At 43.6% G+C, this 72,089-nt stretch overlaps 1 long non-coding RNA gene across 1 annotated transcript; it reads right to left on the bottom strand.

Annotated features, from left to right (window-relative positions):
• Positions 1–19,656: 19,656 nt before the first annotated feature.
• On the bottom strand, positions 19,657–20,095 carry LOC132248339 (uncharacterized). Its single transcript, XR_009459514.1, has 2 exons — positions 20,030–20,095; positions 19,657–19,815 (listed from the first exon to the last, which is right to left on the bottom strand). It is a non-coding gene; the product is annotated as an uncharacterized LOC132248339 (long non-coding RNA).
• Positions 20,096–72,089: the final 51,994 nt, after the last annotated feature.

Raw genomic sequence — 72,089 nt, forward strand, 5'->3', positions numbered from 1 at the left:
TTGCCTGCAAACATTTTGTGAGGGACTGTATCAAAATCAAGGTACACCACATCCACCAGTCTCCCTGCATCCACAGAGCTAGTCATTTCATCATAGAAGGTTATCAGGTTTATTAGGCATGATTTGCCCCAGGTGAATCCATGCTGACAGTTCCAGGGACTGAGGTGAGGTTGACTCTTTGCCCTTTTCCAAACATCCAGGACCACTCCTGATCACCATGAGTTTTCAAAGACAATGTCCAGCAGCTCTGCAATCATATCAGCCAACTCCCTCAGCACCCTCAGATGCACTGCAACTGGCCCCATGGACTTATACACATCCATCTTTTCTGAATAGTCCTTAACCTGTTTTTTCACCAGAACAATGGATTAGCAGTCCACTGCCTTAATGAATCATCTTGAACCACAAGTCCTGCCATTTCCATCTGGGAAGCCCAGGGACACATACCCAGCCTTATGTTCACAACTGTTAAGAACCCAGTATGCCACACAAACCCCTTGGCCACAGAACCTGACTGTCATTATAAAGGCAGCACCACACTCTGTTTGGTCTAAAGAGCATTTATTTATTTATGCAAAATCAACATAGAGAGTACAGGATACAGGAACTTACCTGAGTCAAGAGGACTTCACAGTGTTCTTGTAAAAGTTAGAGCTACTTCACATGGAAGAGACTGGCTGATAGTCATTTGTACAATAGACAGTGTTCCACCCTTATCCAAGGCCTATAAAGGTGTCCAAGAAAAGGCTGAATAAGCACTGGTCAGACATGATCTAGGACAGTGATCACCAACCAGTTGGTCACAGTCGACTGGTTGATTGGGGAGCCTCTGACAGTCAATCTTAGTCTGGGGAGGCTCAGCGCCCCCCCCCCCCCCCCCGGACTGAGATCGATTGTCAGAGGCTCCACGACTGGGAGTGGTGGGATGCACATGGGGAGTGGTGGGATGCACATGGCTGGACTGAGCCATGCCCCCTGCCACTGGGGCTGGGCCAGGGGAGTGGAATGATCCCGCTCCATGCCCCCTGCCACCGGGTGAGTGGGGCCCTGGCCAGGCCAGGCTGGGGGAGGGTTGGAGCCCAGGCAGCTCATCCAGGTATGCAGGGGGCCTCCTGCTGTTGCACATACTCTGGTGGGGGAGTTGTGTGAGTGTGTGTCTCTGTCTGCATCTTTGTGCATGTGCATGTCTGTGTCCATGTGCACAGAGTAAGAGTAAAGTGTGTGCATCTCTATGTGTGTGCATGCCTGTGTGTGTGCATGTGTGTGTGTACATTTGGCCATAGCGGGGGCAGGGAGCATAGAGAAGAGGCAGGCATGTGCCCCCCAGCACAGTGGGGTCCACCCAGCCTCCCCCACCAGCAGTAGGAGGGGCAGGGGCCCCTCTCCCCCCAGCAGCCCAGCTCCCATGGGTGCAGGGGACTTCCAGTTTTTTTCTTGTCCAGGGGCTCAGTACATCTTAATCCACCCCTGCCCCCCACCCCCACTGACCTGCTGGATGTGGGGATATGGCGGGCCTTGGGGAGGGTGATAGATCATGGGCTGCCCTTTCCTTCAAAAAGTAATTGTCACCTTAAAAAGGTTGAAGACCACTGATGTAGGAGTAGCTATGCCTATGTTCTACTATGGATTCAACTTCTAAACATTGTCAGAGGCCACATGGGGCTGAGAAGGAGATTTTTATATGGACTGTGGGATTTGCCTTCCTGTGTGAGGGGAGCATCTCTCTTCTTTGGATCTTTCTAGCATATTTTAACAACCTGTGCAGAAGCAGGATGTTGGCAGCCATGGTCCTATGGCAGGTCAGAGTGTTGTCGTGTGGTTGCATCAGGGTTGTCTGTTTAGTTTTGCAAATAGGTTAGACAATTGATTTGTATAGGATGGTTTGGATATGGTTAATTCTGCCTTAGGCAAGGGATTTGGATTAGATGGCTTCTGGGGGTCCCTTCCAACCCTACTTTTTATGATTACACCATGATCTTACAAACTGCTATGCAGTCCTGGAACCTACAGTTTCATAGTTGGCAGGGTCAGAAGGGACCTGAGCAGATCATCAAGTCTGACTCCCTGCCATGGGCAGGAAAGAATGCTGGGGTCAAACGACCCTGGCAAGGTGTCTATCTAGCCTCCTTTTGAAGACCCCCCAGGTAGGAGTGAGCACCACTTCCCTTGGAAATTGGTTCCAGATCCTAGCCTCCCTGACTGTGAAGTAGTGCCTCCTGATATCTAACCTGAATCTTATCTCCGTCAACTTATGGCCATTATTCCTTGTTACTCCCAGTAGTGCTCAGGGGAACAAGGACTGTCCCATTGCCTGCTGGTCCCCCTTGACCACTTTATAGATGGCCACCAGATTCCCTCTCAGCCTTCTCTTGTGGAGGCTGAACAGGTTCAGGTCCCATAGCCTCTCCTCATAGGGCCTGCCCTGCTGCCCCCTGATCATGTGAATGGCCCTCCCCTGGACCCTCTCAATGTTGTCCACATCCCTCCTGAAGTGCAGCACCCAGAACCGGACACAGTACTCCAAGTGCGGCCTGACCAATGTCGTATAGAGGGGGAGGATCACCTCCTTGGACCTGTTTGTGATGCATCTATGGATGCATGACAAGGTGTGGTTAGCCTTCCTGTGTCCCCACATTGGCAGCCCATGTTCATCTTGGAGTCTATAACGACTCCAAGATCCTTTTCTGCCTCTGTGCTGACAAGAAGGGAGTTTCCCAGCCTGTAGGTATGCTGCTGGTTCTTTCTCCCTAGGTGCAATACCCTGCACTTCTCAGTATTGAATCCCATCTTATTCTCATCCACCCACCCCTGTAACCTGTCCAGATCCAATTGCAGCCTGTCCCTCCCTTCTAGCATGCCCACTTCTCCCCACATCTTAGGATCATCTGCAAATTTGAACAAGGTGCTTTTCACCCCCTCATCCAAGTCACTGATGAAGATGTTGAACAGTGCGGGCCCGAGGACAGAGCCCTAGGGCACCTCACTGCCCACATCCCTCCAGGTTGAAAATGACCCATCCACCACCACTCTCTGGGTGTGGCCCTCCAGCCAATTTGCAACCCATTTGACTGTGTAGGCATCGACACCATAATCTCCTAATTTTTTAACAAGAATGGGGTGAGAGACAGTGTCAAAGGCCTTCCTAAAGTCCAGAAAGACTACGTCCACCATGACACCTGTGTCCAAGGATTTTGTGACCTGGTCATAGAAGGCCACCAGGTTGGTCTGACAGGACCTGCCTCTAATGAACCCATGTTGGTTGCCTCTAAGCATACACTTCCCTGCTTGCCCCTCACAGATGTGCTCCTGGATAATTTTCTCAAAGAGCTTCCACAGAACAGAGGTAAGGCTAACAGGCCTATAATTTCCTGGGTCCTCCTTCCTCACTTTTTTGAAAATGGGGACCACACTGGCCCTTTTCCAGTCCTCTGGCACCTTGCCAGAGCACCACAAGTGCTCGTAAAGCTGTGCCAGGGGTCCTGCAATGACTTCTGCTAATTCCCTCAGCACTCTAGGGTGGAGGTCATCAGGACCTGCTGATTTACAGTAGGACAGTAGACTCCAGTACCCGGAGAAGAAGGAAGTCCTATATCTCCAGGGCCAGTAGGTTCACAACCACTCCTGCAACAGAATCTGACAAAGCTGTGGTAGTCATCTTGGACTCTTTTCTGAAGGCATTGAAGGCACTGGAGACATTTATCTGCCAATCTCACTTATCAAGTCAGGAGATATGGTGCCTGCCTGGAGCCAAAATCTTGAGCCATATGGTGCTCAATTCAATCCTCCCTATGGAAGACACTGTTGCAAGCTAGGGCAGCTGAATGCTAGAAATAAATGTGTGGCTGCACAATGTGTGTCAACAAGAGAGCTTTAACTTCCTGCCACAGAATGGTTCTGTGAAGGAGGAATGGTAGAAAGAGGTCTGTTTGACAAAGAAAAGATAAATAAGGAACTGGCTGAAACTCTCTCTGAACAATTAGCATTTATCTTCCAGAACTCATGCAGTATGGGGGAAATGCCAGAGATACTGCAGAAGGGAAAACACAGATATTATTTAAAAAGGAGAAAGGAATGGAATAATCATAGTCCATAAGATGGGTGTGCAACTGGTTAAATTCAGAGGAAATGTCAGTATCCCTGCAGGGGTCTGTTCTGGGTACAGTTCTATTGAGTAGATTTGTACGTGTAAACTGCATACACATACAATTTGCAGATGACCCCAAGCTTGAAGAAGCTGACAGCTCTGGAGGACAGGATTATAGTGGACCACAAACTGAATATGGATCAACAATGGGATGTTATTGCAACAAAAAAAAAGGGGATGTCATATGCAAGACTCAGGAAGTAATTATTCTGCTTGCTCAGGGCTGATAAGGCCTAAGCTACAGTGCTGTTTCCAATTTTGTCATCACATTTTAAGAAGGTTGAAGACCTTCTTATAGCAGAGAACTAATAAATGAGTTCAAGAAAGATACGATGTTTTAAAAATATGGTCTATGAAGAACGTTTGAAGTAGGTAGTTGGGTTTTTTCATCAAAAAAAGAAATGATTAGGGGTAGGGCAATATTCCAGTGGGCAAAGAACGTTACAAAATGACCAATTTTTCTTAATGACCATTGAAGGTAGGACAAGAAGTAATCAGATTTGCAGCAAAAAATGAGGTTAGATATCAAGCAAAACATCCGAGTCAAATGGAACAGTTAAGTTCTAGAACAGGCCTAGAGAGGCCAGGGGAAATCCCTCATTGGAGTGGGATTTTTGTTTGTTTATTTTGTTTTGATGGGGGGGGGGGTTGGAATAAAGCAAACATCTTGCCTTAGTGCCAAAAGTTACACCATCCAGTCCTAGATTTATGTGGCTAGGGACAGACATTACACATAAACCAGTTTAAATGATCAGAAACTGATTTAAACCTGTAACAGAACAGATGTTCAGTGCACATAAACCAGTTTAAAAATGGCTGAAACCAGTTCGAGATAAACCTAGTTGTATGTAATATCAGACTTAATTGATTTGGGTAAAACCGGTTTATGCAATGTCTGTCCCAGGCCCCTTGCTGGTTTAAGATAAACCAGACACCCCCAGCATCCAGCATGCTGTCTGGGCTGGGTGGGGCTCTCTGCTCCACAGCAAGGCCGGCCCCTCCCTTCTGCTCCCTGGCCAGAGCTTCAGCAGAGACTTCTGCCTGACTTCTCCATGCTAAGCAGAGATTATTTCCCACTCCCTTCTGCCTTACACAGATACCTCAGCATTGGTTAGCAGACCACATGCTGGCCACCGTCCCTGCTGTGGGAGGGGACAGGCAGACAAGCTTGTTGGAGATAATCGACAGGTAGCTGTCCTTCCTTGGAAGAGCTTTTAAGAAGAGCTCCACTAGTTAATGGAGAGAGCCTTTGTTTTCTTAACGCGCTGATTAGAAGTGAGTTAGGGGTATTAAACATTCCCTGCTGGGCTACTTAGGAGAGGGAGGAATAATCAGATCATCTTGCCCCGGCTTGGCCACACCCCGCTCAGCTCAGCTCAGCTCTGTGGAAGCTTAACAAGCAGCCAAGGGAGGGCTGCTCTAGCACACCCCAGCTTCTAGCCTGAGCCACTGCAGGCATGTGCCTGCATTTCTTGCATGTCTGTCTGGTTACAAAACTGATTTAGCCCAGCAAGGTTAAACTAACCTGCAAAGACTGAATCAATTCAGGCTCAGACTTTTAGAAAGTCTGTCCCTAGCCTATGAGTCTATGAAAGTGGAACAATTCCAAATAGAGAAACTGAGAAAGACTGACCCTAAAACCTGGTATTTAAGGCCTGGGATTAGTACAGGACACCTATTTCATGTAACAGAATTTAGTTCCACAGACCAACTCCCCTCACACAGAATGAACATGAAGCCTTAGCTATTTCTACAGTGCACAGCCGCAGTAGACAAACTGCAGTCACCCCATATGAAACAAATCCCATAATTCCTTCCTTTACTCTCTTGTATCCTCCTCAAACATCCTGCTGGTTCAGCATTTGCATGGGAAATTGGTCAGGAAGCGTTTTGCTTTGTGAACATATTCAAGTGTGTTAAACCTTGCCAAACTTAGGGATTTATATCTTACAGCAAGACACAGTAGTCAGGAAGAAGATTTAAAGGAATCAGTTGCAAAGTGCAGGGAGATGCTTACACTGAAAATCAGTCCTGCTTTCTATTGCACTTGCCTGAATCCAAGACAACTTTGACTTTAAGACAACTCCCTCCCAATAATTAGATGTGTTTTAATTTTCACCCGTAAAGAATCTTAATCAGTGGAAGGTCATCTTAAATTTGTCCCACCACTGCTGTGCCTGAGAAGGCAGTGGTGGAGGGCAAGCAGCCAGACACCCTTTCCCGCCCTGCTGGCCCTCCCACCTCTTATCCCTTCCCATGCTTGTTCCTTCCCCCAACTCTCTACCTTCATCCTCTCCTCCCCGCTGCAGCCTGCCCCCTTGTGCCTGATCCCTCCCTCCAACTCCTTGCCCATCCTCTCCCCAACACTTACCTTGTGCTGCAGGTCTGCTCTGGGTCTGAGGCAGTCAGAAGTAGCAGTGGCCCCAATCCTAGCCCTGCCTGACTAGGGAGAAGTGACATGGTAGCTCCCCACCGGGCCAGGTCCAGGCTGGAGCAGAAGGGAGAAGCATAGCTGGGGGGAAGCAAGCTGTTCAATCTTTCCTGCACTCCCCACAAGCCATGTGTGTGGGTTTTCCCCTTTCCCTCCCACTCCATAGTGCCCCTTGCACTCCCTGGCCATGTGCCCTCTCCCACACCAAATAAGCCATCCTAGATGGGGTAAGCAGCAGCTCTGCCTCCTGCCCTATGCCTCCTGACCTTGCCTTGGATTTAAGTAACTATAATAATTTAAAAGTAAAACTGGAAAACAAAGAGCTGTATCATATCATCAGTGTTTCAATGAAATCAGTGAGTAGGTCTGTTCAAGAGCCTAAGGTAACTTATGTGAAACAGTTTTATTCATGAATAATTTTGTATTAAACCAGGATAAAGGTACTATCCTTGTTGTAACATTGTAATATCCTTATAAATCAATAGGTGATAAGAAAAACAGATATGCACTGAAATATTAGATAAGGTGGTAGATTTAAAATGGGATGAGAAACTAGTTTTAAAATGGGAACACTAAGCAAGTAAGTATGTAGCAGACTGACTAAACACAGCAGATACAAAAGGCATGAAAATAAGTATAATTAAATTCATTGCACCTTATATTTTCTTATCTACTATTATATTTTTTGCTGCTATCCTTTATATATCCTTTTGAACCATAAGTATTTTTATTGCTCCTCCTTTTTCTACAAAAGTTGCCTTTTACTGTTCTTTAAAATAAACAATGATGGTTAATATTACATTTTCTAATACTTAAAGTGAAGTCAAAGGATAATGTCCATGATAATACTGGCTCTTATTATTAGTGGTAGCACTCACCTTACTAAAATCAAGTTAAAAACATTACACCATATTCACAGTCAAATCCCACATTTTAATCCCAAACGAGTGAACAATGTTAGTGCATGTTAATGTAGCTTTTAGTTTACAGAGAAAGGGATGACTGAAAAGTAGCCATGGCTGTGGCTATTCTGAAGCAAGCCCATTCAGAAATACTTCTTGATCAAAAAGACAGTTGTTCATATAATAAATTCAGCTCCTTATTTACTTCAGGGTGACGTCTTCCTATATAGCCCAAACACAGACACAAGCAGTTTTGGTTGTGAAGTGAGAAATACACATGTACATGAGAAAGGCTACATCTACATGAGACACTGACTGCACAGTAGCCTGAGACTAAGGCAGAAACTGTGACACAATGGTACTGTGTAGCAGTGTCACAAAAATGCCATTCGGTACCACAGCCCGCTCTTTGATGAGAGAGGTAGCGAGCTGCTGGGAAGAGATGGCCTCCACCTCTCTCCACTGGGGAGGAGGCTCTTCTCGACCAGACTGGCTGACCTGCTCCACCGGGCTTTAAACTAAGCCCACTGGGGAACAGGGGGACTACAGCCACTGCTGGCCTGCTGAGCAACCCTTGCAAAGCCAGCAAGTCAAGGCACTTAAGGGAGCTCACCCCTGCCCCAGCCCTGGTACAATCTGTGGGCAAGACAAAAGCCCCCAAGGGGATACTTGCCTGCCTATATAGAAATGCCAGGAGCTTGGGGAATAAGCAGGAGGAACTCGTCCTCCTGCTTAACACAAATAATTATGACATCATAGGGGTAACAGAGACCTGGTGGAACTCCACCCATGACTGGACCACGGGTATAGATAGCTATACATTGTATAGGAGAGATCGAGTAGATAAAAGGGGTGGGGTGTAGCTCCCTATGTTAAGGAAAGCTGATGTTGGTGACCAGGGTGAACAACTGGAAACCCTCTGGTTTAAAATCTGTGGGGAACACGGCACAGAGGACACAATGGTGGGAATCTACTACAGACCTCCCACCCAAAGTCAAGAGCTTGACCAGGAGTTTGCCCGGGAACTGACTGAGGTCACATGCTCCAGGACCATGGTTGTCATGGGTGACTTCAACTACCCAGACATCTTGTGGAAGGATCACTCAGCAAAATCCGAGCTGTCGCAAAGCTTCCTATCGTGCGTGGATGACGTCTACTTGACTCAAGAAGTCTATGGGCCAATGAGAGGTAAAGCACTGCTCGACCTGGTACTGGCTACTGGGGATGACCTAATCAGCGACCTAGTGATTGATGGGAAGCTGGGTAACAGTGACCACGAGCTTATCATCTTCATCATCTGCCGTAAAGCTGGCAAGTCAGTCAGCAACACTGAAGTCCTTGATTTCAGGAAAGCCAACTTTGACAAGTTCAGGAGGCTTGTCAGTGAGGCCCTAAAGGACCACGACCCCAGGGGGAGGGGAGTTCAGGAAGAGTGGTTGCTCCTCAAGGGAGCAATCCTCAATGCACAAGCTAATTCTATTACATCTTGGAAGAAAGGCAGCAAGAGGGCACAGCAGCTCCCCTGGCTCTCCAGGGATCTAGCAGACCTCCTGAGGCTAAAAAGAAAGGCCTACAAAGGATGGAGGATGGGATTCACCTCCAAGGAGGAATATTCAGTACTGGTCGGGTCCTGCAGGGAGCAAACCAGGAAAGCTAAGGCTGCAACTGAACTCCAACTAGCTTTGAGCATCAAGGATAATAAAAAGTCTTTTTTCAGATATGTGGGGAGGAAAAGCAAGGGCAACATTGGATCCTTGCTGAACCAGATGGGACAACTGACAACTGATGCCCAGGAAAAAGCCAACCTATTAAATGGGTAATTTGCATTGGTCTTTCATCAATCCCATGGGATGCCCATGCCCACTACGGGACAGGGAGGTCTGGGTGAAGGAGATCCCCTGCCCTCCATAAATGCTGAACTTGTGAAGGAATACCTTGAGAGGCTGGATACCTTCAAGTCAGCTGGCCCTGACAATCTGCACCCCAGGGTACTCAAGGAGCTGGTGAGCATCATAGCCCAGCCTCTGGCACGGATCTTTGAGAACTCCTGGTGCTCTGGTGTAGTGCCCAAAGACTGGAAGAAGGCCAATGTGGTGCCTATCTTCAAGAAAGGGAGGAGAGTAGATCCGGCAAACTATAGGCCCATCAACCTGACTTCTATCCCAGGGAAGGTCTTAGAAAAGTTTATTAAAGAGGCCATCCTTAATGAACTGGCCAATGACAACATCCTGAGGGATAGCCAGCATGGGTTTGTTGTAGGTAGGTCTTGCTTGACCAATCTCATTTCCTTTTATGACCAGGTGATCTATTACCTGGGCAAGGGAGAAGAGATTGATGTCATATATCTTGACTTCAAAAAAGCCTTTGATCTGGTATCCCATGATCACCTCTTGGCAAAACTGGCCAATTGTGGCCTTGGGTCCACCACAATACGCTGGCTGGGAAATTGGCTCTGTGGTCGGACCCAGAATGTGGTAATTGATGGAAGTCAATTGTCATGGTGCCCTGTCACAAATGGGGTCCCCCAAGGCTCTGTCCTTGGACCCAGATTGTTCAACATCTTCATTAATGATGTGGACATTGGAGTCAGAAGCGGACTAGCCAAGTTCGCTGATGACACCAAACTTTGGGGCAAAGCACCCACACCTGAAGACAGGAGGGTGATCCAGGCTGACCTAGACAGGCTCAGCAAACGGGCGGATGAGAACCTGATGGTGTTTAACACTGAAAAATGCAAGGTTCTCCACCTCGGGAGGAAAAACCTGCAGCATCGTTTTAGGCTCGGCAGTGCTACTCTGGCTAGCACTATGGAAGAAAGAGACTTGGGGGTCATTATTGACCACAAGATGAACATGAGTCTGCAATGCGATGCTGTGGCTAGTAAAGCAACCAAAACATAGGCTTGCATCCATAGATGCTTCTCAAGCAAATCCCAGGACGTCATTCTCCCATTGTACTTGGCCTTGGTGTGGCCGCAGCTGGAGTACTGCGTCCAGTTTTGGGCTCCACAATTCAAAAAGTATGCTTGAGAAGAGTCCAGAGAAGAGCCATGCACATGATCAGAGGTCAGGAAAACAGACCTCACAATGACAGGCTGAGCTATGGGGCTCTTTAGCCTGGAAAAGCGCAGGCTCAGGGGTGATCTCATGGCCACCTATAAGTTTATCAGGGGTGACCACCAGTATCTGGGGGAGTGTTTGTTCACCACAGCACCCCAAGGGATGATGAGATCGAACAGTTATGAACTACTGCAAGACCATTTCAGGCTGGACATAAGGAAGAATTTCTTTACTGTCTGAGCCCCCAAGGTCTGGAATAGTCTGCCATTGGAGGTGGTTCAAGCACCTATATTGAACACCTTCAAGAGTAAATCGGATGCTTATCTTGCTGGGATCCTATGACCCCAGCTAACTTCCTGCCCTTCAGGCAGGGGACTGGACTTGATGATCTTACGAGGTCCCTTCCAGCCCTAATGTCTATGAAATCTACTGTGCATTAACTTCGGTTACTGTGCAGTCATTTAGTACTTGCTTATACTTGTTTGCTTGTATAGACAAGTACTAAATGACTGCATAGTAATAACTGCGAGGTCAGCATCTCATGTAGACATGGCCCACAGAAAGATAAGTACATAAATGGGACTAGGCAGACCCAGTCAAGAGCTACTCTTAGCTTTTTTAGGATAAACCCAACTAAATAGCCTTCCTGAATTTTTTTTTTCCTGAACTAGAACATAAGAACTAGATCCTATACCACCTATTAGTAAACCATCATTAGGTGCTGTAATCTTAGTATTAAGACAAAGTCCTCAACATTTATGAAAATTCCCACTGCTAGAAATCATTCCAGAAGAGAGAACAGTACAGTCTTCAGCTGCCCTTCTCCCCAGCTATCTGTGCCTTCATCAAACAGGGTGATCCCAGTCTAGGGAAGAAATGGGAGAAGTGGCTACTCCTATCACCTTGCAGTTTGGGAGGGAACTGGAGCTGAGGGAAAAACTCCCTGCCCACTCGCCAGACCAATCTGGGGACCCCAGTCTCAGAAGCGAATAAGCAGTGGCTGCTCCTCTGCTCTGCTTGCAGTGTTGGGATCCTGGTCATGGGAGGGGCAGGAATCAAGGAGCAGCTGCTCCACTCCCCTCCCAGACTGGTCCAAAATGGGACTGGAGCAACCACCAAAGCTCTCCCCAAGCCCCAGACTGAAGAGCCCCAGCCTGGGGAAAGGGTGAGGGACTGCCCTGTTGTCCACTCCCCTCCTGGCCAGACAGGGAGAAGAGCCTACAAGCATTCATTCTTGCAAAGGATTTTGTCTTCAGGGGGAGATCTTCCAAGTTGACATCTGAAAGATCTTTCTCTCAGAGGAGGCATGTTTCCCCTGAAAGAAATTCAATGAATACTTGTATGCCTGTATTTTCTACAGGGAGAAAGGCAATTCTCCTGGTAGAAACATAATGCCCATACATGGCCTAAGACACAGAAAACAGCAACAGCAAAGAATTTTGCAATAAGTATTTGTCACACATCTTTATGTGATATGTTTTCATATCTCCATTAATTTATTTTAGCAATCTGTTCCTGCTTCCATTGAAGCCCTGCTTCCATTGAAGCCTGAGAGCACAATTTAGCTTTTTAGCGCTTTTAAGAAGCAAACTCATTTCATTTTAATTTTGGAAAGATGTAATAAATATGGATGTAGTGCTCCAACATATGAACTAGTGGTTTTAACAGCAATTTTGCTAGCAGAGCACATCGTTAATGGTAAATTTGCTTTCTTTCACAAATGTGTAATCTCCTATTAACTCACAGGAATTTATTTGAAATTTTCTGATAAAATATTTTATCAGCCAGTGAAATTGTGTGCTCATAATGATTTTCAGATCATTGGATGTTAATAGGAAAAAATTTATAAGGACTTTCATTACAAATCCTCATTTAGAAGAACTGTGGCCAATTTAATGAACTACTGTATATAGTCTTATACTACTCCTTCTGAAGCAAAAACCTTCTATAGCTCTTATGGCAGATGGTTAGTGAGAGCAAAAAAGGCTAGGTTCAGTATATCTGAGATCCCTCTTAATAAATAACTAAATTGGGTGGGCTTCCTCCCTAATCCAGCCCCACAAAAACCTGGGTAAATTAAGGCCATTGTGAATAGCCACAACATGCAGAATTTCTGAGATTACAGGCAAGAGGGACTTTGCTGGGAGAAAGGCAACGAAGCTGTAAACTATAACATAGCAACAGAATATATGTGTGCAAAATATAGAGTAAAACACCTCCCAGTGCCTCTTGCCTTAGTTCATCTACTTCTCCTCTTGCCCACCAGTGCTTATTCCCTTAGCCAAACCATCTCACCCAGACTCCAAATTCCACTTACAGCTGGATCATCAAGGAACAGGAGTTCAAGTACAGCTATAGCTCCAAAGGAAATGTTCGGAGGCACTGCCACTTCACCCAGGCTGTAAGTCATGTTTATTAGCGTGCTGGGTAAGTGGGACCTTACCAGAGTCCAGTCAATACTAGTACTCTATAGGTATAGGTGCATGGCTCCAATGCAGCACCATTCAGAGATGCTCAAGTATTGCCTGGGTACCAGAAGCTACATAGGTCTATACCTGGACTAATCTACTGAAGTAACCCATCTATATTGTTCTCAGTTCTCAAGATAGTCTAGATACTTTTGCAGAGTACTGCATCATGTTATGTAGGCATAGTCTATCTAAACACAATGTCTGGGAACTCACTAGAGGGAGATCCAGAATAGGTGCAGGAGTGTCATGGCATCCCACTTTTTGGCTATGGGCAGAAGTTACACACAAAATGGTTTAAAATGATCAGAAACTGGTTTAAACCTGTAACAGAACAGAACAGAACCTCAGTGCACATAAATCACTTTCAAAATGGCTGAAACTGGTTTAACATAAACCTGGTTGGAAGTATATCAGTCTTAATTGATTTGGGTCTAACTGGTTTATGTGAAACTCCTGTCCCAGATCCCTTCCTGGTTCAAGTTAAATCATAGTCCCCCAGCATCCCAGCATGCTTTCCAGCCCTGAGCTGGGCTGGGCTGGGCTGTCTGCTCCAGAGAGCAGGGCTGACCCTTCCCTTCCACTCCCTAGCTGGAGCAGTGAGGGCTGGCTGACAGTGGCGGGGCAAGTCCAGCTGGGGCTGAAGCCCAGTCTACAGAGTGGGGGACTTCCCCAGGCAAACCCTGGCTGGAGGTTGGGGCCAGGAAAAGGGGTTAAACACCCCTTCTTCTGCTCAAACTTACTGCTGGTTGCAACTATGGACTACAAATCCCAGAGGCACCTGGAAGCAGAACTGATGAGCAACCCTGCAGAGTCCTGCTTCTGTGATGCTGGACTGCAAATCCTAGAGACCTTGGGGGCAGCAGAAAGAGGAAGTGAACACACAGCCAGAGAGCCCTGCTGTAGTGCCCCCCGGCTTCTGGCCTGAGCCACTGCAGGCATGTGGCTGCATTTCCTGAGTCAAAGGAAATTGTCTGTTCACTTCTGTTTCAATTTAATCTGTGCAGTTTAGACTAACCTGCAAAGACTGAATCAATTCAGCTTCAAGCTTTTTGACTATTTGTACCTAGCCTTTCAGACCACACCGCAGAAGCAGCAGCTGGAGACTTTTCATAAGTCCCCAAATCAGGAAAGGGTTTGGCCCCTCTCTTCCCTTCTGTGTTCTGCAGCACATTCACTTCCACACTTCCTGTTCTCCCCTCCCCCACCTATTACTGTCACCACTCCTGCAGCACCAGTTGCTGCTCCTGCACCCCTCCTTACAAAATCCTGATCTGCCCATGGAGCCCAGTATTCTCCAAAATCCAAATTTGCATGTGCCAATATAGTGATTACCTCAGTTTCATTACAGGTAATGTGGGTAGGGCAGTGTATGCAAACAAAGCATTATACAGGAGCTTTCCATAAAGAGCTCTCTCTCTTCTTGAAATTCTTGAAGGCCTAACATCAGTGTTCTGTGAGAACACAATAAGAATATTGGTAAAAAGGAACCGATAACAAATTTGATTTATGCTCTTATTTTAAATATTCATTTGTTTCAATGAGGTTGCACAATCATAATGATATTTAATTGATATATTATATACCAAGGAGGAATATGGTACAGCTCTTCAACAGCAGATCTGTCCTCTAGGTACTGTAAAAACAAATCTGGACATTCATTTTCCATGGCTCTTGATAAAACTGTAAAAGTGTTGGTAAGTAAAACTCTAGTCCTACAGCTCTGAAGTATTATATTGAGACCTTTCAAAGGCTGTTTTGTCAATTGATGGATTTGTCTTTCAAAAAGAAATCAAAGGGAAAATATTACTCAGTATTTTTCCTATCTCCTGTCAATAAAAGAATGTGTATGGCATTTTTTCAAGTTGTGTGTCCATTTTGTATAATTTATTTTTAAATTAATTTAGTGATAAGTCTTCTTTGAAAGCCTGCCCCACAGTCAAGTGGATAGCATATTACATTTTTCTTTATTTCAGCCTAAATGTTACTTTGCCCAGCAATTCCTTTTTTGATCACTATAAGCACCCTAAGCAAGTTCTTTTCCTCCTCAGTGCCTGCATTGTTTACATCCTTACAAAGTATATATTCTCCCTAGATGCAGTTCTTCCAAGCTATGATCATTCTAGTTTTTTCTAAGTCAATCTCCTCAAGTCCTCATATGTATTTTATATCTGTTGCTCTTTTAATTCCCTCCAATATTTCTACATTTTTTTCCTAGGTAATCATGCCCAGGAATGACCACAGCATTTCCAAAATTGGAAGTTGACAACTTATATTTTCAGGAAACAGAAACACCTTTTCAGAATGGCATCCAGTCTTGATTTGAAAACAAGAAGCTAGAGACAAAATCTACTACCCATCTTGTTAATTTGATCCAATGGTTAACCATCAATGTTGAAAATGCCTGTCTTATTTCAAATTTAAATTTGTTTTGTTTTAACTTCCTGCTATTAGTTCTTGTTATGCCTTTCTCCATTGGGTAAACAATTGCATTAATACCTGTATTTTCTCCTACTCAAGGAAGAAAATCACTGCTTAATCTGTTTTTTTATACCCTAAATAAATGATGCTCCTTAAATCTGTTTCTATAAAGACATTTTCTCTGATCCTCAAATATTTTTATGGTTCTTCTTTGTATTCTGATATTTTAAGATTTCCTTTTAAAGTGGTAACATCAGCATTGTATGCAATATTTTAGTATCAGTCCCACCAATGCCATATGCGTCTCCTTACTTCTATTCTTACTCCCTTATTTATATGCCCCAAAATTAAATTAGCCCTTTTTGCCAAGGTGTCAGATTGGGCACTTTATCTTCTTACAAGGCTAACACTCCCTTGTGCAAAATTTCAGGAAATGATAAAACACAATTTGTGATGTGGGACTTGATTACACCGTATAAATGCTTCCAGCTGGAGGGCATGCCAAGTACTAATGGATTTGTTTTAATTTAGTAGGCAAAGAAAATGACACAAACCCAGAGACACATAACACAAAATGATTAAGGATGCCTTACCATTTTTCCATTTAAATAACGTGTTTCTACTTACTGACACAACTTCATTCAAAATGGGCTTCCTCAGCAATACATGGCCATTGCAGATTTAAAACGACTTACGCCTCACATTGGCTTTCTCCTTTCTCTTCATTTGTAGATAGAAGCACTGTTTTCTGTGGGCCACAGAATTTAGGCCCACAGACTGTAGGGTAATGTCAAGTGGTCCCACATGCTAGAAATGAAGCACCTGTATTTTGGGCTGTCATTGACCACCGAGGATGTGTTCCAGTGAGCACACATGTGTGATTTTCAGTGTCTCAAAGCAGTTTGAGGTGCCACAAACCACAAGCAGTGCACATATACCCATTTACCCACTGCTGATTTGCAGCACAGTGCTTTTTATGACACCTCAAAATTCTGGCATCCAAAAAAAAAACCCCACCGAAAAATGTGGTGCAGGGCACTCAGCAGCAGCATGCAGTGCCAGAAGGGAGCCTGGCCAGCCAGAGCCACACTCTTTCATAGATTCATAGATTCATAGATGTTAGGGTCAGAAGGGACCGCAATAGATCATCAAGTCCGACCCCCTGCATAAGCAGGAAAGAGTGCTGGGTCTAGATGACCCCAGCTAGATACTCGTCTAACCTCCTCTTGAAGACCCCCAGGGTAGGGGAGAGCACCACCTCCCTTGGGAGCCCATTCCAGACCTTGGCCACTCGAACTGTGAAGAAGTTCTTCCTTATGTCCAGTCTAAATCTGCTCTCTACTAGCTTGTGGCCATTGTTTCTTGTAACCCCCGGGGGCGCTTTGGTGAATAAATCCTCACCAATTCCCTTCTGTGCCCCCGTGATGAACTTATAGGCAGCTACAAGGTCGCCTCTCAACCTTCTCTTGTGGAGGCTGAAAAGGTCCAGTTTCTCTAGTCTCTCCTCGTAGGGCTTGGTCTGCAGGCCCTTGACCATACGAGTTGCCCTTCGCTGTACCCTCTCCAGGTTATCCGCATCCTTCTTGAAGTGTGGCGCCCAGAATTGCACGCAGTACTCCAACTGCGGTCTGACCAACGCCCTATAGAGGGGAAGTATCACCTCCCTGGACCTATTTGTTATGCATCTGCTAATGCACGATAAAGTGCCATTGGCTTTTCTGATGGCTTCGTCACACTGCCGGCTCATGTTCAACTTGGAGTCCACTAGGACTCCAAGATCCCTTTCCACCTCTGTGCCACCCAGCAGGTCATTCCCTAGGCTGTAGGTGTGCTGGACATTTTTCCTCCCTAGGTGCAGCACTTTGCATTTCTCCTTGTTGAACTGCATCCTGTTGTTTTCTGCCCACTTGTCCAACCTATCCAGGTCTGCCTGCAGCTGTTCCCTGCCCTCCGGCGTGTCCACTTCTCCCCATAGCTTTGTGTCATCTGCAAACTTGGACAGAGTACATTTCACTCCCACGTCCAAGTCGCTGATGAAGACATTAAAGAGTATCAGTCCAAGGACCGAACCCTGCGGGACCCCACTGCCCACACCCTTCCAGGTCGAGACCGACCCATCTACCACGACTCTTTGGGTGTGACCCTCTAGCCAATTCGCCACCCACCGGACTGTGCAGTCATCCACATCACAGCCTCTTAACTTGTTCACCAGTATGGGGTGGGATACCGTATCGAAGGCCTTCCTGAAGTCTAAGTATACGACATCCACCCCTCCTCCTGTGTCCAGGCGTTTCGTAACCTGGTCATACAAAGAGACTAGGTTGGTCAGGCACGATCTGCCCGCCACAAACCCATGCTGGTTTCCCCTCAGCATAATTTGTCCTGCCGGGCTCTCACAAATGTGAGCCTTGATAACTTTTTCAAATACTTTACCAAGGATGGAGGTGAGACTGACCGGCCTATAGTTGCCCGGGTCCTCCTTCCTCCCCTTTTTGAAAATGGGGACCACGTTAGCCCTTTTCCAGTCCTCCGGGACTTGGCCTGTGCGCCACGAGCATTCGAATATTCCCGCCAGTGGCTCTGCAATGATGTCGGCCAGTGCCTTCAGCACCCTCAGATGGAGCACATCCGGGCCTGCCGACTTAAAGGCATCCAGTTCTTCCAAGTGACTCTGCACCACCTCAGGATCTACGCATGGAAGTCTGGCACCTTGCTGCTGCCTCTCTACAATCCCAGTGAGAGACTTGTCGTGCCCCTCGCTTAGGAACACTGAGGCAAAGAACTCGTTGAGGAGTTCAGCCTTGTCCCCCCTGTCTGTCACCAATTGCTTCTGCCCATTTAGCAGGGGTCCTATTCCTCCCTGGGCCTTCCTTTTACTCCCTATATATCTAAAAAACAATTTCTTGTTGTCTTTTACTTGGGTTGCCATCCTCAGCTCCATGGTAGCTTTGGCCCACCTAACTGCCTCCCTACAAGCACGAGCAGAGGAGGTATATTCATCTTTAGTGATCTCACCCTGTTTCCACTTTTTATGTGCTCCCCTTTTGGCCCTTAGGCTGCCCTGGATTTCTCTGGTCAGCCATGGAAGCCTCCTGGCCCCTTTCCCTCTTTTGCCTCGCTCGGGGATCGTCTTGCTTTGTGCCCAAAGGATCGTTTCCTTTAGGCACAGCCACCCTTCTTGGGCACCCATCCCATCAAAACTCCTACTCTGCAGTGCTTCCTTGACTAATCGCCTGAGTGCAATGAAATCAGCTTTCCTAAAGTCTAGCACTTTTACCCTACTAGTTACCTTACCCACTCGACGTCTTATGTTGAATTCTATTATAAGGTGATCACTGTCCCCCAGATGGCTACCGATCTGGTGGTCCCCTATCATGTCATCTCCCGTTGCCAATACCAGATCCAGTATGGCATTCCTCCTAGTGGGACCATGCACCTCCTGTGTCAGGTGGAGGTCCTATACACAAGTTAGAAACCTGCGTGAGCGATGGGACCTTGCTGTCTGCGTCTTCCAGCAGATGTCCGGGTAGTTTAGGTCCCCCATGACTACCGCCTCTTTAGCTTTTATGGTCTCCGAGAGTTGCCTCAGGAGCCCCGCATCTATTTCTTCCCCTTGGTGTGGGGGTCTGTAGCAGACCCCTACCACCAAATCCCTTTCTCCTTGCCCCCCATGTAGCCTAACCCACAATCCTTCTACTTCCTCAACCTCGGATTCTGTCTTGATGAGGGTTGATGTGTATTGCTCACTGACATAAAGTGCAACCCCCCCCCTTTCTTCCCCGACCTGTCTTTTCTATACAATCTATAGCCCTCAATATGTACCGCCCAGTCATGGGATGAATCCCACCAGGTCTCTGTTAGCCCCACTAAGTCATAGGTGTTTAGTGCAAGCAGGAGCGCTAGTTCATCCTGCTTGTTCCCCATGCTCCTAGCATTAGTATATAGGCACTTGAGCCCTGCGACTGGTGCCTTTGCTGCCCCCCCCCCGCTCCCAGTCCCATGGGGCCCATTGTTTCTTACCTTCTTGTTCCTTACCTGTTCTGTTGTGCTGGCCTCCCCATGGCTTTCAGGTTCCCAATGTTCTCCTTCTTCAGGCTGGGCTGTCCTTGTGGGTGCCACATGGTTTGGTGGTCCACAGCTTCCCCTGCCCTCGTACTCCCCTCCCCCCGACGAGCCTAGTTTAAAGCCCGCCGGAGGAGATTCGCCAACCTAGTAGAAAACACACGCTTACCTTTGGGGGACAGGTGAAGCCCATCCCAGCTGAGCATGTCCCTCGTCGTGATGTGCGGGTCATTGTCCAGGAAGCCGAAGCCTGCCTCGAGACACCACTGCTGAAGCCGCCAGTTGGTCTCTCTGATGCAGTTCTCCTGCCGTCTTCCTCGTCCGGTCACTGGTAGGATGGAAGAGAAAACCACCTGGGCACCGAAATCCTTCAGCACGCCGCCCAGAGCACAGTAGTCCGCCATCAAGTGATCGGGGGTTCTCCTGGCCGCATCATTAGTACCCACATAGACTAGGACCATGGGGTAATAATCGGTGGGCTTGATCCTGGCCTGGATTACCTCCGTCACATCCCGAATCTTTGCTCCAGGGAGGCAGCATACCTCTCGTGCCGAGGGGTCCTGGTGACAGATGGGTCCTTCCGTACCTCTCAGGATGGAGTCTCCTATGACGAGCACTTGTCGCCTCCTCCTCTGGGTCATCGTGGATCTCTTGATCTGTTTGGAGTGTGAAGAACGTGGTGTTTCTTCTTGCCCAAGGGTGTCCTCCTCCCCTTCCATCTCCTGCCGGGTCACCAGGGCCTCGTACCTGTTCACCAGTCAGACTGGAGAAGCTGGTACCAGTTCGCTGCGTGCCGCTCCGGTCCTGGCTGTGACCGTCTGCCACTCTGCTGTGGAGGGTATTCCCCGGGGTGCTTCTTCCTTGGGTGCCTGGGCCTGCAGGGAAAGGAAATAACTGTCAATTTCATCCTCCGCCTCCCTGATCCCCCTCAGCCTGCTAACCTCCTCCCGGAGCTCCCTCACCTGCGCCTCCAGAGCCCTAAGACAGGCACCTGCTGGACAGGTGTGGGGGCCCCCAATCTCTGCTCCCCCCGGCCCTGCTGGGGATACCCCACAGGCCAGGAGGTAGGGGGACACCGGCTCCCCCATGGGCTCGGTCTGGGTGGAGGCCTCAGACCTGCCCCTGGTAGCCTTGTCCCCCTGGGCAGAGTCCCTAGCAGTACTCCTCGTAGACACCATTCTACAAGCTGCTGTTTGTAGACCTGCGCGGTGTCTACGCCCTATCCCTACAGGAGTCCCAGTCTTGTGACTGGCTAGGCTCCAAGCAGCCAACTCAGTGATCCTGCTGCCCTGGAAGGCCCCCAGGACCCCAGGTAAGGCTACTGGGGCCAGTACAGGTGCTGGTCCCAGCCTCCCTATTCCACCCAGGTCCCTTTGCTGTGCACCAGAGCATATGTGCAGGGGCAGGAACATGGACAAATAACAGTGGCTCAGATTATGTGCTGCTGCTATTTGTCCTGTTGGAAATGTGTACCCATGCATGTGCGTGCTTGTCAGGACATGCTCTCCAAGGGTGCAGATTTGCCTCTCAAAAAGTACTGTGTCTGTATCTAGAAAGCAATGTATGTATTTATACATAAATTAATTACATTGTATTTCCTTCTGTAATTTAATGTCTGCGATCCAGGTGGTTTTACATTTTTTTATTTGATAAGGAGAATAGCAGTCAGTAATTGCTACCAATTCACCCCACACTACCCCCGCCTCCCCTCCATGGATAACTTAGTTCTTGTGGGATATAGTCACAGTGCAAGAGAATGGCTGCAGGTAGAATATAGGATACAGTACAGGAAAGACCACTCAGGTGGTTGGCTGGTATATCTTGCTGGCATGCTCTGTGTTGAACCAATTCACCAGAGTCAAAACAATCTTCCTCTAACTCAGATGGAGGTAGGGTGGCCATTCATCTGGTTTTATAGAGGACAGCTCAGTTTTCTGCTACACTGTCCTCTGTTCCTCTGTCCTATTAATACAAAACCCAATGCCTTTATGTCCTCTATTTTTCTCTTTAGACTTCCACCAGTCTGACATAAAGGTATCCGGTTTTGTATCAAGAGGACAGAGGACAGAGTAGCAGAAAACCAAACTGTCCTCTATAAAACTGGACAAATGGCTGCCCTAAATGGAGGAGGTCTAGTGTGTCAGGATGTGGCTTTGGCCTTCCTGACATGGCAGCCTCACCTTCCCAGGGGAATACTGGGGAAGACACAGGTGGCCGGAACACTGCATCTGGACCTAGGCACATGCCTAGTCCCTGCTGCTGGAGTGGCCAGCCAAGGTCAGCTGACCTCTTATCCCTTCCTATATAAGCCTGGAAGGGGAAATGTCTGAACAACAGGATACAAGCTTGTACGTAGGCTGCTGCACCCTTGGATTGTGCTACTACTGACTCTGATAGATTCTCTGGACACCTGATTCAGCTAACCTCCTCACCTTACATTCTGCCTGATCTTCTGGATAGCTGACCTGGCTAGACTTCTGACCTTAAGCTCTGCCTGACCCTCTGGATAACTGACCCAGCTCTGGCTTGACCTCCTGGATATCTGACCAAGCTAACCTTCTGCCCTCGTTCTCTACCTGACTCTCTGGATCTCTCACTTGGTTCCCTCGGACCAAGCTTTCTGGCTTCCTGGCTTCTGACTTCTTGGTTTCTCCAGACCCTGAGGTCCTGACCCCAAGACCTGGCTGACCATAGCCTGGCATAACACAGTGGTCTTTTTCTGATTTCCTTTGTAGCATGGGGAGTAGTTAATTTCCTAATGTCATCTTAGTGTCACGTGCCCTGTCCCTGCAGGGGCCCAAGGCACTGGTGGTGCCCTTAGTCTTTCCTGCTTTCTTCTTTTAGTACATTGCAGTTTTTGAGGCCTTTCTGGGTTTTTTTCTATAAAGATCATGCATTATTAAAGAGTATTATGGAGTGCTTTATTGCTTGTGCCATGAAAAAGGAAACAGATGAATGTTCTTGTGGACCCTTCTGGACTTACCATCTATTACTTGGTTACCTGCAATCGCAGAGGCCCTGAATGTGATAAGCCAGGTATTCCCTCTTGTCCTGTGTTTTAACTGGAGGTAAATTCAATGGAGACAATTACTATATCAGGATAACAAAAAATTGCCTGCGTATGACCTTTTGGGTAAGGTTGGAGTGTTGTAGCTGTGATGGTCCAGGAAATTCATGAGAAGCAAGGGATGTTTGGTGATACCTTTTATTAGGCCAACTGTAAATTTGGGAGAGGTGTTAGGCAAGCTTTGGGGCTTAGTTTGGAGGATTTAATTAGTCTTTTCTCATTGAGCAGCCATACCAAGTCAGTTCCTCTTATCTATGGAAGTAGTCCCACTGATAAAGCATTACAGTTGTGTTTAGGAAAGTGAAGGATAAGTGGAATCAATTTTTGCTGAGCACAGATCAGACTTACTCTGGGCAGATTCCTTGCTTAATTTAGCCGATATTCCTCAAGTCTGACATGATTCCCAAATCCTGAACTTCTCATTCATTACTCATAAGATTACTTTTGTGAGTAAGAGCTACAGACTATAGCCATATGCTATTCCCATTCTTTTTGGTTACAACAAGAGCAAAATAGACTCCCTTTCTCCTTGTCTTCTAATGTGTTTAAAGCATTTTGACTTCAATAATGGAGATCTTTATGACTCTAGAAAGTTCCTGTGAAAATAAATTATAATCAAAAGGAACTCACCTATTTCTCTCTCTCATTCAGAGGCCAGTTGCAAATGTTGGGTAATCTGTGAGGTATTTTACCGCATACTGGTTAGATGTCACCCTGCAAGAGTGACATAGAAAAACATATACTTCTTATTTTCTGTCTACTTTTTAAGGTAAATGCTTTGATACTTTCCACATATAACTTCCATAGTGGACATTTTTAACATTTAGAAGCTTCAAAAGGATTATGTCCTACTTCAAACATTTATTTTTCAAATGCTTATTACCTTGTGGAATATGAGTGCTGAGAAAAGAGAACTGCTGTTTATGCTTCCAGAACAGTGCAACCTGCTTTTCCCATTCCTACTTTGAACTTCTTTGAACACCATTTCCATTGGGTATGCCAACTTTTCATACATTGTGAGCCAAGGCTTCCTAATTTCAAAGCCAGCTTGCATCACCATGCAAGTTCAATTTCTATTTTATACCTAAAGGATTAATGTGATGAAATCAGACTCAGTTACCTTTGGGCTAAAAAGACTGAGGTTTTGATCAACGATCACTGTCAGCTTTAGTGCACATTTTCTTTAATCCTACTAGAGTGCTAGAGCCATTAGGATTGTTTTTGCTGTAGTTAATTCAAGCTTTTGGACTGGAAACAACCCCTTCATTTGAAACATAAAAGTTTGTTCCTTTCAATCACATTTTTCAGTCTATTAAAGTTTTATTAAATATGTTGTCTGCTCCGCTATGCTTTGAGACTTAGGTGATTCTGTCTAACTTTTACATAGTAATTACATATGACTAGGTCAGTTTTCTGTCAAGTTACTTATAACATACCTTTGAATATACAAAAAGTAGGACAGTGACTTTTAAAAATTTAGGCTAAATTACAACAATAAAAATGTAGGAAAAGAGGAAGACACCACAAATGAGGTGGAATATGGACAAATACTCTCTGTGCTACTTAACACAGATTTCAATACTCAATATATTCATAGTTTGTTTTGGGTTTTTTTTTGTTTGTCCTCATATATTTATGGGCTTTTGGGAGCTTTTTTGTTTTGCCTCCCTCTTCCTCCCACACCCCAGAACAAACTAAAAAAAACCCTGGAATTGTTTAACAGAAAAAAAAAAAAACTGCATCAGGCCAGAAGTTGTTTAGGAAAGTGCAGGATAGCCACAATGATGTTGGGATGTACAAAGCTCAGTCTTCTATGCAGATATCCTATTCAACAGAGCCAATACGCCTCATTCTAACACTGAACACACTTGAAAATACTTTCTAGATTACAAGGGTAACAAATTTCTCAAGGCACATAACTCCCAGTACCTATCTGCACATTTGAAAATGTGGCTATACATCTCTGTGCCCAGCTGGTTGATGTAACTGTACAGTGTACTTCATTTTTTCTATGCATTTGCTAAAATATTTTAGGAAAAATAATAATGACTTATCTGTGGATATATAGAATCTGAACAAAACCATAAGCCTGGTTCAAAGGCTTCAAATTAACCTGTATGTTTTATGTAACCTGAAATCCTACCTTCCTATACATCTACCTTTGTAAATCTGCACACAGGCAAGAAGTCAAATAGTCTAGAGGAAGCATGAAGACGAGTACCACAGAGGACAGTCTGAGATCCACTCTCAGACTGAGAGGGCACCTACAAGTACCTAATATTTTCACACCATCATTTTCACCTAAGCCATATTTCCTAATTAGAAAATATAGGGGTCATTTAATCCAATGAATTATAGACAAGAAATTATCCTGGAATCCTCAAATTATTAAGGAAGCTTCAGTAGCATTGAGATGGACGAACTTTATTTGCCCAGAATTATTTTCTTTAATTTATAATTGTTGGTCCTTTTGAATCATTTGCATTGATGTAGAGAATAAAAGAAGTTTGTTAAATTAGATTTGTATTCTCTATTTCAACCAGGCACACTACAACAGCTAGGTTACACAACTGCATCACGTTCTGCTGAATTAAAGTACCAGTGTTCGGAAGTTTAAGAAAATGTCCATGCTCTGAAAATTTATCACAGGCAAAAAGAACTCCACGCATTTTATCTGTTATTCATAACTTTCCCCTGCTGTTTTACTTACAACAAAACTATTTAAATAACTTCCCACACAACCTAACTTCTCTTGTCATACTGAAACTCCAGCCATGATTGTATTATTGCAATCCCAATTAGAAAGGGATTGTCTGTAAGAAACAAAGGTCTCACTCAAGCAGAAATGACTACAAGAATATCAAAAGGAATACAAGGCATTTTTGGCCCAGAAGCTGCTTCCAAATTAAAGAAACAGCAAGCAATAAACTATTACTATAAACAAACATGTTTTTGCTTAGTTACTAAGAATACAATAGAAGATTAAATAAAATTATATTAAAAATGTAGTTTAACCTGTAATAATGTTTGGATTCAGAAATCTGTCTCATGGTACAGTGTCTTAAAAATTCAATTTAATTTAGTGCGCAGGCAATGCAATTCTAGGAGGAGTTTTTATTATTATCTGTGATGCAATTAATTTCAGAAGGGTCAAGTGTATTTATTGCCAGGGGCCTTACTTACAAAGAAAAGTAGCTCCCTACAAAAAGTCCCAATGACACACATGTAAGTTTTTGGAGGCCTTGTGCTTAAGCCTATATGACTACTTCATTGCTTAGCTGTAGTACTTTCTCCAAGACTAATAATAAGACTAATTCTTGTAGATAACAACCTGTATCTTTGTCACACTGTAATCATATGACTCTAATGAACTTTACATTGGGCTATACCTTCTGCAGACCTCCAGATCCTGATGTATACCCCTTATGTACTTATAGGCTGCCACCAGGTTGCTCCCTAAGCCTGCACTTTTCCAGGCTGAAGAATCCCATAGCTCTCAGCCTCTCATCATAAGGCCTGTTGAATAGTCTCTCTTCCTAACTTTATGAAAGGAGAAATTGTATTGAGTTTTGTTTCTCTGATCAGTCATTTTCTGGGTATGGAGTGTAACATCACTTTTTCAATTGATTAAATTAGCAATGTGTTTATTTTCATAATGCAAGGGGATCTATGTTTAAAACTTGCAGGAAATATGTTAATAACTCAATATATCTTCACCCCTTCCATGATGCCACTTCACTCAAGCCACTACATGGGCGGAAGATGGGCCTTCACCAAGGGCATAGAGTATGATGATCAAATTTTGGGATATCTTGGTTTGAAGTTTTAAAGGATTAACTCTCAGCATCTTCTCAATATTCCCCTTTCAGTAAACAGGGTTTTAAATCCAAGGTTGGGTATAAGCTGTTGCTTCATTGGTTGATTAAGCAGGTATGTAACATGCCTGAGACTGTTAGAACACACATGTTCTATTATATATTAAATTGTCTGGATTCTTCCCCTACCTCCCCACCTTACATTTGCCAGAAACCAAATTTTACCTTCAAATTCTCACTGTGAGTTTGTGTGCCTGCACCTTGAGAAAACTTTACTTGCAACAGGTGGCAATTTTCATTGTGACAACTGCCTGGCCCTTTTTCAACAAGATTAAATCTTTTTGTTCCAAGACTCAGTCAAGAACATAATAGGGAGAGATATCACAAGCTCTTTTTTCACCTTTGTGTTTGATCTGTTTTCTATTGTACCTCCACTGAGTATTTCTCTTAGCATTTACAGAACATTTGAGATAGCCTGATGATGTAGTCATCAATTTTACTTAATATTATATATCTGTTAGATTACAGATCTGTAGGCATGACCTACAGGACACACAACACTGACCTTAGAAATGAACTCAAAGAGGCTTTTGCTTATTATTCATTTGACATCACCGGTGCATACCTGTGTCCCTTGGCTGTACTCACCATTACCAAGCTTCCTACCTTGGAAGGGCCACTGTTTGTATTGCAACTGCCTTTATACTATGAAGATGCATTTGGGTGGGAAAGAAAATAACTATGTAAGAAAATACAAAGAGAGACACTGAAAGAGAAAAGAGTAAAAGGGCAAGGGGTGTAGCAGAAGACTGGGAATGGCAAAGTAGAAGGAAGGAAGATCAAAGAAGAAAATAGGCAAAAGAAGAGAAATGTTGAGGGACATGGAGAAATAACAAGGATATAAGAAGAGACAAGTGGAACTGAAAAAAGAGGAAAGAGAAGATTTTTAAAAGATAGAATAGACAAGGGAGGAATGTTAACATAAATCAGTAAGAGGAGAAGACTAATCTGGATGAAAAATTAGCATGTTTTACTCCTCTGCTAGGTTAACAGAAAGCCTGACAACGTAACTACACATTTCAGTTCAATTCAAACTCACATAGCAACCGACAGTACAAATTCACCAAAACAAATGACCCTATGTCTTGGTTGTCCTGTGGCTACAGGTTGTCTCTTGAGTATATCTTTATATAAGTGTGACTTGGATTATAAATGGGGAAAGCTGAGCAGCACAGTTTAAGATTCAGTTCCAACATAATGTCCACTGTGTCTCTACTGTGTTGCATGTGACAGAATTTCTGGGCCAAAATCTGATTTTGCATCTTGAAAAGCATACAATGTAATAAAGACTATCATTTTGCTAATAAAATAGCACAGGTATGGAAACATTAAAGTAATATATTTTAAAACAATTAATTTTAACCAACTGAATTTTTATAAGCAACGGATTGAAATTATGTCCTTAGCATTAAATTCACAGGGTTTTCATTTTCAGAAGCTGTTGCTAGGATTCACTTCTGTTTCCTAGCAACATCATTTTAACCTCTTCTTGAAATACATCTCTTAAATGTACAAAAATTCAGTTTAGATTTTTTTATAAGAAAACTATTTAGCTCTTTCACCAGTATAAAAATACATTTATACTAGTACCTTAAATATTCTTTTTATTGGAACATATTGAAATTTATGATATTTTCCTCAGATTAACTGCAGTGAGTAGGAACAGAGTTATTAAGAATCCCTGAATTGTCTAAGCTTTCTTTTTTTTACTGCCTGTCTAGTTCTAGACTTATTATTTGCCCCATTTGTACATAAACGATATTTAATGGCAATGAAAATACTGTATTGTGTCAGTGGGAAGTTTTCCTGAATAATTGAGAGACTCTAAGAAGGATGAAGTTTTTGAAGGACTCAGTCTCCAAGGATATGAATTGCAGCACTTCCAGAGGGATCTTCATGATGTCATATACTTAATAGTAAAGAGTATACTTAATAGTAAGCCTGCTTTGAATTTTTAAGAAAACATGTCTTATTTCTTTCCCCTACTGGAGGAGAGCCCTTTATAAAATTAATGACAAATGGATCCTGTGTTAAGGGAACAAACTACACTCTCCATAAACAATACCATTCTCACGAGCACTTTTTAGATATCATCTTGGGAGAATTACCATTCTCACAAGCACTTTTTAGATATCATCTTGGGATTTTAGATATCGTCTTGGGAACAAAAGAATCTTTTGTTCTTTTCAGAAGCAGAGCACTGGCCACTCTGTAAAGATTAAGAACAACTAATTAAGCAGGCATTACAAGAAGTTGAAAGCAGGGCATTACTTGCATTCTCATAATTTTTCACCTTCTCATTAAAAACAGTAAGTAAAATAACATAGGCCAGTGTTGTATGCGAAAGCAACATTGCTGAGAGAGGGCTCAGGGAAGGCGCAACACATGGTGATCCCCACATGGAATTCTTTCCTTGTAATTCTGTCCAAGAAAAACAATCATATTTAACATCCTGGGGATTGGGCCCAAACCTGTCATACTCTAGGACATCTGAAGGAGGCACTGCAGCCCTAGCCTGCATATTTCTGTCTTAATGGACCCTCTCCTAAGCAGTAAGTCCAGAATGACGTGGGCCATTTCAGAGACTGGAATCTGAGTAAAGTTTTTCATTAAAAAAAAAAATCACCAAAATGTTCTCTTAGTCATTTCAAAAGTATTTGTGAATTTAGATCAAGTTTGTCAGATATTTTGACTGAAAAAAATATTTTGGGGTTTTATTCACCAAACTATCAAATGAGTACCTTTTATCTAGCAATGAATATCTATAACATTCACCCAGGAGGTAGGAAACCAGAGTTCACTATCCTTTTCTGCTTTAAAAAAGAATTAATGATATAATAAAATTCAACCAAGTTTAGCCTTCAGAAACATAGTAGTGAAAGCATTTAGTATAACAGGATAGTCCAAGTGGAGGCCTCTGGGCCTTATCTGGCCCATGAGGGGCCAGCACATTGCCTGCTGGTCTCAGTGGCAAGGTGACCATTGGTCCTGTTTTATACCAGACCATCCTGTTTTTAAACCCTTTCCCCTTTCCATTTCTAAATGAGGAATGGACTGCAAAAAGTCCTGTTTTTCAGTTCATCGGTAGAAATACATGTCAGCCATTTGTCCTTGTGATTCTATTGGCTGTGCCTAGACGTAGTGGGGTGCACAACCAGGAGGAGCAGGATTCCAAGTCAGGCGGGAGTGAGGTGACCTTTTTGTGGTGGCCCCACTTCTTTCTGCTGATTGGCCAAGGGGCCCAATGGCCCCACTTCTCACTGCTGATTGGTGGGGGAGGAAATGGCCTTACTCCTCAATGCTGACTGGTCAAGGAGGCCAGTGGTCCCTCCCCCATGACCCACCAAGGAGATGTCCTATATTTTGGGGATGGGTCAGTGGCCACCTTATTCAGTGGCAACTCCCCCACTGTTGTGTGGTGGGGAAAAGTTCAGGGATCTGCACCATGAGGGGCAGCATATTGTATTGGGTGAGGAGGGCTATGTGCCATGGGGATCCACCCTTAGCGGCATACAGCCCACCTGTGTGAGGTCCAGATCACATGCAGGAGCCAAGTGTGGCCAGGTTCTCTCAAGCTGGACAGCCCTGTACTAGATGTTAAACAGAAGAAAGATGGATATGAACAACTTATAAACATTTTTTATGACTTTGTCATATTGTACTAGATTTCTGAAGTTCCATAACTCAAAAATTAGCCAATATTGCATACTTTGAATTTTGACTATGTTTAGGGAATGTAAATGTACTTCCCCCAGTCAAGGATATTGAAGAAACAGCATTAAGAAATACATTTTTCCTCTTTTTTAACCCCAGATTGTAGTGTATTGCATTATGCTGGTCAAAGAAGAAAAAAATACTGTCAATTCTTAAATATTTAAGTTTATAAATGTAATGAGTACATTACCACTATTTATATTAGTCTTTACCCTATGAATGCCCACTAATATATGCACATAAATATTCAGATATCAGTCCAAAAGATTTGGACTTTTAGGGCCAATAATAATTAGTAACTGAAACTCATTATTTATTATATTTCATATTTATTTTGTTTTATTCATACAGGAAGATGAAATAAGACCATGTCACATACATGATACAGCACATATTATAAATAGTGAGCACATAAACAATTAATCAATAGTCATATGCCAAAAATCTGTTAAAAAGCTATTGTTGGAAATATTTTTAAAATCTTTTTCTGTTCTGAGCAACTTGCAAGCAAGATAATACATACACCTGACCAGTTAATTGCAATAAATAATGTGATGATCTCTGCAGAATTTATGTAGAATTTTGTCCAATTATGTAAAAGATATTTGGATTAGAAAAAAATATTCTTAAAGTAATTACATGAATAATACATTTGTCCACTTCAGTACTTCTAATTAAGATGCCTGTAAATTTCCCAATCTCATCTATGCCTTTATTGAATGAGTGCATAGTATAGGCTTTGTTAAATAGAGATATAGAGACAATCACTAATAGCTGGAGTCAGATAGATCTTAAAATAACTTATCTCATTAGGCTGACTGTAATATTTAATATTAATATATCTTTAATGGATTAGAAAAGCTGTTTCCAGACACAGTCATTTAAAGTAGAATATACAGCTGTAAAAGACATTACCTGCTCCCATAACTGGATATTCTTTGGTAAAGTAGCATATCAGGAATAATACTTCTGTCTCAATAAAGTAATTTCCAAATGACCACTGGATTCAAAGCTGGTACTTGAGGGGGTAATTAAAAATATATTCTCCCTGTGAATAGGAAAGAGTAGTGAACTATACCATATGAACTTCAGTGAGAGCTTTATTGCTTCATACTATACAAATATGTACAGGATGTTTCAAGAAATATAGAAACACACGTCTATTGCTTTGTTGCTTGCTGTTGCAGAGTGCCTGGATGTCCATGGTGGACATTTTAAACACGTACGATAATATTTGCTCCATGATTTCCAAGGAAATAAAGAGCAACACTGTTGCTTAATAATTGTCTTTGTTCTTGATGACTAAATTGTGCAGATATTTTTTACGAGACCCTGTATTTTAAATAATAAATTGTGCCTTTAAACTGTATTAATGTTCAACTTTCAAAGCAGTATTCAATACCAAGGTAAAAGATTGGGAAACCATATCTGAGGAGTTTTGACAGTGTTTACAAAAGGACTAAATTTAGCCCCCAAACTTTAATTAGGTAAAAATATAACACTGCCACTCATTCCAAGCACATCACAAATCACTAGTAAGGGCTGCATTAGTACCAGAGAAAAGTCATTGGCTTTGCATTATTGATCTTCCCATTTCAGGAATGTGAGAAAAAAGAAACAAACAGGAGTGAGGGAGATAAGAATGGAGAAACATAGCTAATGTTTAAAGACTCTATTGTCTAATAGAAGTGTTCAAAATTAAATGCCTTCAATTTTTAAGTATTAAATGGAAGAAGTTTAAACACATTCCAAGATTCATCAGAGTTCAACACCATGTTAACTCTAAAATTATCCAGAAAAGAGGATGGAAATAGTTGTAACCTTTGCTAAGGTTGAAATCAGAGCCACAGCTATAGCAGGTATGTTGAGCAGCTGGATAAATATGTTAGATGGACTGCCTGAAAGAAATCCCACACTGCCCGTTACTCAGAGATAAACATTTACAGGATTTAACAACATGGAAAGCATATAGAGGACTTTCCAAGAACCAGAGAGGTAGGCCTCAACTCATTCCCTAAGCAACTTCTGATGGAACTGGAAGGACTCAAATTTAGACTGGCTAAATTGCTAGAATTGCTGCTGAAAAGTGGTTTCCTGACTAAAGTTAGTAGAGAGACTTTCATTGTCTTAATTGCACCTTGGACACAGTGTCCTGAATATGTGAAAAAATATCCACTGGAAATAAAGATGTAGCTTCCTAGATGGAAGAGGGAGAACAGCAATAGGGACTTAAAAACATTCCAGTCTTGAGAGTCAGAAGCATTCTAAAAAGCTACTAAATATATGAAGAGATGTTTGGAATCCATAATAAAACATAGAAAAGGCTATAATAGGGAATCATCATTTTTTTCTTCATTTTGAGGTATTTATTTCCAAGAGTGATAGGTGTTATGGGATATTTTTATATTTTGTTTGTACAATCTTGTTAAATAAACATTAATCTATTTCCAACCTTTTAAAATATAATTCCAGAATTAAAACCAGACTGGGAGTATATAACTACCATAGGGGTACCATATGTAATAGCCTTGAAAGCATTATTCCATATAAGATTTGATCTCTAAGATTCAATTCATTGGCCATTTCCCCACGAGCAGGGGCATGTGATTACCGTCAGGAAAAAAGCAGTGGTACAAATTTGTGCCGCTGCTTTTTGCCCTAAAATATGCCCCAGCACATGGGATTAGCACAGGGAAAAATACCCCAGGGGGCCATCACTTGGGCTGGCCCCAGCAGCCTTACCTGGGGTTTTGGGAGACTCCTGGAGCTCCAGCAGCAGCAATCTGGATGCATGAAGCCTAGCCAACAGCTGGAGCATGGCTTTGGCTGGCCAGGCTCTGGCTTTGGGTGGTGCTTGTTGCTATCACATGAGCCAACCCACTTCTTTGTGATACTTGGATTTCCTGGTATCTAAACTTGGTTCCATGCTACAAATACACACTGTGGAGAACCAAATCACATGCATGGAGTGTGTTTTATGGTGCCTCAGAAGCTTCTGAAGTGCCACAAAACACAAATGCATGCTTGTGTGGACATAGCCATTGTGTGCATACAAATGTTCACCACACTCAATCTAAAATCATGCAGTTTACTTTAAGTCATGACTGTAGACTGGGAGCAGCATGTGCAGACCTTGGCCAGTGCCAGGAGACATGCAGGGAGCCTCATGTAAGTAACTGGGGGTGAGGGAGAGGGAAGTGGGATTGGGGGTGGGGAGGGGGAGGTCATGTGCTAAAAATAGCCTTGTCAAAATCGGTGGGGTAGAAAGAGTGAAGCCTCAGGACTGGGGCGAGTGGTTGGGCTTTCTTAGCCCCAGGGCTATTTTCTGAACCCATGCAGATGTTCACTGGATTGAGTCAACCCATTCTCTATATAAGTTAGTTCACAAAGCAGGTTTCTGTAATAGCCCAAAATTCTTAGCTGTTTTTCTGATTCTGTTAATCAGTTGAGCCTGAAGGTCAAGATTCCTGCTGATCGTAGAACCCAAGTAGGAAAAACTGTCAATGACATTAAAAGATTTATCCTCCAGGGTGATGTCAGAGTGATGTTAGGTATGGTTCTTCTATCATTTGGTATTCCTGGTTTATTGTGCCATAAATTAGAAGCAAATCAGGTCCCATTTTATTGACTAGACTTATGAATGAGAGATATTTGTTCTCTTACCTAGTACAGACAGCTCGTGCTCATGTGGAATATACTTGCTGCTGTGAATTCTGCAACTGAAGTCAGTGGTTCCATGGGAATAAAAAAAAAAATACCCTTCCTTTCTAATAGAACTGTACTATGAACTGAACATTCATTTAACATTTCTAGCAGGAAGCGTCAGAGTATGGTGCATAGTAGATTGACTTTTTGATGCTGAAACTGCATGAGTAACAATCTTATGGTATTTACTGTGCTCCTTTCTGATATTCTCATATTCTTATTTCCATGGCAACATTTGCTATATTTTACTTTCGTAAGATCTCTCTCTGAAGAAATTAGACTGTGCAAAGCTAATTTGAAGTAAAATATATGTTGCACACAAATCAACAAAAGCAGCCTGTACAATGTCCCTTTGGGTTTTAATTAAATCAAGAAAGCTTAAATTTGTACTCATGAAAACAAAGTTTTGTAGATCTGCTAGAGAAATTTTTCAGCTTAGGATGCAAGCTTGAAAAGGACACGTGAACATGGTTTATATTATAAATGTGAAGAAGAAAACACGAATGACTTATGCTTGGAGCACCAGGGTCCATGACAACAGAGTTAGGATAAGTGGTCTGAACTCTGATAGCAGCGCATCAGTCCCTCATATCAGATGGGAGGGGAGAAAACTAGTGGCTGTTAATTTCCACTTACAATTTAGAGTAACCTGGAATCTGCTCTAAGGATGGAAACACACATCATTTGAAGTCTCATTTGTATCACCATAATATTTTTTCTGGTGGCACAAATGCTGAGCAAATAGACATTGCTACCCTTTGTCATTCCACATGAAAGGAAAATCAGTGGTGTGACAAAAGATGGTAATACATGTCTGCTGCTTTATTGCAGCAGATGTCTGTTATCTCTGTGGCACTTTTCCCACTAAGTCAGACCCATTTCCTGGATCTGGCTGGGTGAAGAAAAAGCCTTACTTCCCCCACTCAGATAAACTCATTCCCTGGGTCTGGCTGAGTGGGGAAAGCAGGGAGATCATATTGCCCCTTGTTCCACACCCTTAAGGGTGGGACAAGGGGTGATGTATTTCCCCCCAAGTGGATCAGTTAATCCGCTTCATTAAGTGACATCTCTTTCTATTCTAGGAGTAGGCTTGTAGTTCAATTCAGAGGTTTAATGGTAGTACAAGTAGACAAAACTCATGGGGTAGAAGTGACATCTTTTATTAGAACAACTAAAGAGTAGCAAAAAAAATATTTCTTTGCGAGCATTTGGGCCCAAACACTAGGCCTCCGTGAAGTGGCAAATATTTGATTCAGATTTGGATTTGACCAATTCAGAGGGACTGATTGATTTGGTGATTCAAGTCACTGTCCCGATTTAATTGAGCTGAATTGGATTTGAAGATTTGGCATCGATTCAGAGATTCGGCCTTAGACTAAACAGGCAGCAGTCCTGGACCATGCTGTGCACAGCTGCCTCCAGCTGGTAAATCAGTTATGGTGGGCAGAGAGAGGAGGGAAGGGGCATGGGGGGGCAGATCAACACCCCCACAGTGAGGAAGGGATTGGGGCTAAACCTGATACAAGTTGCCCAGCTGGGGTGGGGGGGCGCGGGACTTAGGGAGGGGGGCTTCCGTCACTGTGTGCCACCATGCACTGCCAGGAGGGCATGGGAGCAGGTGTGCGCCCCTGGATATGTGTGAGGTTGTTGCCCTGAGGCCAATGCTCAGGATCTCAATATTGCGCTGTTAGACAGGAGCGTGTGGTGTACAACTGCACATAGATTCATAGATGTTAGGGTCAGAAGGGACTTCAATAGATCATCGAGTCCGACCCCCTACATAGGCAGGAAAGAGTGCTGGGTTCAGATGACACCAGCTAGATGCTTATCTAACCTCCTCTTGAAGACCCCCAGGGTAGGGGAGAGCACCACCTCCCTTGGGAGCCCATTCCAGACCTTGGCCACTCGAACTGTGAAGAAGTTGTTCCTAATGTCTAGTCTAAAGTTCTTCCTAATGTCTAGTCTAACATTCCTAATGTCTAGTCTAACATAGTTCATGCACACACAAAAATCAATTAAGTGCACACACACTCACTAGGTGCATACACCCCTACTAGGCATATACACTCACACTAGCATCTCAGATACACACACGTTCAAAATAATTAGTCTAGGTTCATGCACACCTATCACCAGTTTAAGCCCATACACGCTACACACACACCAAATTTAGACAGAATCAGTTACCAGTTACCGACATGTGTACATCCAATACACATACATGGATTACTAATTCATATACCACACACACAATGATATCTATATATGTGTATTCACTAATTCACACACATACCACCTACCTACACATACACACAGGTGAGTTCCTAAGTTGGGTGTTGTGATGTGTATGTATGTATATGCTTGGTGTACTCGGATACCTGGGGAAAGATTAAGGTAATAAAGTAGAAGTGTAAGGAGTTAAAGTTACCAGGACCAGGATTAGAACTGGTAGACTATAGGGGCCTGGGCCGAAGAACTGAGGCTCGGGGGTAACTTTAGGTTAATTGATCTTAATTGATTAAAAGACAATGCCCAAAGCCTGCAGAACAGGGAAGCATGCCGGCACAGAGGCTGGGTCTGGAGCCAGAGCTATGGGGAAGATGAAAAGGTAGATGGGGAGAGGGAAAAATGGAACTAAGGGAAAGTGTGGATGTTAAAGAGGGGCTCTGGGTGTGGGGGAGCCAGAGGATGGCTCCAGGGCACATAGAGAAGTCTGGGAAGCTGCAGGGGTGGTGGTGGGGAGCCTGACAACAGAGAGACGGACAGCAGAAAATCACAGAAAGAGCAGCAGGAGAGACTGAAAGGCAGCAGGGGCAGCAGGAAAGCAGAGAAATGCAGCAGAAAGTCACGGGGAAAAGGCAGTAGGAGCGTGGGAAGCAGGGGGACAGCAGAAAATTACAGGAAAAGTGGCAGAAGAGAATGAGAGGCAGCAGAAAGTCACAGGGAAAAGGCAGTAGGAATTGAGAGATCAGGAAACTAGTGTAGAGGGGTGGGGTCTGGAATTGAGAGAGAGAGAGAGAGAGAGAGAATGAGGCTGGAATTTAAGATAAGGAAGGGACTGGGATTCAGTAAAACATGACCCAACTCAGGGTTGCAAATGACAGTGGTTTTATTGAACAGGGGAGATGGTGACACAATGCCAAATTGGTTCCCTTGCACCCACACCCACACCCACACAATGGCAGCAGGGGTTAGAGAGGGTTGGTGCAGGGGCTGAAGTCCACTGAAGTCCAGGAGGAGAGAGACAGAGAGAGAAAGAGAGAGTCCAAATTGTAGGTGGTGGTGTGCAGGTAATATTTACCTATCCCAGGCTCAAAGTTGATCCTCGATGGCCAATCGGGGTCTCCTTCAGCTCAGTGTTGTCCAGAGGGGGTCGCCGGCAGGGCCTCTGGGGCAGATAGGTGACGTGAAGCTGGTCTGGTCTGATCTAGATGGAAATGGCTTCCCCACTGGGTCTGTCTTCACTGCCCCTTTTTATAGGGGCAGACCTTGAGTGACCCTAGTGACAGGAGGCATGCCCAGGCAAGGGTCAGCCCCTGATGTACTGAGCATGTGTGCTCCATGCAGGGATGTGCAGTTTCGGGTGTCTGTAATGTCAGGGTACAATGATAGAGTTGCTGGTTCTGCAGGGTCTTTTGTTTTTCAAATGCTGGTCTTCTCTCTGTTCCTGGGTGAGGTCCATGGGTCCTGGGTGAATCAACGTGAGATGATGGCCCAGTCATTACAGGCCATTCAGTAGGGGCCTGCTACCATTGTATTTCAATCATTCTCAATCATTCTCATTCATCCGGGAACCAATTTACATGGGAGGGGTACAAAGAATCATATTATTGAAACATGGGATGCCCAGGCAGAGGACAGAAGATGGAGGCTTGACATATAAAATGGAAACTTGACATGACTTTGGTTCACTTACAAACACAGGCCTAAACCATACAATATCCATATGAAACAATAAAAATCAATACAAAAATTATAATAATACAATATACAACAATACAAATCAATACAAACCTAATAATTATACGATATAAAGCAATGGATATCCAAAACTAAAAATGTGCTAACAAAATAAAAATGTTTAAAGCTTATCCTAAGTTTGAGCTCACTTATACTTATCTATAGGGAATAGAGAGGGAGAGAAAAGTCAGAAGTGGTTGGGGAAGGGGAGGAAATGCATTTTAAAATTAAAAAAAAAGAAAAAACGGGGGGTTTTGCTACACGGTGGGCTGGGCCATGTTGTGCTCTGGACAGGCAGTGAAAGGTGTTGGGAGTGGGGGTTATGCCCTCCCAGTGCTCATCCAGCTGGGGTCAGGAGGTACAGGACGGTGCCGCTGCACCACCTCAGAGAAGTGGTGTGCAGTGGCAGAAGCCACTGTAGCCTCCCTGCACCTCCTGGACAAGCTGTGGCTTTGCCTCACCACACCTCAGCTGGGCAAGCAGCAACAGGGCATGGGAGTGGGCGTGTGCACCCGGATCAGGGAGGGGCCAACAGCAGGGTCTGTGGGGAAGTTTAGGGTGGCTGCAGTCCCCTAATAGCCCCCACTCCACTGCACTCTGCAAGGCAGGTGGAGCCAGGGCTGTGCTCCAGGCTGTGGCTGGGCTACCCACCCAGAGCGCAGCCCGGCCCAGCCCACCCCATGCAGATCCGGGGGCACACACCCTCTCCCATGCCCTCCCAGACTGGTGGTGTGTGGTGGCACTCAGTGGCAGGAGCACTCCTCCCTGAGTCCTGTGCCCCCCTGCCCCAGCTGGGCAGCTTGTCCCAGACACAGCCCCAATCCCTCCCTTGCTTCAGTGGCATATATTTTCTAAGCCTATGCAAGAAACACAACATCATTCCTGGAGGACTAAATATCTACAGTCCTCTGACTACTACACACAACTCCAAATATGCTTCACAACTTTGCAGAAGAACTTTAGAGAAACTTAGAAATCATTTTCTTCACCTAACCTACTTCAAAAGAGATCAACTCAGGAAGGAAATCACCACATGCTACAACAACTTAAAAGAGAAAAATCCAGACATCTTCCCAAACATCATACCATGTATACAGAGACTACCAAAAATTTTCTGCAACATCCATCCAACATAAAATGAAGAAATCGAAACTGTTACTCCAGGAATAAATTTCCCAACCACAAAACAGCCTTCAGAGAAACAACACTAACACCATACAACATTCCAACCTCAAAACTGATGCAACTAAAATGAGCAACCAACCCTCAAATATCATCAATCTCTCCAGGCACACACTTACCAAAGCTTAAAAATCTGCCCTCTCTAAAGGCCTGAATTTCTGTCCAGAAAAAATACCCTATTAAATACTTCAATGTGGAGAACTAGAAGACTTCTTCTGGTGCCTCTGCCTCAAGGAATATTTTCACAACCAAAATGAATACACTTCCAACAACACTTCAACCTTTGACAACACTGAGGGAAAGATCAACCTGCAAAAAACCATCAGATTGGACACCTCACAGTGAACAAAATTCAAACCTTGACTGCTATATTGACTGCTTCAGGGAAAGAATGAAAAATGAAATAATCACCAACGCAAGCCACCATAACAACCTCTTCCTCTCAGAGAGAAGGACCATAGAATCCCTAATGTCTAACCATCAAATAGTAATAAAACCAGAGAATAAAGGAGGAGCTATAATTATCCTTAACTGTGAAGACTACATAAAAGAAGCCAAAAGACAACTCTGACACCACCTACTACAAAAAACTAGAGGATGATCCTACTCCCCTTTTCACCTTGAAACTCAAAACTACCATAAAATCATTTCCATCAGAATGACAAGAAAAACTACAGAACTTGATTCCCTCACTACCCAACCTAGGGACTTTTTACATGCTCCTTAAAATCCATAAACAAGGGATTCCTGGCAGACCAACCATGGAACCCTCAGTGAGGAAATATCTGGTTCCATCAAATCAATCCGAAAAATTCTTGTCACCCAACAAGTAAGTTTTTTCCAAGACACAACAGACTTTCTACAAAAACTTAAAACATAGACCATCTTCCCAGCAATGCCCTCTTAGTCACCATGAATGTTACCAGCTTATATATTAACATCCCACACCAGGATGGCATCCAAGCCTGCCTTACATATCAACCAGAGCAAGATTACAACTCAGATTACAGATCCAAAGATATTACTGAAGTTACAGATTTCATCCTCACACAAACTTCCAATAACCCACACTTCCTCCAGACCATGGGCACAGCTATGGATACAAAAATGGCCCTACAGTATGCCAACCTTTTCATGAGCCACCAGAAAGAAAAATTCTTCAAGGACTGCACCATCAAGCCCTTGCTATACTTAAGATATATCAATGACATGTTCATCATTTGGACTGAAAACTTGCAATTTCTGATTGATTTCCATCAAAAATTCAACAAGCATCACCTCTCCATCAAACTGCCTCTGGAATACTCCAAAAGCAACATTTCCTGTTTAGACAGACCAACATACATATTTACATGCAACCAGCAATCACCCTTAACACACCAAGAAAGCTGTAATATACAGCCAAGCCCTCCAATACCACTGAATTTTCACTGAAGAGAACATACGTGATCGATACCTCACAAATCTCAAAAGGACCTTCACTCAACAAGGAGTTACAGAGAGATAGGTCCTGCAGATAGATAGATCACACTTTTGAAAGAGCCACCTGCATACCACATGAAGAATTGCTGCAGTACAAAAGAAAAACCGCCATGAATCACACACCACTGGTTATGACATATCATCCCACCCTGGAACCTATAGAGAAAATCCTCAAACAATTGCAAACCATATTAGAAGGAGACCCAATTCTTAAAGAGATCTTTCCAGAACCACCCATCCTAGCCTTTAAACAAACATCTAACCACTCCAACCTCATCACCAAAAGCAAACTTCCTACCATAGGCGATGCATGAGGGGGCAACATGCCGCCCCTGAGATTGGCCCTTGCTAGCCAAGGAGTGCAGAGCACCAGCTGGTGCCCCCCCGAGAAGTGCCGGTGGAACTTCTGGTTTTGCCAGCAGCATTTCCGGGGTCAGCTATCAGTTGCTTGCGGATCCCTCCTCCCCCAGTTGGTGATCGGCTGCTGGGGACCCCCCCCCCATCAGTGGTTGGCCACTGGGGGACTCCCCCAGTTGGTGATCAGCCGCTGGTGCCCCCCCAGAGTCAGGAGGCATCAGTCACCCATGCTTACTATGGCCCAAAACACACTGAATGGATCCAGGCCATGCCATGACAAGAAATGTAAAGCCCACCAGCACATCTCCACCACCCCCACAATTACTATACTATACCCCACAACAGAACCATCAGCATTCCTGGATCTTATAGCTGCACCTCCAGAAATGTAATATATCTCATACAGTGCACCAAATGCCCTGATGGAAAACATACAGGAGAAACCAAACAACAACTGTGTACCAGAATGAACACACACTGAAACTGTATCAAAGACAAGAATACCCAGTTACCCGTGGGGGCACATTTCTCACAAGAAAGCCACTCTCTTTCCAGCCTTTCAGTTTTAATCCTCAAAGGGAATTTACAAAACACCTTTTGTAGATGAGCCTACAAAATTCACTTCATAAATCTCCTGGATACAAAAAATCATGGACTAAATATAGACATTGGATTTATGACACGTTATAACCTGCCTAACATCTGACAACATACCGCATGGCTGTGCTTGCCTGGATGCACCCTCAGTGTCCACATGAAGACCATGTAATAAGGCCAAAAGAACAATCTCTGTGCCATACCCAGGTTCAAGGCTTGACTGACAAAGATTCAGGAATATGATCACATCTGGATGGGCCTGAAGCTATCAGGTGATTACCCATTCAATTACCTTCCCCAAAAAGGGGAAGGCTGGACAGTCAGCATTAAGAGACAGCATGTAGCCTAACAATTGCAGACTTAAGAATGTCTGGCATCTAGCCAGTGATACATACAAGGTCAGAAGCAACCTCATGACCTTGCAAAGACAACTGATATTTCATTAACCACAGACCTAACATTAAGCAGCAATAGCAATAGATCAGGACCTACACTGGCCACGACTCCTAGAAAGGTAGAGGAAGAGAAAGGCAGGAGGACAGGCATCAAGTGTGCCCTTCCATGCCTCTGATGGCATTTTCTATCCCCCTCTTACACCATCGTATCTCCCCCTGTCTGGCACAACCCAATGGGCACTGTTGCTACCCTACTGGTTTCTTCCAGGGCTTGCCAGTAGATTCTACCAGGTCATCAAGGCTGATAGCCTGCAGTAATCCATGGGCTCCACATGGAAATCTGTGGTTGGTGAAAATAGCCCAAGCCTGAAACCTTCAGATACTGATTGGGCAGTAAAGAAAGCTGCAAAATGTTCCACCCTTACACACCCCTGACTTTCACCCAAAAGGATTCCCTCCCCCATCCCCTTGTGACCCTTCCCATGCCCATTTCTGCTACTCTCTCACAGTTAGGCCATGGCTGTTTCCAAAACCAATTCAGATTTCCCCTCCTTACAACCATCACTTTGTACAGTGTAAAAGAACAAAACCAGGAAAAATAAGAAATCTCTTCCTCCCCACGTCCCCACCACTGTTCCCAGCAAAAAGCAATGGTGCCCAGGGGTAGTACCAGCCTACAGGTGCTCACCCTAGGATGAATGGCAGTCTTTGAGAAGCCTGCAAGCAGGTGCTCCTCTTCCTCAGGTGGTCATGTGAATCCAATTCAGGTCTGTCCCTACTCTGGGTCTAATTGTGAAGATAATCTTGAAAATATGAATCCATAAAGGCCCTGCATTTTTATTTTTTAACATCATGCCCTTATGGGCACAATGCTATGTCTGTTGTACTCTCTCCTTGCCCCTCTTCTATATAATTGTTTCTTTTATTTTCCAATCCCGAAAATAGTCATGTTTGTGAGGCACTTTCCATACAAGCTGTCTCAATGAAATGTTCAATATTACTTAGAAACTAAGTGTTTGCAAGATTGAACCCTAAAACTGTCAACTCCTCAGAACAAGGATGGTCAAATAATCTCTTTGAAAAAAAATGAAAAATACCCTCCTAGCATAGTGGTAACTCAATCCTTCTGGACATAAATAAAACAACAATATTAAAAGGCAAATTAAAAAATATAGAGCAAAACAGTGAACTATTTGAACAAAACAAGGAAAATAGTATGATGTATCTTCAAAACGTTTATATTAAGTATATCTTCAACTCCTTATCAAAGTTTATGGTTACCATAGCAACTCATAGCATCTAATACTGGAGTCTACAATGTTATAAATTTCTTTTGTCCACTGAGCTTCACAAATTATTTTCCCTTTCATTGTAGGCAGGGTAGCTTGTTACACGGCAATTTTTTTTTTGCCTAGTGGGAGACATTTTGTATTTCCCTGCAGCTGAAATATTGCATTGACCTGATGATTTGTGGAATGTTATTAATGCCTTTAAGAATTCTGCAGTAGAAAACTCATCCATATTTCCATTATAGACCCTGGGCAAATAACAAACATTGTATGCATTGAAATATCTCTTCAGCTTTCTTTCATTGACTGTTCTGCAGAATTTTCTTGTGTACATTTTTAAGAATACATCAAGCTATAAGTCCTACAGATGAATCATGAAAATAGAAATCAATCTTCCAAAATCTGCATATTCCTTGGTCTTAAAAATGTAATATATATGTATATACAGTATATACTGGTAATGCTGGTCTCCTTGTAGAATGGATACTTCCTACATGCGTTACTAAAACTGAAGCAAACACTTGTATCTCTAAATTATAAGATGCATCCATTATGCTCCGTGTCTGCTGCATGTTTTGTTCTTAGCCTCTTTACAGAAATGGTTATGTTACATTTTCTTTGTCCTGCAAGTATTTTTGAGATTTCATTCACTTATCCTTTCCCTGGCTTGTTACCTCCAATTATTATATATATTGATATACAGACAAGTTTGGTTGAAATGCTGGTCCCTGCTCTAGTCCATATTTATATAGCATTCTGAATCTGTGGAGGAGCTTTAGTATAATTCAGAATTCCCCAAGAATAAGAGGGGAAGGGATGATAGAGGTTAACCTATGCTGCCCCTGTCCCAGGCCACAATCCAGGTAGGCAAAAGTATGTTCATAGTACTCAACACTATAAGGATTCTGTGCTGTTTGTCAAAATCCAGCTAAACAAAGTTTTGGCTGGGATGATCTAGTTGGGAAAGGTCCTGCTTTGAGCAGGAGGTTGGATTAGATGATCTCCTGAGGTCCCTTTCTACCCTAACTTTCTATGATTCTATGATATACCAGAAGGAAATAATGAAGATTGCTGTAACTTACACTGAGTGCCATTTCAGCCCCAGAATCCAGGCAGAACCAATGTGACAGGCAATATAATACAAAATCTGGGCACCGTTTCTATCGATATATAAACCAGATGCAAAAGTGTAAACTGGGCTGCATTTGGATTTGGGGCTTTTATGCAGTCATTTAGAGTGCCAGAATAGGTTTGGATCTATTGGTTGATAAGTAGCTTAGAAACAGAAAATAGAGGTGACCCCAAAGGGTAGTGATGAGGTCTCAACCTTGGTGCCAGGTTAGTTGGGGCACAAGCAGTCCTTCACAAATCACAGGGGCTGGGATCTACTGCACTGCACTACTATTCCCAGTCTCCACTGCTATCCCCAGCACATTTTAAGGGAAGGGTCTGCCTCTTTGTAAGATAGAATTATTGACATCCATGAAAGAAACCTCTGAGATCAAACAGAATCAGAAAGGATCAACTAGAAAATATGGTAAGTGCAAAACACTCATATAAAAAAAACACTTTGAGCACCCAAAATCAGCTGAATTTCTGACTAAACTGAGCTACTACTTTGCACATAACAGATGCTTCAAACAATCATATTTTCTGAACTTTAAAACTCAGTGCTTCAGTGATTAAGTTGGGGAATGTGAAGTTGGCATTTCCAGTTCTTCATTTCTGATATGTAAATTTAGTAAAACTGAATCAATGAAGTAATCAATGCCTTTTTTGCATCCATTTTCACAGGCAAGTTCAGCTCCCAGAATACTGCACTGCACAGCATAGTTTGGGGAGGAGGTGAGCAGCCCTCAGTGGTGAAAGAACAGGTTAGGGACTACATAGGAAAGCTGGATGTGTACAAGGCCATGGGGCTGGATGGGATTTACCTGAGGGTGCTGAGGGAATTGGCTGATGTGAATGTATAGGCATTAGTCATCGTCTTTGAAAACTCATGGCAATCAGTAGAGGTCTCAGATGACTGGAAAAGGGGAAACATAGTGCCCATATTTAAGAAAGAGAAAAAGGAGGATCCAGGGAACTGCAGACCAGTCAGCCTCACCTCAGTCCCTGGAAAAATCATGGAGTAGATCCTCAAAGGAATCCATTTCTAAGCACTTGGAGGAGAAAAACCATGATTAGGAACAGTCAGCCTGGATTCACCAAGGGCAACTCATGCCCGACCAACCCGAATAATTTCTATGATGAGATGGCTGGTTCTATGGATGCAGGGAGACTAGTGGATGTGGTGTACCTTGATTTTAGCAAGGCTTTTGATATAGTCTCCCACAACATTATCACAGCCAAGCTAAAGACGTATGGGCTGGACTGTAAGGTGGATAGAAAACTGGCTGGAGCATCAGCCTCAGAGAGTAGTAATCAATGGTTCAATGTCCAGTTGGCAGCTGGAATGAAGTGAAGTGCCCCAGGGGTCAGTCCTGGGGCCAGTTTTCCTCAATGTGTTCATCAAAGACCTGGACAATGGCATAGAGGGCACCCTCAGCAAGTTTGCAGATGACACCAAGCTGGGGGGAGTAGTAGATATGCTGGACAGTAGGGCTAGGATTAAGAGTGAGCTAGACAAATTGGAGAATTGGGCCAAAAGCAATCTCATGAGGTTCAACAAGGACGACTGCAAAGTCCTGCACTCAGGATGGAATGATCCCATGCACCAGTGCAGGCTGGGGGCTGTCTGGTTGGGCAGCAACTCTGCAGAAAAGGACCTGGGGTTACAGTTGAAAATAAGATGAATATGAGCCAAGAAGGGTAATGGCATACTGGGATGCATTAGTAGGTATGTTCCCAGGAGGTCAAGGGAGTGATTATTCCCCTCTATTCAGCACTGGTGAGGCCACATCTAGAGTAGTGTGTTCAGTTTTGGGCTCCCCACTACAGAAAGGACGTGGACAAGGTAGGGAGAGTCCAGCGGAGGGCGACAAAAATGGTGAGGGGGCTGGGGAACATGACTTATGAAGAAAGACTGAGGGAACTGGGCTTATTTAGTCTATAGAAGAGGAGACTAAGAGGGGATTTCATAGCAGTCTTCAAGTACCTGAAGGGGGGTTCAAAAGAGGATGGAGCTAGACTGTTCTCAGTGGTGGCAGATGACAGAACAAGGAGCAATGGTCTCAAGCTGCAGCAAGGGAAGTTTAGGTTAGATATTAGGAAAAGTTTTTTCATTAGGGTGGTGGTAAAACACTGAAACAGGTTACCCAGAGAGATGGTGCGTGCCTTTAAGGTTTTCAAAACCCAGCTAAACAAAGCTTTGGCTGGGATGATCTAGATGGGGATGGTCCTGCTTTGAGCAGTGGGTTGGACTAGATGACCTCCTGAGGTCCCTTCCTACCCTAGCTTTCTATGATTCTGTGATATACCAGAAGGAAATAATGAAGATTGCTGGTAACATTTTATCTTCAGATATACAAATACAATACCCTCTGGAGTTAGTGGAAGTCCCATATAACTTTAACTGAAGTTTTGTAAAACAAGACTTTTATTTGAGTAAGGATTTTTAATCTCCCTATATTTTTTCTCTAAGAACATTTAACAAACAATAACAATAACATCTACTATCTATTATGATTTCTATATATGAAGTATTTTATTAAGATCAGTATCATTATACCCATTTTTGCAGATGAGAATAATTATAAAAATTATAGGAATCAACTTATTGGTCCTATTCAGTAACTAATGATATTTTGGATAAACAGAACTCAATAAACTGCATAGTTCAAATGACAACCCCAACTCTCCCCCACTAGAACCCAAGAAATCCCCATTAGGATGACTCATAATAAAAGTCTGAATTATGCATCAGACAGTGGGAACTTCATCCCACCTTTTGTTTAAGTACACCTCTATTCTTTGTTTCTGACTTACCGATCAGTGGGTCCAATAGTAACAGAGGCACAGAAAAGAAACTTTGAAAGCAAAGTGTTTTTCCATCCTCCTCTCTCTCACCTCTGGGGCCAGAAGGTTACAGTTTTGGAGAGTTTTTTTGTATTAATTTATTTGTCATAGGGTTTAATTTTGCCTTTAAAGCAAGGATAGCATACAATGGCTCAGCAGCACTGATTGGTGCCAATTATACCATTTTAGGATTGGCTCATTTTTTGTTTTACTTAAATCTCCTGTCATAGACAACCTATTATTTTGAAATTGCCAGCAATTGCTATCTCACTGCTTAATTCCAGTCATCAGTTATTTATGACTTCTCTGTTGATTTATGTCCATGAATCATGATACATTGCACCTGTTCATCTGAACTGTGTTCATCAGTGATCTCTGTTTGCTGGTAACCAGCTTATTTCAAAAGTGTTCATTGTCTTGCATTCACCATCAACATGCTGTTTTGTAAAAATGTTTTCAGAGCTGCCACTGGCTCTGAATACAGTGGATATGACAAAAGCACTGACAGCTGCAGTAATTCTTTACTTGCCCAAATACAACTGTGAAGGAGTGTGGTGTCACGCAGGCATTTCTATATCTTTGAGGGTCCATAATCTAATTCATGAGAGGTAAAATGCACTGTGCAATCTGCAGCTGTTGCCTGTTATATGAATAAAAAGTAAAAGTATTATGCTAATGATAATATGCTGAAAACATAAATGTTTACACCAGAAAGGTAGAAAACTTCTATTCTGATTTTCAGCCTTTCTATAGCTATCATCAGGGTCAATCTGATAGAAAGAAAAAGGCATTGGGTATGTCCTGTAGGCAGAATACTGGGTCCATTTATTATTAAGGTAATTTAAACCCCATTTTTGGCTACTCACAAGTTTGCCAAACATTATCTATGTGGTTTGAAATTTTCTGTAAGAGTTGACTGTCTCAGGCTGATCTTCTAATTTTTTTAAATTTTAGTTCAGGTAGTTCAGCCATCTTTGAAAATGAAAATGAGAAATAGCTTTATTGGCTGAATGTGATGTTCACCATCTCACTCCCTTTTGCACTTCTGGTTTTAAACACAATACCTCAGTCGGCCATCTAGGCTCAGATGGATTGTTGACTTGCAGAGGAAGCTTCTATCAGCCCCATGTTGTTGAGCATGGGCTGGAAATTGGAAAGGGCCTGACCTCTACATACAGGATATCCCTTTTACCATTCCACAAAAACCTACTCAAATGTGTTCAATGTTCCTTTCTTTTAAGCCCCTCCTGAAGCATTGATCATTGTGGACAATACTACTACCTTGCAGTCATTCCGACTCATATCTTGAATGTCATCTTTGATTTGAATCTCATGCTAGGCCCTCATATCGGGGCGGTTTCTAAATCTTGCTAGTTCTTTCTGCATGGCATCTCTAAGATATGCTTTTCTTCTCCATCATACAGCATAAACTCTTGCTCAGGTTCTTCTCATCCTGTATCGTGATTATTGCAACAGCCTCTTTCTTTGATCTTGACAAAAACCACCTCACCTCAGTCTCATCCAATCAGAACACATTTTCCTATCTCCTTCCTAACCCATATTCATGTTCTCTTTAGATCCCTTCCTATGGATCCTTCTTTTCTATAGCATCAAACATAAGCCACTTAGCTTCACTTTCCGTGTGCTCCATTGTCTTTCATTCTCTGTTGATAGTGACCCCCCCTACTATAAGTGCACACAGCCATTCTTCGTGATCCACTTGTTAAATTTTCAAGCAAGCACATTCATGCTTTCTTCCCAACAGCCCCTCATCCTTAGTGACAGCTCCTCAAAAGCACCTACAGAACTCTCATTATCATAATTCAAAATTCTCCTAAAGCCTCTAATTTTGACATAGTACTTAGGCTGCTGGGTTATCAAGACCACTATCCAATAGGCTGATCGCTAATGCCACATTGCTCCCTTGGAATCATCTGTCTGTCTCCTGTTCTGGACCACAATACCCCTATTTCATTTACTGAAGTGGTTGAAAGCTATTTAGTGAATGAGACATGGCTTCACAGGAAGAGAGAGAATATTCTCATGACTAAGGCAGCTGAATGCTGCTCCGGAGAATAGATGCTAGTTGTCATTCTGTCAGAGTCCTTCCTTGTATGTTGCTGGTAAATTATGTAAATCATACTTTTCAGAGATGCTCCCCATTTCCTGGGTGTCTAACCTGAGACTTTCGGATCTGGTTTTCAGAAATGCTGATGTTCACAGCTGCAACTCAAATCAGTAGGAACTGTGCTTTCAGCCTACACAACCCTAGGTAATGTGGGTTATTCTGAAATATCAGGTCCTAGGGCCTCTCAAATTTGGAGATGAGAATGAGGGGATACTTCTGATCTTGAATTCTTGTGGGTCTCTTATCAACATCTGTAAAACATGAATAATGTCACTCTCTAGTCTTGCTGGAAAGGTGTTTATTCATATTTGTGAAGTACTCAGTCTGTACTGATAAGAGCTATAGAATAGCCCATGAGGATATTCATAATTCTCACTTCAGAGAAATATTTGAATGGTATGCAGCAAATAAGACCTGGGATCACCCACTGAATGATAAAGGTAAAAGAAAATACTGAACAGCTGTTTGCTTGAGTACCTGTGAACCCAATGAGGCCGAGGTCCTGTGGGGAAAAATAGTATTGAAAAAGTTAAAGAATGTATCACAGGCATGAATGGAAAGAAATAGATATCTTGGTCCCATAAAAATTTTCCAGATTTTGGAATATTCTCCGCCATGATTAAGGAAAAATGTTAAAATCTTAAACATTTTTGCAAATCAAAAAGTTGGAGTGGGTAGATCAAAATGGTTATGCAGAAACTTTTCAAAAGTTTCAGTTTTTACTACTATTTTTTTTTTTTAAACAACAACTTAAGTTTTGAAAAGAGGTCAAGTTTCAATAAATAGGACCTTTTCTTAAAAGGTCTTCATTGAAAAAAATTCTGTCCAGTTTTAATCATAATACATCACTCTGGGGGTAGGAAAGAGGCAGCAATTCAAGCTTGAGAACTTGACTTTGTAAACTTAAGTTTTTTACATACCTATGCCTATATCACTCGTTGGGTCAGGTCATTTATTATCAGGTAGGAAACCTTTTTCCTCAAGGGTTACATTGTGTTATGATGCATATATTTTATTTTTGGGGCCTGATTCACAGGTGACTTGAAATCAGTGGGAATCTTTCCATTTATGTAATCAGTCTCTGGATTTGTCAGCCAGTTTTGGAAGCCAGTGAACCATTAGTTTGTGGTATTTTTCTTGTTCTATTGGATTTTCTTATACTTCATTTGTATTCTGTTGTATTTGCCATTCTAAACATGCAGCTTTTTTACTATTGCATCAGCAAAGAGAAATACCAACTTTGATTTTTTTTTAAACCAAGGGGACTTGAACTTTGTGAGAATAAAACTTAAAATAGGAATTATAATTGATTGTATGTTGCTTGCACTTCATGATCTTGTATTAATTTTCCAAAGATATTGAAAAACATATTCCCTTAGGTGAAGAGCAGTAATTATTTATTAATAAGCAAATAATAGTCACTTGTCAGAGGAAAGCAGAAAATATATTAACATTGAAGCTTATGTGGGATGAATGTATGTCCATTCAAATGTGTACTAAATTATGACACTTCAGTAAATGAAAGCAGCTACTATCTATAGCATATGTTGAGAGTATGCGAGTTAGTTATACTGCATCTAATGTGTTTGCTGTTCTCATGCCAATAAAAACCATTGTTTCAAAGATCATTAGCTCTTTATAACCTCTGATCACTGAAAGACTGCAATTAAAAGCTGAAAATAAACGTTATACATTGCTGTTGCATTGCCTTGCTATCTGATGCACAATGCATATAAGACAATAGAAAAATAAAATGATAGCAATGGTCTTTGAAGCAGATTCTAAATGTGTTGCTTTCAAACAGAAAATTAACAAAGTAAGGGCTAGTTTTCATACAAGGCACAGGTGCCTAAAAAATAGTTCCTGATGTGCTTGGCCATTAGACAGCTAGCTTCTGGAGTGGAAACTAGACCTCTGTGTTCTATGCAATGCAAGGAGAAGGGAGAGTTAGGCATCTCAGTCAGATACAAAATAGTAGGCAATCTTCGATCATGGTATATGCGTAAGAGGTCTAGTCAGATGCTTGATGAATCCACCTGCATAGAGTCCTGCGACTATCACACCAAGACCTTTTGATATGTACATCTAGGCAAGAGTATGGAGAAGTGGAGGCTGCCCAACACCTACGCCCCCCCCCCCCCCCCGCTCTTTAAACCACTGAGACAGAATCCAAAGGCCAGACTGCGTCTAGAGGTTCAGTGCCTCGATGGTTGTAGCTTCTGCTGGAAAGCAACAGATAAGAACTGCTGCTGACTGCCTAACACCGAAGTGAGGGTGTGTTTTTGTCAGGAGGATGTCCTTTAGCCTTTCTCCAACCAAGAATTACTCACAAGGCAGTGGAGGCTAGGGTTTTGAGATACCCTATACTCACCTTACTCTGGAGGTTGCAACATTACAGTATTTTATAGGAGCTATCCCACCACAAGTAACCCCACCGCATTGCCACCAGGCCCTCCATATGCAGTTTACCATATGCGATCATACCCAGGATCAGAGATATGAAATAGGCAGCACATAAATCAAAAGTTTTCTACTGCTAGTGAATAGGAAACACTGAATTCAGAGATGTATCTGAAATCCTGAACCTGACTCGGGGCTGTAGGAATGCAACACAGAAGCCTCTGGATCTACCTAGAGTAGGTGCCTAACAAGCACTCTTTCAAAGAACTTGGCAGGGCCTACTCTAAAAAATGGAAGAGGTGATAGTAATGCTAAAGCTCATCTTCCATCTAAAAGCCTCATTCAGGCACTGATAAAACTATGTTCAATTCCTTCTTCGGCCTGAGGAATGCCAATCCATCCCTTTTTCAGAGCACCTTAATTGGTCATTTTAGTCACCTGGTAGGATTTGATTTTTTTGTTCTTCCCCTTCCTCTCCCTTTCCCCTCCCCCATGAACTTTCAATACCAGCTTACCATATTTCCTTGAATCTAAGATGACCCTGGATTTAAGATGATCCCCAATATTTGTTACCATTTTCCATTTATATAATCTAATCATGGCAGGGTTGTCTTTAATGCATCCCTCCCACTGATGCAGCGGGGCAGGCAGTGGAGAGGCAAGTTGTGTGGAGAGGTCAGGTAGCTTCACCCCTACTTATACCTGTCCTCCTGCCACCTGTGACCCATGCCTGCCCCCAACCCTGAAGCTTTGGGTCATCCCTTTCACCAGCCTCAGTTCCCCACTTCCCCCTGTAGCCTCTGCTCCCTGCTTTCCACATCCCTCCCCTTTCCCCTATTCTGTACCAATAGACTCTATACCTGTTTTAGCCTGGGGCATTGAGCACAGCCCTAGCCTGGCCCTAGAGGAGGCTGTGCGCCACTGCTATGAGGCCAGGATTGGGCCATGCTCAGTGCCCCAGGCTGCAGTATGGACAGAGCCTGCTGGAATCGATCAAAGGTAAGGAAAGGAGGGAGAAGGGCAGCTGGGGGAGCAGAGGCTGCATGAAGGTGGAGATGGGGAGAAAAGGTTGCACAGGGGATGGGGAGTGTGTAGGTGGCGGTGTGGGGGACAGGCAGCAACTGTGGCTAAGCCCCCAACCCCAGGTGGGGGCTGGAGCCCAAGTCACACCAGCCACCTGCTCCCCCACCTCCCCCATACTTGATTCTAAGACAAAGGGCTTCCTTCTCCATGTTAAATGGGAAAATAACCTTGTCTCAGACTTGAGTATATACGGTACTTTTTGGAAACTGGAGTAGGTTTTACAGCTTGTCTTTGAGGCATATAAAAGTCTTTAAGGTAGTCTTCCATATAAAAAAGATATTATAGGTAGGCCTGCTTCCATCCAAAACAGCATTGTACAACTACCTTTTTATAGGCTTCTACTTCCACAAAAGGCATGGTCCAGAAAGCATTTGCTGATAATTTAGATTAAGTTAGCCAGAGCACCGTTCTGTCTGTCCCCTTGGTTCAGATGCATTTACTCAGAATCAGAGAAAAGTACATCTGGAAGGGATGTGAGAAGGTGGTCTTTTCCAAGCCCATACTTAAGACTGGATCATGCTGTTGAAATCAGCCTGCAGAAACATTTGTCTAACTTTCAGTTAAAAACTTCCGAAGACAGATAGTCCATAACTTCTCTAGGTAATCTGTTCCAGTACTTAAACATGTTGATAGCTAGAAAGTTTTTCAAAATATCAAACCTAAGTCTCCGTTATCACAATTTAAGCTACAGACTAACTTCACATCCTAACTCCTGTTGAAATAGAAAATAATCGATTGCCATCCTCTTTACAGCAGCCGGTTTTGTCTTTGAAGATTATCAAATCCCCCTCAGTCTTTTCTCCTTCAATTTAATGATCCCAATTCATCCAGCGTGTCCTTATGTGACACTTTCAAGACTTCTAATAATTTTTGTTACTTTAGTCCAGAACCTTTCCAGTTCACCCAGATCTACTGAAGTAGTACCCCAAACTGGAAACTTTACTACAGTTCTCCTCTCAATCAATCAGCTGTACACCCTAGTTAAATATTAACCTTGCTTTTTCATGCAAGTTTCTCCTGTGCGCGCCGGGTCTGACCCTGGGTCGCTTTCGTCGCTCTGCACGCGGGCTGTGGCCAGCAGCCCAGGCAGGCCGGGTCGGAGAGGGCGGGCGCCGAGCTAGAATTAGGCACAGACACGTAACGGTTGATTTTAAGATTATTTTACTTACACCAAGATGTTCGTGGTGTAGGCTGAGAACTTGCTTGAGTTGCGGTTACAACAGAAAACACGAACACACGTGGAGGTTGCAAGGCTCCACGCAGACAGAACACGAACAATCACGTGGAGCTTGCTAGGCTCCACGCAGACAAACTCCGGATGTCCAGGACAAGCGCGCATAAAACTCGGCGTTACGTCTTATAGTAGGCTCCGTTCGAAGATGGGAAGAGGTGGGCGGTGGATCAGGCTGCCAAACTCCTCTGAGCGACACACAGGGTTACTATTACCCTGCCGCGCACACCCAGAGTCCCCACGAGATGGATGCGGAGTCCTCTTCGGCTTGGGCGGAAACTGCTCAAGCCTCTTATACGGCTAGCAGGCCAATCGCTAGCCACCACGTGTGAATAATTTAGAACTAGCCAATTGCGGGGCACGAATTTGCAAACGACGAGCGGGAAATCTTTGCACCGTGCATTTCTGTGTTGCAAAGGAAATGCACCCTGCAAAGATCACTGCAAAGTGGCGGGAACACTCCCCTGCACGCGGGTTCTCTGCGCAGCAGAACTGCTCCGTGTAATGAAGCGGTAAACCCACGGGGATAATTCGAGTGCCGAAGCACACACAAAAAAAATCAGACCTTTGGGTCATGACATCCCCCCTTGCTGAAGGCACAATAGAATTATACTTCAAACCTATCATCCGGGTTATTCATAGTTCTGTCAATGGTTCGCGAAACTAAACGAGCAAAAACAAAATCAGTCAACAATAAAAGTTCGTCCTCAAGGGATCAAATCAAATAATAACCGGCACACACACATATACATAAAATCACATTCATAACAAAAAACTGAATGATCATGACTTCGGTGGGTGTCATGGTGGAATTGCACGTCAGGCCTTCGTTCCTTTCAGTGATGTTGTCCCTCTCGGGGCCTCTCTCCACCATGCACTCCGAATCCCAGATCTGTAAAAGAACTCTCTTAAAATGGTTATTCAATACTATCTATAAAATCACACGGGACCGCACGATAATGCAGTCGATTAAACTTATCAGTACTATTAAATACAAATATATAAACACGATTTTATACTGGACAGCTCTCTTTCTTTTCTGACTCAGCAACTCGACGAAATCGTCGATGAGTCGTCGTTGCCTTCTTCTAGATAGTGAAAACCTAACTCATAGGCTAGCTGCCATTGTCCCGCGTCTCCTAAAATCCAAAGCTGTCTCTTATTAAGTCCAGAACGCTGCAGGAGGTATCCAAACATATATCTCTCCTCCTGTGTTCTCTGGCATAATACTGGATGCTTGGATTCGCAGTGTTTTGTGTTCTGAGCCTCAGTCAGGCATTGACACTCCCAATCACTGGATAATCTTGGCTCCATTAGGACGCGCAGTCTTGACAACTGATGAAGGAGACTACTCACAGGATGATCGACCAGTGGGTTCAGCACAATTTGCAGAATCACGATGTTTCTTTGCCCATAGACTTTAAGACAACTATCTATGCTGTCGAGGGTCACTGGAACGGTTCCAGGGTCTCGCAGGTGACAATGAGGCCATGGTCGCATTTGTTGGAGCGGTGTTAGTCCCAACGTGCATTCTCTTGGGTTCCAGGCGCAGTATGAAACTCCGATAATAGCCAGTACAAGCTGTTCTGCACCGGTGTGCTCTGGTCGGTTGTCGTGCCATGCATGGGCCTTCTGTTCAATCACTCCTGCCACAAGCTCTGGAATCGGAATAGGCCAATGGACGCTAAACGCCACCATGTTGATGTCGGTGACATGTCCCCTACTCCATGAAGCTTGTCTCACCAAGAAGCTTGCTTCTTCCTGGTCCAGGAGGTCGGACCCAAGTTCCACGACCAGACGTCCCAACCACACAGCCAGAGTTTCTTCGGGTCGGATCCTGGATTCTCTACATAAATTCCGCAGTTCGGCTCTGGAACGAGCGTAATAGGTGGTAGTTTGAACTGCACTCTGTGGACCGATGACTGGGCTGCTTGATACTGCAGGCTGATCAATTTCTTCGCGAGTTGTCGTTGCTGTTGCTGTTTCTGTCGGAGCTGCAGTCATTGTTACAGTGGGAGTCGTTGCTTTCTCAGGCAGGAGGGGCGGATGCACTCCTCTGCTTGACTCCCCCTCCCTTCGGCAAAGGGGCGTGGTCGGCGGAACCAACGCTGCGTCGCTGGGTGGAGTTACCGGCCGAACCCTCGCGGGCTCTCCTGAAGCTCCATCCCTAACTTCCGGCTCCTCCACGCGGTCTTCCCTCTGCTCGGCACCATCTTGTTGGGGCTTTTCAAGATCCCTTTTTTCAGCCGCTTCTCCGACCGCTCGAACGGCCGTATGCAACTGGGTCTTTAAACTTAAAGTTTCACTCATTAGATCAGCCATAGTTTGAAAGGTTGCATTTAGTTTTCCCCCCTTGTCGCACCGTAGGACCACTCTCTCATTTACGGCGCGGTCCTCTGTCTCCGGGTCTTCGCGGAGCTCGGACGGGTGATCTCAACCCCTCAGTCTAGGCACCACCATACAAGGGGAAAACCAGCCGATTGGCATCGTCTCTCCCATCTCTCGGGCACACCGTGAGCAGCGGATACACTCCTGGGTGGGGGTCGGGCTTACTGCACTCACCGGGTCGACTTCGGCAAGGGTCACAGCCTCGAGGGGCCTATACAGGACCCGCTCATCGCCCATGATACACCCGAACGCTGCGGGGTGAAGATATATCTCTTTCCCTTCTAGGGCGCCGACTTCTGGAGTTCCCTCTTCTCCCCTTAATGAAAGGTGTCCACGGACACCTCTCCTGCCCGTTCCGCCCGCCGGGTGGTACGCAAGGTGCGCCTCCAGTTCTCCGATGCTTGCTACGCTGCGTCTCCCACTTCTCCAAGGGCAGTTCTCAACTAATTCTAACTCTAGCGAGCCCTCTTCTGAGCTCATCCTCGTCCCCATGTGCGCGGTGAGGATTTCGCCGGATCCCATCATGGGTCGCGGTGATCCCGATCCCATCGGCATGTGCCGCGGTGATTCCGATCCCATCCTCGTCGCCATGTGTGCGCCGGGTCTGACCCCGGGTCGCTTTCATTGCTCTGCACGCGGGCTGTGGCCAGCAGCCTAGGCAGGCCGGGTCGGAGAGGGCAGGCGCCGAGCTAGAATTAGGCACAGACACGTAACGGTTGATTTTAAGATTATTTTACTTACACCAAGATGGTCGTGGTGTAGGCTGAGAACTTGCTTGAGTTGCGGTTACAACAGAAAACACGAACACACGTGGAGGTTGCAAGGCTCCACGCAGACAGAACACGAACAATCACGTGGAGCTTGCTAGGCTCCACGCAGATAAACTCCGGATGTCCAGGACAAGCGCGCATAAAACTTGTCGTTACGTCTTATAGTAGGCTCCGTTCGAAGACGGGAAGAGGTGGGCGGTGGATCAGGCCGCCAAACTCCTCTGAGTGACACACAGGGTTTCTATTACCCTGCCGCGCACACCCAGAGTCCCCACAAGATGGATGCGGAGTTCTCTTCGGCTTGGGCAGAAACTGCTCAAGCCTCTTATACGGCTAGCAGGCCAATTGCTAGCCGCCACGTGTGAATAATTTAGAACTAGCCAATTGCGGGGCACGAATTTGCATACGACAAGCGGGAAATCTTTGCACCGTGCATTTCTGTGTTGCAAAGGAAATGCACCCTGCAAAGATCACTGCAAAGTGGCGGGAACACTCCCCTGCACGCGGGTTCTCTGCACAGCAGAACTCCTCCGTGTAATGAAGCGGTAAACCCATGAGGATAATTCGAGTGCCGAAGCACACACAAAAAAAATCAAACCTTTGGGTCATGACATCTCCCTCCCTAAATTTAAGTTGCTTCCTAGTATTTCTAGAACAGCATTACCTTAGAAACTGGGTAATTTACTATTGTTTTATGCATAAGCCTATTTAGTTGGATTTTAGTGTTATCTTATTCTGAGATTGGATTATGTGAGTTAACATTGCTGATGGATCATTTAATACTGCAACTATCTGCCTAAAAACGTAGGAATTGGTTGTTCTAATGAGAATATTTTGTAAAACATTTTTATAAAGAAGATATTTGCCTCAATAGAAGGATAGCAGCTGTATTCTGGTTGCTTCCCCAAAGTACTTTTTCTCTACTTCACAAATGATCCTTAGAATTGTGTTGGTAATGACTGGCAACTTCAGTGAGGTAGTTCATTTTGCTTGACATAGAGTACAAAATAGATGAAAAACATCAGCATGGCATTATTATTGGTATCGGATAGACCAATTATGAAGAAGAACAGATAAATTCCAAGGAGTAACTCAATTCTCCACTATTAGCACGGTAGCTATCATACAACTGCTTAGAAAAAGAAGTCTGAGACAGGTTGCATTTGAAAGCTTGTTTAACTTTATTCCAACCATGCAGTTTGCCCAATAAGAGATATAGCCCACAAAAATCCTTGTTTTTCAAGAAATAGAGGAGAAATATACTTCAGTGAATCTTGAAATTCACCCCAGGTTTTATCAGATGTTCTGGGACAAATTTCCATGTTATTCTAAGTGGATCTAGATTAACATAATGTAGACAGAGAGAACTGAAAGATAGAATTACATGTAATTCTCTTGAAGTATATGATTGAATAACCAAAAAGAGCACAGAATGTGCATTTTTTGTGTTTCTGATAATAGTACTCCATCTGGATTTATTTATATTTCAATGGTGCATGTTTTTTGCTGATAGTAGAACATCACAACAGAATATATGCAGAATGCCTGAGAAAAAAAATGGACAGGCATGTACATATAGTTCCCTGCATGTCATAGAGGGTTGTCCAGCACTATCTTTTGGTGCCACCCAAAAAGAAAAACAAAGCACTCAATGTGTGCAGAGCTATTCTGCTGAGATCTGCATTATTACTGAACTTCATCATGACCTTGAATGCAAATTGAACTAGGATATAAGTATTCCAAAGATTGATTGCTGTGGTTTGCTCCAATCTTTTCTTAATAAACTGAGTTAAAAATAACTTAAGACAGATCGTTAGTTATACCATGATAATTTTTTCCCCTAATTTGGGGGATGGTGAATGTCTTCATTATTCTAAAACAACATTACTCTACTATGCAATATCCACCAATCCATGGAAATAAGGCTAGTCTTTATGAACAATCTGCTTAAAGAACAATAATTACTGCATGGACTATTTATCTGTCTTTCACAACACTCCCATTACTCTACTTACTGTATAAAAGCGTATTCCACTTTAATAATGGCTGCCTACTCCACAGATTTATTATATTTCTCATCTTCCACTTATTTTTTCAGAGCTATTTATAAAATGCAAATAATCACCTTTATCTATATTTGAATAGCCCTTACTACAATAGTAAAGACATATTTTTTTTATAATTTCCTAACTGGAAATTCAATCAAAAATAGAATTGGAATCATAGAATCATAGAAAATTAGGGTTGGAAGGGACCTTAGAAGGTCATCTTGTCCAATCCCTTGCCCAAAGCAGAAACATCCCCAGGGCTATGTCTAGCTGGGTCTTTAAAACCTCTAAGGATAGAGATCGTACAACCTCTCTGGATAGCCCTGTTCCAGTGCTTTACTACCCTCCTAGTGAGAAAGGTTTTCCTAATACCTGACCTAAACTTCCCTTGCTGCGACTTGAGACCATTCTTCTTTGTTCTGTTATTTGCCACTACTGAGATCAGTCTAGCTTCATCTTAGGAATTACACTTTAGATAGTTGAAGGTTGTTATTAAATCCTGCCCAGCTCCCTCAACCTCTCTTCAGAAATCATGCTCCCCAGCCCTCTAATCATTTCTGTTGCCCTCTGCTGGACTCTCTCCATTTTGTCCAAATTCCTTCTGTAGTGAGGAGTCCAAAACTGGATGCAGTACTCCAGATGTGGCCTCACCAGTGCTGAATAGAGGTGAACAATCACCTCCCTCAATCTGCAGGCAGTACTCCTACTAATGCAGCCCAGTATAATGTTAGCCTTCTTCACAACTAGTCACAAATTGTTATGACATTACCTCAAGCTATGCCATGTAAAGGAATTGTTTTTCTTTAACGATTTTTTTCAATAATTGCAATGAAAATTGTCTTTCTTCGCATTTTCATTTTACACTCGCATAATTTTTCCACTTATTTTTCAAAGTCTATTTTACAGTGTATTTCCCTATTCTTTATTTATTTGCCCAATGCCACAATACATAACCATGAATATCGCCAGCTGATTTGATTTACATTTTATCCAGAGCTATGGATTTTAAAGGAAGAGTTCTGTCTTTATAAAGAACTGTAATTATTTCTTTTATCAATAGGTTCTTCAACTATGCACTGTCACTTACCATTCACTCCCTATTCTCAAACTGCTTGTGTTATTTAAACACCCTTTGACACTAAACAAATGGAGGAGCAAGTTTGAATACCATTATTTCATTAGCATATCAACAAGATGAACCTGTGCACAAAAGAAAGAAGGAAAATAAAGGCTTTTGTACTTATTGAGGCTAACATTTTCAAACTGGAAACCTAAAGGTTATCATCTGAGCTCAGATTTAGGTACTAAATGGTGGCTTTGTATTAAAGATGCAGAGTACTGTCAGCTCTGTGGCTTTTAAAAGAATCTGTAATTTCAACCTTCTGAAAATAAAATCTATTAGATGAGTTGTTGATCCTTAGTACACCTCCAGATTTTAAAATTGTCTCCATATTGACTGGTAGAAATGCATAAGTGCTTTCAATGTGTTGAAAAATTACATAGTACCAGATTTACCCCTAGTGTAATTGAGTACAATGCAACCAGACAATGAAATTGCATTAATTTGTGCTACTATACATTTGGCCTATTGTCCAATATCAGTTTTTAGTTTAATTTCAAATGGCACCCAAAACCACGTGAAAATGTGATAGATCAGTAAAAAATATTTTACCCCTTTATAAAAGGAAAGGTAAAAGATACATTTTAATAAATCAGCATTAGCATATTTTTGGCTGATACCAACTTGGGTGGACTTGAAGGTACTCTGGAAGATAAGGCTAAGAGCCAGATTGAACTGCATATACTAGAGAAAGGGCCCAAAATCAATCAGATGAAATTCAACAGGGATAAGTGCACAAGTACCAACTGGGGGTTGATTGGCTAGGCTGCAGTATTGAAGAGAAGAACCTAAGAGTTATAGTGGACCATAAACTGAATATAAACCATAAGTGAGCTTTGTTGCAAAAAAAAAAAATAAAAATATGCCAACAGTATACTGGGTAGTATTAACAAGAGTGTCTTTTCCAAATTAAGGGAAGTGATTCTTCCACCATATTTGGCACTGGTGAGGCTTCACCTGAAATGCCAGTTTTGAGCCCCACGCTTCAAGAAACATGTGGACAGATTGGAGAGAGTCAAGGAGAGATCAACAACAATTATTACAGGCCTGAAAAACAAGACTTATGAGGAAAGGATGAAAGAATTAGGGTTCTTCAGTCTGAAGAAGAGAAGACTAATGTGGCGTTAACAAATTTTTAATATAGGTGGACAGGTGAAAAATTCAGATGGACCTTCAGGTCATTCCAACCAATGTGAGAAGTTTATTGATTAATTGAAAAAGCAAGATTAGTAGACAAAGATAAGCTCAATTTTATGGGATGGGTCTCGACTGCTGTGAAGTAAAGCTGGCCAGGTTCATGGTCTCCACAGAAAGAAGCCCTCCAAACAGTCTTGCAGGCAAATGGGGAAAGGAGGCTGGAAAATGTATATTTTGGAAGGATACTATGGCTAGCAGTTTTGGTTAGATTGCCAAGGCAGAGGCCAGAAAGCAGGCAGTTGGAATATCTTTATATATAAAGGTCTTAATCTGTGTGTGTGTGTGTGTGTGTGTGTGTGTGTGTGTGTGTGTGTGTGTGTGTGTGTGTGGTATGGCTCCAGCAAGTGCTGCATCTAGAATGGCGGGCAGGGTGGGAGGGGACAGATCACCACTACCCACCACGCCACACTACCACTGCCTCCTGGAGAGGGGTGGCACAGGGCCAGATGCGGAGTGGGGGACAGGGGTACAGAGCCAGACATGGGGGAGGGTGCATGGCTGGATGCAGAGTAGCAACTGTGTGGGTTGGTGGGTGGCAGCAGCAGCTGCCATGTGCAAGCTTCTGCCCCTCCCATCCCCCCCGGGAGGTGGCAGAGGTGCAGGATGGTGGGTAGTGGCGTTCCGCCCCTGCCTGCCCCCCCCACCCCCCGGTCATTCTTGATGGGCAATTTGCTAATCCTGTGATAAGAAGGAAAGAACAGAAGAATATTGGAAATTGACATGAAACCTTGATATAGAAATTTTCATCTCTAGCATTCTGATGGTATCTAGTCAGTCGAGTTCCTGTATGTTTGTACTGACTTAAAGAAATAAGAGGTTCCAGAGAATAATATGCATTATCTTGAGGCTCCTTTTCTCTAGGGTCTATAAGGCCATATTTTCATAAAATGCAAGGTATGCATCCTTTCTTTACAAAGTAAATGCACAGACATTGTTAGAGTTGGAAACCATCCAAAACTGAGTATTCCATTCACTGTAGTGGCTACTTCCCTAGCATATGAAGTAGAGAAATACTGAACTGATAATTCAATAGGAAGTGGGATGCTTGCAGGGTTGGAAGCATCAGGGACATTGCAGATGTGTATCCCATTTTTTTCACTACTGTACTGATTACATGCCCCTGAGTTTTGCATTGAAAAAATGCTAAGCCTACTGTACTCCACTTGTACTCCACCATGGTGCTCTGATATTTAAAGAGTATTAAGCAATATTGACACATTGTGTGTGTTAACATGAGCATAGTATCTTGTCATGTTAGGAGGCCACAAACATACATATTTCATAAAAATGTGGCCAACTATCTAAATAAGGATCTTTTTTCTTGTTTACTATTTTACTTCTTAAAAATGGAGTTACTAAAGAGTGGGGGGGTGGTATAGACTGTATTTCAAATTTTAATCTGCTAGTGTATACAAACATTACTGCATACAGAATGGAGTAAAAACATGTGCGCCAATTTAGGAAAATTATTGTCTCCTTTGTCAAAACAGAATTAAGTAGTCTTCCTTAAGTCAGTCCCGTGACTTTGATGGTGATCATTAATTTTAAAACAGCCATCTGGCTAATATTCTAATTATTTTTCCCAGTTTCATATTCCTAGGCAGAAGTGTTTCTATTTAAGTGTCTTCTTTATTAATTCATGGTCCTTACAGTACATTAAAATTTATGATTCAATTTTTGTTGCATTATTCCTGCCTTATTTTCAGCCTTTCAAGCCTTAAATATTAATTTCCATTAAAACATGACCAGAATGATTTCAAACCTACCTAGATAATACTGTAACTAATCTAGATTGGTGAGGTTAAAGTTGTATCTAATGCTATCTCTTAATGGATACTTGCAGGCAGGCAAGCAGGAAGGCAGGCAGGATCCAAAGTTTTAAAGAAAGAGTGATACAGTTTACTCCATAGTCTCTTTGCCTCCCTTCATTCCCCATCCTACCACTGATTTCAGCAAAGCATAATTGGGTTCTTCAAATTGTATTTTTCTGAGCATACAAATAACCCCAATTGTCTTCAACCCCCACATCCTACCTGTAGAGAAATTGCATAGCAAAGTGCCACATAAAATTGTCCTACTACTCATGTGGTTTCCCTAGGTACTACTGTCACAAAAATAATAAATAAATCATTTTAAAGTGTTGTTGTAAGATGCATAAAGGAGCAAGCAGTAAGGACCTTGTTACACATTAGTTTTAGTTGGGGCCTGGAGCTCTAAACTCCTGGATTGCACACATGTGAACACCTGAAACTAGTTTTAATTTTATTTCTTTTTAAATTCTTTTTCTTCTTTTTATTTTATCCTCCAGTGGCTGACTTCCTTCATTTCACTACCCTTCCCTCATATTTCCTTTTCACCTTCCGGTTTATTACCTACATCCCATTAATTTTCTGCCTCACAGCTTCATGTTCCCACTGCCCCCCACCTAGAGCAAAGTGAGTCTGTCTTGGCTCACCAGCCCTCTAGTAGCAACTCACAGCTGTGCAAGTGAGGGACAGTCAGAGAAGGTTTTTTGCCTTAAAGTGTGACTGCTCCAAACTGGAGCTGGCACTAACCCCAACCAATGTTTGAGTAGCTCAAAGTGCAACATGTAACAAGACCACGTGTCACACATTTTAGTCAGAGGCACCTGAACAATGTTGGAAGCATGTAGAACAGTGTTCTACATAGAAGTTTTGGAGAGAATGCCTAGGGCCTATTTCAATTAATTACAATTATTCTTGGAGAAAATGTAATGTTATTTATCTGTGCTCTTAGATAGCTGAATCCTTTGTTTGTTGCTCTGCACTTTATTCCAAAAGTCAGCATCTGCACCTTTTTGCCAGCTTAGCATCAAAGAATCAGCTTTTATATCCCTTATTACCAGAAAATGTGACATATTCTTTCATTGTTTCAACTGCATCTGAAATTGTTTGTGATAGCTACATAAAAGGAAATAGTGCCCTCATGGAAATAAATTTAATTTGACATACGCTATTTTTTAGTTTTTATGTTTTCTATTTTCTACCAGTATTTCCATTGAAATTGTGAACAAGAAATGGTGAAAGGGTCCTAGCATTGGGATTTTTCCTGTAAAATATTTTGAATTATTTTCATTAACCCAAATTTGAGCTTTCAGACCAGTTCTTTTTCTAAATAGGTGTTTCATTAATGCACTGCATTGGGAAAAAGGGCATTCTATTACCTTAAATTTTAAAGGGCTGCTGATTTCCTGCTTTTAGGTGGGGAGGCTCCAGGGAGCAGGACTTTGGTTTTAGTTTCAGTTATGATTTAACTTTCCAGCAATGACGTGGGTTGTGCTTATTTTGTGTGTGTTCAAAATTATCGTTCTGATATCTAAATTAAAGTAAGGCTAAATAACATAAGGGTGGTGAAGCACTGGAACCAGTTACGTAGAGAGGTGGTGGAATCTCTATCCTTCAAGGTTTTTAAGGCCTGGCTCAACAAAGCCCTGGCTGGAATGATCTAGTTGGAGATGGTCCTGCTTTGAGCAGGGAGTTGGACTAGATGACCTCCTGAGGTCCCTTCCAACCATACTTTTCTATTATTCTAACCCTGAGACAAAGACAAGTGGGATATAGAGAGAACCTTTTAAGGTGTGTTGAATACGGCTAGTATTGTTGAGACCTGTAGAGACCTTCTGGTAGTTTCTGAAGTCCCCAGTTTACACATTTGAGGAGCATCATTAATGATCTCCAACCCCTCCTGGAAAAGGATAACCATCTCAAAGCATCATAGGAGACAAACCTGTCCTTGCTTAGAGAGACCCCCCCTCACCTGAAACAGTATCTCTCAAGAAACAAGCTACTTAAATCCCTCACCCTTCAAGACACCCAACTTTGCAATGGACCCAGATGTCTTCTCTGCTCCAACATCAATACAGACTATGCCATCACTGGACCAAACAACATGGCCAAGCCCTGCCACTGGCCTTCCAGATTGAGCCACTGTCCAGATCCAGCCTGTGGATGGACTGAGTCCTACCCATCCAGCCCATGTGGAAAAAAGGTTCAGAACCACTAGTTTAAACACAGGCAATGGATTCTTATTTCATTACCTGGATTAACTTTTGTGACTTCTTTGTTCCTATGGATTTATTGCTTACTTGTTTGCCTCTCCCAGCACTGACCCTCTTCTCCACCCAGCCCTTCTCACCCCTCTCTATGCCCCCCCTTCTGCTTTTCTATTAAAAATTCTCTTTTCTTATACACAGCTTTGTGCATGTCCTTTCTGATGAAGTGAGCTTCAGCCCATGAAATCTTGTCCTCTATATAGATTTATCTACTTTGGTTAGTCTATAAGGTGCAAATCTACTGTGCCTTCTAATAAGGTCTCCTTTATCATGCCTCTCTGAATAAGTCTTCATGGGCTTGTACAGACATGGAAGGAGCCTGCTCCGACACGCTGGTAATTGAGTTTGCTGGAGCACAGAAACTGACATGCTCTGGCAGCCTTCCTCATCACATGTGTCAGTGTCCCTATCATCCCTGCATTGAAAAAATGGTGGCAGAGCACTTTGAAATAAAACACACTTGATGAGCTTTAGTTTAAAGCGCCCCATTGCCATTTTTTCAGCACAGGGATGCAGAGGGATCCTGATATACATGATGTGTGAGCACTTTTAATTAGCACAGCTCACTAATTAAAGCACCTGAGACTGAATCCAAAAGCACATGTAAAAATGCCCTAAGGAGCCACACTACCTTGCCTTCCACCTTGTTGCCCTTAATGTTGGCAAGGACCTGAATTCTGTCCAGAGAGTCATGGAAACACCCTATGAACTTTATTTAGCCAAAGCACACATAATTTGCCTTGGGAACATATATATTTTAAATGGCTTGCACTTTCTAGGAAAAAAAACAACAATGATGCTCTCTTTCTGTCGCATATAAACCCACATTCTTTCACTTACAGCTTCTGTAGGTTCACGTTCATTACACTGTATCTCAGTGTAAGGCTGTAAATGTGTCAACCTGTCAGATCGTAATCCTTTGCCCTGAAGTGAAAAGCTTTTAGAGGTAATGTTTAGCAGACAGCTCAACACTGATGAAGATTTCAAAGAAACATATTAAAGGACAGAACAAATTATTTATTATAGTTCTTCTTATATCTGAGTATCTTTGTTGGAACATGTCTGCCTGAAACATCCCACTTGTTTGATTGAATGAACTTTGCCAGAACTAACACAAATATCTTTTTCCATTCTCTAAGAAAAAAGTTTAATGGAGAGACCATTTTCTTATTGACATTTTGCCCAAGGCTCTTATTATCCTAATTTTAGATAAACACTGCCGTGCATAAAAGAATCTGAACAATTGTTTCATATAGAGAATGACTTTGTTGACTTAACTAGGAGCCTGTCACCGCATAAGAGAACTGCATGACTGTTTCTGAAAGCTGACAAAGACCATTTCTTTTCACACACATATTCTAGGCACTCCCTTCAGAACTACCTGAAAACTGCATTTTTGGCAAGATAAAAGATTGTATTTGGCTCATCTTCCTTCAAACTTTATCAAAATTATTTATATTAGAACAATAATAGATGATGTGTTCATGTTTTGCCAGGTATTTTAATGACTTGCAGAGAGTTGAGGCCCCCAAGAAAAAGCCCAAATGTGATTAATGTGCTAGCAAGTTCCCAACATTCTGTTAAAGTAGGTTTCCTTCTAAAAATGCATAAGGAACAGTTTTACAACTATTAACTGCAATTTTGCCAAAGCAATTTGTCTTCTACTACTACGCTCCATATCAACTGTGAAACTTCACTGACTGTAGGTGGGGTGAAACAGGTGTAACTCTAAGCAGAATGTGGCCGTCTGAGAACAATCTTTTTCTGTATGTTTTCTCTCATGTTTATGTACTCTAAACTGGTTGCTTAATAAGGTCATATGATGAATGGTTTGGTGCCTGAATCCAAATTGCATCCTGATGCTACACAATGCTGTGGGCCCTTGCTTCATTAAATAAAACAAAACTTGATGACAAGAAGACCTAAGAAAGAAAGTTCTTCTCAGTATTTTGCCTCTTAATTAGAGATCAATTCACTGTGTCTTTAAAAAGGCCTAAATGCTACTGTTGTCAGACTTCGACAACCCTGAAGAAGCAGCAGCACTTAGGCTGATGGCAGATGTTTAATGGTGCAATAGCATCTGATTTGTGATCCCAACAATTACATATCTTGCCATGCTACAAGTGCATAGAAGGACACATGACTGTTCGGATCAGGAATCAGATCCCAATCATATGATTACCTACACACTATGGCACTAGATACAGGTCCCCAATTCTGCTTCCTGCAGCATGCATGGAACCCAGGACCATGATTGGAATCTTTAAACCTGCATGGGGTAGCCCTGTAGGGGCTGCCCAAAGCACACATTTAAAGGTGCAGCGTGCGGGAAGCCCATAGCCTCCCTCCATCCTGCACTTGCAGACCTGTACCACTGGCATCCCCTGTAGGATGCTCTCTCCACATCCTGGTTCCCAGTGCTCTGAACAAAGATACAGATCAGGGGCAGGCACAATACAGTCCGTAGGCTGGATCTGGCCTGCCAGGCCATTCTATCCGGCCCATGGGGACTGAAAAAAAATAGTAAATTAATATTTATTTGCTCTTGGCTGCCTGGCAAAGCTGACAGGGGCCAGGGGCAGTAGGGCCCAGGGGGAACCCTCAGCAGGACTGAGAAGCCCGGCCCCACCCCCAGCCATTTCACTCTCTTCCTGCTCCCAACCTGCTTTGGCACCACATGACTGCTGTCTGCATCACCGGACTGGGAAGCATGGGGTCCCACCAGTACATGCGTGTGTGTGCATGTGCAGGCAGGGGCAGAATGTGAGTGTGTGTAGGCAGGGCAATGTGTGTGTGCAGGCAGGGGGAGAGAGAGAGAGAGAGAGAAAAAAGAGAGTGTGTGCAGGCAGGGGCAGTGTGTGTGTGTGCTGGCAGGGGTAGAGTATGTTTGTGTGTGTGTGTGTGTGTGTGTGTGTGTGTGTGTGTGTGTGTAGGCAGGGGCAGAGTATGTGTGTGTGCAGGCAGTGGCAATGTTTGTGTGTATTCATAGGGTGAGTCCCACACACATACCCCACCAATGAATTCTTTTCCTCTGTGTTCCTAACTGAGGGGCAGAACAAGGCTCTCACTGGGATTGTAGAGAGGCAGAAGCAGGATGCCAGACTACCAAGCATAGACCCTGAGATGGTGCAGGGTCACTTGGAGGAACTCGATGCCTTTAAGTCGGCAGGCCCAGATGAGCTCCATCCGAGGGTACTGAAGGCACTGGCTGACATCATTGCGCAACCACTGGCGGTAATATTTGACCAGTCGTGGTGCACAGGCCAGGTCCCAGAGGACTGGAAAAGGGCCAATGTGGTCCCCATTTCCAAGAAGGGGAGGAAGGAGGACCCGGGCAACTATAGGCCAGTCAGTCTCACCTCTATCCTTGGCAAAGTCTTTGAAAAAATTATCAAGACTCACATTTGTGAGAGCCTGGCAGGACAAATTATGCTGAGGGGAAACCAGCACGGGTTCGTATCAGGTAGATCATGCCTGACTAATCTAGTCTGTTTTAATGACCTGGTTATAAAACACCTGGACGCAGGAGTAGGGGTTGATGTCGTATACTTAGACTTCAGGAAGGCCTTCGATACGGTATCCCACACCATACTGGTAAACAAGTTGAGAGGCTGTGACTTGGCTGACTACATGGTCCGGTGGGTGGCGAATTGGCTAGATGGTCGTACCCAGAGAGTCGTGGTGGATGGGTCAGTTTCGACCTGGAAGGGTGTGGGCAGTGGGGTCCCGCAGGGCTCGGTCCTTGGACCGATATTCTTCAATATCTTCATCAGCAACTTGGACGAGGGAGTGAAGTGTACTCTGTCCAAGTTTGCAGTTGACACAAAACTGTGGGGAGAAGTGGACATGCTGGAGGGCAGGGATCAGCTGCAAGCAGACCTGGACAGGTTGGACAAGTGGGCAGAAAACAACAGAATGCAGTTCAACAAGGAGAAATGCAAAGTGCTGGACCTAGGGAGGAAAAATGTCCAGCACACCTACTGCCTAGGAAATGACCTGCTTGGTGGCACAGAAGCGGAAAGGGATCTTGGAGTCCTGGTGGACTCCAAGATGAACATGAGTTGTCAGTGTGACGAAGCCATCAGAAAAGCTAATGGCACTTTATCGTACATCAGCAGATGCATGACGAATAGATCCAAGGAGGTGATACTTCCCCTCTATCGGGCGCTGGTCAGACCGCAGTTGGAATACTGCGTGCAGTTTTGGGCGCCACACTTCAAGAGGGATGTGGATAACCTGGAGTGGGTCCAGAGAAAGGCCGCTCATATGGTTAAGGGCTTGCAGGCCAAGCCCTATGAGGAGAGACTGGGGCACCTGGACCTCTTCAGCCTCCGCAAGAGAAGGTTGAGATGCAACCTTGTGGCTGCCTATAAGTTCATCATGGGGGCACAGAAGGGAATTGGAGAGGTTTTATTCACCAAGGTGCCCCCGGGGGTTACAAGAAATAATGGCCACAAGCTAGCAGAAAGCAGATTTAGACTAGACATTAGGAAGAACTTCTTCACAGTTCGAGTGGCCAAGGTCTGGAATGGGCTCCCAAGGGAGGTGGTGCTCTCCCCTACCCTGGGGGTCTTAAAGAGGAGGTTAGATAAGCATGTAGCTGGGGTCATCTGAACCCAGCACTCTTTCCTGCCTACGCAGGGGGTCGGACTCAATGATCTATTGAGGTCCCTTCCAACCCTAGCATCTATGCATCTATGAATGTACCCACAACCCACCTTGCACTGCCATACATGCAGACTCCCACACATACACCATCTCACACACCCCATCCACCCTCTCCCCACATAAATCCCCCCACAAACCCCATACCCACCCTTCCCCACATACCCAGACACCCACAGCCCCCTACAAACCTGTACCCACCCCTCCCACAATATACAAGCGTAAGAGTATGTGTAAGATTTAAGCTAAGATTTAAGCATAAGATTTAAGCAATTGCGCAATCATGTCTGCATCCACTACACAAACACATGTAAATCAGGACAAAAATATATTTTTTTTAATCAAATTAATTAATGTTGTAGATGTTTGGTTTTTAGAATATAATTTGGTATTTTTCTGGTTCTGAGATGGCAAAACCCCTGCTGAAAGAAGTACTTCTGGGGACATGGAAAAGGACTTCTGGTGGCAAAGGTTGGGTCCAGTCCCAAGATGGTGACCAGGGGGTGGGGCTACCCATGTGGCCCTTGACAGCTTGCCAAAACTCGGTAAGCAGCCCTCCAGCTGAAATCATTGCCTGCCCCTGGTAAAGCTGCACGTGTGGGTTTAAAGCAGAGGAAGTCCAGGGACTCCCCCACCGCCTGGCACTTACACACTCCTCACACTCTGAAATTCCCTTGCTTCCCTTCCTTTAAACCAGTGCCCCAATCAGCCCCTGCAGGATTTAAAGACCCAGGACTGCCCTGCACTGATCCAGACACTCAGCTGAGCATTAGATCTACCCGGGACAGCCCCAGATTAGACAGACACATTCTACATGTTCCATTTAAGGCATGATTCAAACCAGCTATGTTTGGAATGTCTTTGCAAGTGGCTTGCTCTGTCAATGCACCATAATTTGGGGTGAACATTTAGCATATTGCAATTTATGGCACAATTAATACATTAATCATGACATAATTGTAATGTCTGCCAGAGCCCATAGGCATTTTAAAAACATTTATTTGAATGTAAAGAATGAATAGCATGCAGCCAGGATTAAATTCAACCTTGTGTACAAGATCCACAGAAGGCCCATATTTCAGTTCCACTTTGCAAGCCTCTGCAAATGTGGTTTAATAGGGAAGCAACCAGAGCAACTACCTGGGGTACTACATGGCTAACTTTGGACAAGCCACCCAATGTGCATGGGAGAAGGAATAGCCCACATAGCCTCTGCCCATGGGCCCCATGAGTCTAACACCAGCTCTGCTCTCACAAATGGCACTGAAGTGATAGATAAGACTTGTCTGAACCCCTGCACAAAGATGCATCTCATCCCCAACAGATGAGCTAGAAAGGCTGCATGATACCATACTGATTATGCTGAGGGGAAACCAGCATGGGTTCGTGGCAGGCAGATCGTACCTGACCAATCTAGTCTCTTTTTATGACCAGGTTATGAGACGCCTGGACAGAGGAGAAGGGGTGGATGTCGTATACTTAGACTTCAGGAAGGCCTTCAATACGGTATCCCACCACATACTGGTGAACAAGTTAAGAGGCTGTGACTTGGATGACTACACAGTCCGGTGGGTGGCGAATTGGCTGGAGGGTCGCACCCAGAGAGTCGTGGTGGATGGGTCGGCTTCGACCTGGAAGGGTGTCGTCAGTGGGGTCCTGCAGGGCTCGGTCCTTGGACCGATACTCTTTAATGTCTTCATCAGCGACTTGGACGAGGGAGTGAAATTTACTCTGTCCAAGTTTGCAGATGACACAAAGCTATGGGGAGAAGTGGACACGCCGGAGGGCAGGGAACAGATGCAAGCAGACCTGGACAGGTTAGACAAGTGGGCAGAAAACAACAGAATGCAGTTCAACAAGGAGAAATGCAAAGTGCTGGACCTAGGGAGGAAAAATGTCCAGCACACCTACAGCCTAGGG

Source organism: Alligator mississippiensis, chromosome 2, assembly GCF_030867095.1.
Source record: "Alligator mississippiensis isolate rAllMis1 chromosome 2, rAllMis1, whole genome shotgun sequence".
Classification (NCBI taxonomy): Eukaryota; Metazoa; Chordata; order Crocodylia; family Alligatoridae; genus Alligator; species Alligator mississippiensis.